Below are 72,089 nucleotides of genomic sequence, written 5' to 3' on the forward strand. Positions count from 1 at the left end.
ATGTGTTTGGCCTGAGGAGTGCTATATGCATACTAAATATGGTGCAGGTAGCTCAAAGTGCCTGCCCACAATAGAAGACAATGCGATAGGGGGCGCTGTGGAGTCCCTCAGCGACGCCCAGGTCTGAGCATCTGAGAGATCCTGACAGCCACCACTTCTGATGTGTGTGCAAAATTCCGTGAGTTTTTATTCATGGCAAGCACCTCAAAAATGCACAAAACATTGAAAAAAAAAGAATAATAATAATAAATATAGCTGCAAGCAGCAATGAACGGGCCCAAGCACCATGGGCGCAACCGCCTTGGTGGCATAGTTGTGCCAATGACATGTTTCACAATATGTACACACTTTGGAAATAATCACCTTCCTGGACAACGTATAGTGTGCACAGGAATTCCCCTTTGATCAATGAAGATGTTTCTGCTGCTATTGGAATGCATCAATGATATAAGCCTCACTTCCTATTGCCAGATGGTGGCGCTATAATATTGAGCCGTGTATGGTTTATGGATTTGATTTCACTCCAATAATTAACATATTTGTACATTTTCAGCCAAATTGGAAGATGTCAAGTAAAATTTAAGCCACTTCCTGTTGCCAGATGGTGGCGGTATAATACTGAACCGTGTATGGTTCATGGATTTGATTACACTCCAATAATTAACATATTTGTCCATTTTCAGCCAAATTGGAAGATGTCAAGTAAAATTAAAGCCACTTCCTGTTGCCAGATGGTGGCGCTATGCCATTGAGCCTTTCTTGGTATATGGATGAGATTACACTCCAAAAATGAACATGTGTGAAGTTTCTGCCACATCAGACAATGTAGAATGAAACAAAAATTACTTCTTGCTTGCACAGTGTAATAATATGCTCCAGTCCTGTATGGAGAGCAGAGATTAATTAATTTCAATAGATTTTACAGCGGGAGGCACAATTTACGCTTGAGAAGTCATTCGGTTATAAATATGCACTCAAAATAAAACCATTGGCGTAAAGAAACTATTCAACTTTATTGAGGCCGCACCGGGGATGGAACCGCGGACCTTGCATGTCTTAATCCACTGTCTGAACCATTAAGCTATACTGCCCTCTTATACACGTACGTTATCTATTGGCCAAAAATTGTATGTTTCCTTTCATCCTGGTTAAATAATTTATCTCCGAAGTGTCGGATAATATTGCATTAAACGTCGAGTTAGCCAGCATCATTCTTTTCCATTTCACCGGTAATTATGCTGCCTGAAACGCATTTGTTCAGCCAAATCTAAAGGAGATGCCAAGTCTCTGCCCTCAATCCGGTATTTTCATATTAAGTCAAAAATTCCTAGCGAAATTGTATGTTCTCTTAATTCGTGTTTAATGACAAGCAAAATAAACTAACATATCTGGCGATTTAACTGAAAGTTTTCTATTCATGTAAACAAACGTAGCTGACCTGTTTTTTTGACTCACACAGACAGTGGACAGGCTGGCTGCTGTTAGCCAATGCGCGTCATCTCGCAACGACCTGCATGCCATACCTTTGTTGAACATAACGGTCTCATGTTAACACAGAGTTCGACCAGAGCCATCTCAAACGTTAACGTTTCTTTTTGACTTTTGACTCTTTTAAATATAAGCTACTCTCCTGCCAGTTAAAGACAGTCATTAAATGTCTTTAATATTTACTTCAGATATTCTATTCAAAAATGAAAATAGATGCAAAGAAACGTCGGGCTGGGTGTTGTCAATACATTTTGTCACGTAGGCTGCAGCTGTAAATCATACATCGTTATGCCTACTGGCTCGCTGGAAAAAAAACAAAAACCTATCGTTGAAAAATCACTTGAAGGAAGAAAAATATAAAAGTTCCACTTTCTGCCAAAAAATGGAATCCCCGTATCAGAAATGGGGGGAAGTTACAGCGACGCAGTTAGTCTGTGAGTAGAATAGATTGTGTAGACAACTTCACTGTTTCCACAAAGGTGATGTGCTTTTTAACAGGACTTGGTCAGTGTAATGATATAAATGCTAGCATTCGATTATGGTCAACGGTACCGAAAATGCCCGTTGCACCAGCCATCATAACAAATGTCCCAATATAGGATCGATTTAAACCTCTATATATTTTTATTTCACGTTGACAGTGTAGGCTATTATGTGTATTCCGACGCGAATTACATGTAATTGGGTTACGGCATTCACTTCAACCGAATGAAGTCAAATAGAAACGGCTCGAATTCCTTAATAAGGCTTCTTGATTTTCAAGCTAACTTTCCGAACAGCTGTTTTGTATTGAGTCCTTAAAATGCTACAACACGATTTTTTTTAAACCAAATAACATTGAACGTCATTGCAAGATATGCATTATATGTGTTAATCTTTGAAATATATGCTACTTTCCTGCCAGTAAAAGCCTGTCTTTTATTTTAGTTATTCAATCCATATAATTAAGGTAGATGAGAAAAAACGTTGCTGTGGGCTGGGTGTTGTCAGTACATTTTGTTACGTAGGCTGCCGCTGTTACTCATACATCGTTATGGTTACTGGCTCGCAAAAAGAAACAAAACTTGTCATTGACGAATTACTTGAGAAACAATACCAACTTTTGCCAGTAGATGGCAGTCGCGTATTAGAAATGGGAGAGTCATTTGCGACTTGCGTTGAAGTTTTAAGACTGGATATAATGAGTCTCCAGCGAAAATAGTGACCTATTATTGCTTAATGGATGTGATGACACTCTAACAATGAACATATGTGAAAAGTGTTAGCCTCAAAATCAGGCAATGTAGAATTGAATACCTTTTTAAAATTATTTAATACATAATTGTATTAAAACATGAACTGTTTGGGCAGCATTACAAGTTAATTTTAAGGCTGACCATAGCCATACCATTCCAAGATTTTAAAAATCAGTTCATAGTTGTGTGTCAGGGCTATAATACCATGCTGACCACATTTTGTGTGAATGTGATGAACCCCCTAGGAAGAGTATTTCAAAGATTGGTACGTGAAAAAACACTTAAAAACACACAAAATCCAAAATAGCTCACTTCCTGTTGGGAAAAGTTAAGGGATGCAAATGAGAAATGTGTGTGTCTTGAGGAGATCCTTATGTCAACCAGACGTGGTGCATTTACGTGAAAGTATGTGTCCACAATATTAGAAAAAAGCCATAGGGGGCGCTGTGTAGCCACGCCCAGATGAATGTGGATATGGATGTGATTGCACTCCAAAAGTGAATATATTTGCAAAATATCAGCCCGATCAGATGATGTAGAATGGAATTAAGCCCACTTCCTGTTTTTGGGTGTAACGTGTGTATTATACGCCTCGCCATTGCCAAACCGTTTGAGATATCAAAAATCCTTTCGTCATTTAGGGTCAGGACTATTCTCAGATCATGATGACTACATTTGGTGTGAATGTGATGAATACCTTAGCAGGAACGCATACAAACATGATAAAAATTTCACGTCCGTTGCCAGATGGTGGCGCTATAACATTGATTTCTTCTTGGTATTTGGATGTGATTACACTCTAAAAGTGAACATATTTGTAATATATCAGCCAGATCAGACAATGTAGACCATGAATTTATGGCAACTTCCTGTTGGCGCGGCGTGACATGAAAATTGTACGCCTCGCCATGACCATACCGTTTGAGATATCAAAAATATCCTTTGGAATTAGTATTATGACTATCGTGAGACCAGTTTGACCCCATTTCGTGTGAATGCAATGAAGCCCCTAGGAGGAGTACTTAAAAGTGTAGTACGTGTAAAATGCACAAAATTCAAAACGGCTGACTTCCTGTTCACATATTTGATTCGATGCGAATGAGAAATGTGGTTGTCCAGAGGAGTCCCACATGCGTACCAAATTAGGTGAAGGTAGCTCAAAGTGCCATTCCACAATAAAAGACAAAGCATTAGGGGGCGCTGTGGAGTACCTTGGCCACGCCCAGGTCTGAGCATCTGATACATCCTGACAGCCAACACTTCTCATGTGTGTGCAAAATTCCATGAGTTTCCATCCATGGCAAGCACCTGAAAAATGCAAAATACATTGAAAAAAAAGAGAATAATAATTATAGGGGGCGCTGTCTAGCCACGCCCTGATTGATATGTATATATCTGATATTGTACTGCTACAGTGAACATATTTGTAAAATATCAGCCAGATCGGACGATGTCGAAAAAAAAGTCATTTTTTTGCACGCAATATGTGTACTGTACGACTCGCCATTTCCATACCGTTTGAGAAATCAAAAATCCCTTCACAACTTAGCGTAAGGACTATCTTAAGATCATGCTGACCGCATTTGGTGTGAATGTGCTGAATGCCCTAGCAGGAATGCATACAAATATGTTAAAGACCTCACTTCCTGTTGCCAGATGGTGGCGCTATAACATTGACCTGTTCTTGGGATATGGATGTGATTAGACTCCAACAATAAACAAATTTCTAAAATATCAGCCAGATCAGACGATGTAGACCATGAAATTATGGCCACTTCCTGTTGGCGCGGCGTGACATAAAAATTGTACTCCTCCCCATGACCGTCCCGTTTGAGCTATCAAAAATATCCTGGCAATTTAGCATCATGACTATCCTGAGACCATTCTGACCACAGGTGGTGTGAATGCGATGAACCCCCTAGGAGGAGTACTTAAAAGTGTAGTACGTGTAAAACTCAGAAAATCCTAAATGGCTGACTTCCTGTTTGGATATTTGATTAGATCCGAATGAGAAATGTGTTTGGACCGAGGAGCGCTATAGGGCCACCAAATTAGGTGCAGGTAGCTCAAAGTGCCTGCCCACAATAGAAGACAATGCGATAGGGGGCGCTGTGGAGTCCCTCGGCCACGCCCAGGTCTGAGCATCTGAGAGCTCCTGACAGCAACCACTTCTGATGTGTGTGCAAAATGTCAAGACTTTTTACGCATGGCAAAGCCCTCAAAAAAGCCCATTTGCCTGAAGAAAAAGAATAATAATAATAAATATAGCTGCAAGCAGCAATGAACGGGCCCAAGCACCATGGGCGCAACCGCCTTGGTGGCACAGTTGTGCCAATGACATGTTTCACAATAAGTACACACTTTGGAAATAATCACCTTCCTGGACAACGAATAGTGTGCACAGGAATTCCCCTTTGATCAATGAAGATGTTGCTGCTGCTATTGGAATGCATCAATGATATAAGCCTCACTTCCTATTGCCAGATGGTGGCGCTATAATATTGAGCTGTGTATGGTTTATGGATTTGATTTCACTCCAAAAATGAACATATTTGTACATTTTCAGCCAAATTGGAAGATGTCGAGTAAAATTAAAGCCACTTCCTGTTGCCAGATGGTGGCGCTATAGTATTGAGCCGTGTATGGTTTATGGATTTGATTACACTCCAATAATTAACATATTTGTACATTTTCAGCCAAATTGGAACATGTCAAGTAAACTTAAAGCCACTTCCTGTTGCCAGATGGTGGCGCTATGCCATTGAGCCTTTCTTGGTATATGGATGAGATTACACTCCAAAAATGAACATGTGTGACGTTTCTGCCACATCAGACAATGTAGAATGAAACAAAAATTACTTCTTGCTTGCACATTGTAATAATATGCTCCAGTCCTGTATGGAGAGCAGAGATTAATAAATTTCAATAGATTTTACAGCGGGAGGCACAATTTACGCTTGAGAAGTCATTCGGTTATAAATATGCACTCAAAATAAAACCATTGGCGTAAAGAAACTATTCAACTTTATTGTGGCCGCACCGGGGATGGAACCGCGGACCTTGCATGTCTTAATCCACTGTCTGAACCATTAAGCTATACTGCCCTCTTATACACGTACGCCATCTATTGGCCAAAAGTTGTATGTTTCCTTTTATCCTGGTTAAATAATTTCTCTCCGAAGTGTCGGATAGTATTGCATTAAACGTCGAGTTAGCCAGCATCATTCTTTTCCATTTCACCGGTAATTATGCTGCCTGAAACGCATTTGTTCAGCCAAATCTAAAGGAGATGCCAAGTCTCTGCCCTCAATCCGGTATTTTCATATTAAGTCAAAAATTCCTAGCGAAATTGTATGTTCTCTTAATTCGTGTTTAATGACAAGCAAAATAAACTAACATATCTGGCGATTTAACTGAAAGTTTTCTATTCATGTAAACAAACGTAGCTGACCTGTTTTATTTACTCACACAGACAGTGGACTGGCTGGCTGCTGTTAGCCCGTGCGCGTCATCTCGCAACGACCTGCATGCCATACCTTTGTTGAACATAACGGTCTCATGTTAACACAGAGTTCGACCAGAGCCATCTCAAACGTTAACGTTTCTTTTTGACTTTTGACTCTTTTAAATATATGCTACTCTCCTGCCAGTTAAAGACAGTCATTAAATGTCTTTAATATTTATTTCAGATATTCTATTCAAAAATGAAAATAGATGCAAAGAAACGTCGGGCTGGGTGTTGTCAATACATTTTGTCACGTAGGCTGCAGCTGTAAATCATACATCGTTATGCCTACTGGCTCGCTAGAAAAAAAACAAAAACCTATCGTTGAAAAATCACTTGAAGGAAGAAATATATAAAAGTACCACTTTCTGCCAATAAATGGATTCCCCGTATCAGAAATGGGGGGAAGTTACAGCGACGCAGTTAGTCTGTGAGTAGAATAGATTGTGTAGACAACTTCACTGTTTCCACAAAGGTGATGTGCTTTTTAACAGGACTTGGTCAGTGTAATGATATAAATGCTAGCATTCGATTATGGTCAACGGTACCGAAAATGCACGTTGCACCAGCCATCATAACAAATGTCCCAATATAGGATCGATTTAAACCTCTATATATTTTTATTTCACGTTGACAGTGTAGGCGATTGTGTGTATTCCGACGCGAATTACATTTAATTGGGTTACGGCATTCACTTCAATCGAATGAAGTCAAATAGAAACGGCTCGAATTCCTTAATAAGGCTTCTTGGTTTTCAAGCTAACTTTCCGAACAGCCGTTTTGTATTGAGTACTTAAAATGCTACAACACGGTTTTTTTTAAACCAAATAACATTGAACGTCATTGCAAGATATATGCAATACCAACCTTTGCCAGTAGATGGCAGTCGCGTATTAGAAATGGGAGAGTCATTTGCGACTTGCGTTGAAGTTTTAAGACTGGATATAATGAGTCTCCAGCGAAAATAGTGAACTATTATTGCTTAATGGATGTGATGACACTCCAACAATGAACATATGTGAAAAGTTGTAGCCTCAAAATCAGGCAATGTAGAATTGAATACCTTTTTGAAATTATTTAATACATAATTGTATTAAAACATGAACTGTTTGAGCAGCATTACAAGTAAATTTTAAGGCTGACCAGAGCCATACCATTCCAAGATATTAAAAATCAGTTCATAGTTGTGTGTCAGGGCTATAATATCATGCTGACCACATTTTGTGTGAATGTGATGAACCCCCTAGGAAGAGTATTTCAAAGTTTGGTACGTGAAAAAACACTTAAAAACACACAAAATCCAAAATAGCTCACTTCCTGTTGGGAAAAGTTAAGGGATGCAAATGAGAAATGTGTGTGTCTTGAGGAGACCCTTATGCCTACCAGACGTGGTGCATTTACGTGAAAGTATATGTCCACAATATTAGAAAAAAGCCATAGGGGGCGCTGTGTAGCCACGCCCAGATGAATGTGGATATGGATGTGATTGCACTCCAAAAGTGAATATATTTGTAAAATATCAGCCCGATCAGATGATGTAGAACGGAATTAAGCCCACTTCCTGTTTTTGGGCGTAACGTGTGTATTATACGCTTCGCCATTGCCAAACCGTTTGAGATATCAAAAATCCTCTCGTCTTTTAGGGTCAGGACTATTCTAAGATCATGATTACTACATTTGGTGTGAATGTGATTAATACCCTAGCAGGAACGCATGCAAACATGATAAAAACCTCACTTCCGTTGCCAGATGGTGGCGCTATAACATTGATTTCTTCTTGGTATTTGGATGTGATTACACTCTAACAGTGAACATATTTGTAAAATATCAGCAAGATCAGACAATGTAGACCATGAATTTATGGCTACTTCCTGTTGGCGCGGCGTGACATGAAAATTGTACGCCTCGCCATTACCATACCGTTTGAGATATCAAAAATTTCCTTTTGAATTAGTATCATGACTATCCTGAGACCACTTTGACCACATTTCGTGTGAATGCAATGAAGCCCCTAGGAGGAGTACTTAAAAGTGTAGTACGTGTAAAATGCACAAAATTCAAAATGGCTGACTTCCTGTTCACATATTTGATTCAATGCGAATGAGAAATGTGGTTGTCCAGAGGAGTCCCACATGCGTACCAAATTAGGTGAAGGTAGCTCAAAGTGCCTGTCCACAATAGAAGACAAAGCATTAGGGGGCGCTGTGGAGTCCCTCGGCCACGCCCAGGTCTGAGCATCTGACACATCCTGACAGCCAACACTTCTCATGTGTGTGCAAAATTCCATGAGTTTCCATCCATGGCAAGCACCTCAAAAATGCAAAATACATTGAAAAAAAAGAGAATAATAATTATAGGGGGCGCTGTCTAGCCACGCCCCGATTGATATGTATATATTTCATATTGTACTCCAACACTGAACATATTTGGAAAATATCAGCCAGATCGGACGATGTCGAAAAAAAAGTAATTTTTTTGCACGCAATATGTGTACTGTACGACTCGCCATTTCCATACCGTTTGAGATATCAAAAATCCCTTCACAGCATATGGTCATGAGTATCCTAAGATCATGCTGACTACATTTCGTGTGAATGTGATGAATGCCCTAGCAGGAAGGCATAGAAATATGACAAAGACCTCACTTCCTGTTGCCAGATGGTGGCGCTATAACATTGACCCGTTCTTGGGATATGGATGTGATTATACTCCAACAATAAACGTATTTCTAAAATATCAGCCAGATCAGACAATGCAGACCATGAAATTACGGCCACTTCCTGTTGGCGCGGCGTGACATAAAAATTCTACGCCCCCCTTGGACCGTCCCGTTTGAGCTATCAAAAATATCCTGGCAATTTAGCATCATGAATATCCTGAGACCATTCTGACCACAGGTGGTGTGAATGTGATGAACCCCCTAGGAGGAGTACTTAAAAGTGCAGTACGTGTAAAACGCACAAAATCCAAAATAGCTGACTTCCTGTTTGTATATTTGATTAGATGCGAATTTGAAATGTGTTTGGTCCGAGGAGTGCTATATGCATACAAAATTTGGTGAAGGTAGCTCAAAGTGCCTGCCCACAATAGATGACAATGCGATAGGGGGCGCTGTGGAGTCCCTCGGCAACGCCCAGGTCTGAGCATCTAACAGATCCTGAAGGTCCTCATTTCTGATGTGTGTGCAAAATTCGCAGACTTTTTATGCATGGCAAGCACCTCAAAAAGGCCCATTTGCATATAGAAAAAAGAATAATAATAATAATAATAATAATAATAATAATAATAATAATAATAATAATAATCTTTAGAATAACAATAGGGTCCTTCGCACCCTACGGTGCTTGGGCCCTAAATATAGCTGCAAGCAGCAATGAACGGGCCCAAGCACCATGGGCGCAACCGCCTTGGTGGCATAGTTGTGCCAATGACATGTTTCACAACATGTACACACTTTGGAAATAATCACCTTCCTGGACAACGTATAGTGTGCACAGGAATTCCCCTTTGATCAATGAGGATGTTGGTGCTGCTATTGGAATGCATCAATGATATAAGCCTCACTTCCTGTTGCCAGATGGTGGCGCTATAATATTGAACCATGTATGGTTTTTGAATTTGATTACACTCCAATAATAAACCTATTTCTAAATTCTAAGCCACATCGGAAGATGTTGAGTGAAATTAAGGCCACTTCCTGTTGCCAGCAGGTGGCGCTATAACATTGAGCCATTTTTGATATATGGATTTAATTACACTCCAATAATAAAAATATTTCTACATTTTCAGCCACATCGGAAGATGTCGAGTGAAATTAAGGTCAATTCCTGTTTCCAGATGATGCTGCTATAACATTGAGTCGTTTTTGGAATATGGATTTGATTACACTCCAACACTGAGCATCTGTGTAAAGTTGCAGTCACATCAGACATTGGAGAATTTAAGTATGACCACTTCCTGTTTGTCTGGCATGATGTGTTTTTTATGTGCCTGACCATAGCTATATCATCCCAGTAAATCAAAAATCTGTTTTGTCAGGACCATCCTAGCATCATGCTGACCACATTTACCGTGAATGTCATGAACCCATTGAAAAATAATGCTTAAGAATGCAATATAAGGCTCACTTCCTGTTGCCAGCGGGTGGCGCTTTGCCATTTAGCCTTTATTGGAAAATGGATGAGATTACACTCCAAAAATGAACGTGTGAAGTTTCAGCCACATCAGACAATGTAGAATGAAATAAAAATAACGTCTTGCTTGCACATTGTGATAACATGCTACAGTCCTGTATGGAGAGCAGAGATTAATTAATTTCCATAGTTTTTACACGGGGAGGCACAATTTATGCTTGAAAAGTCATTAGGCCATAAACATGCACTCAAAATGAAAACAATTGGCTTCAAGAAACTATTCAAATTCATTGTGGCTGCAGCGGGGATAGAACGGCTGAATTTGCGTGCCTTAATCCACCGCCCTAACCATTACGCTATACTGCCCGCTTATACACGGGTGCCATCTATTGGCCAAATGTCTCCTTTTATCTTGGTTTAATAATTTCTCTACGAAGTGTCGGATAATATTGCACGAAACGTCTAGTTAACCTGCATCATTCTTTTCCATTTCACTTGTAATTATGCTGCCTGAAACGCATTTGTTCAGCCAAATCTAAAAGAGATGCCAACTCTCTGCCCTCAATACAGTATTTTCATATTAATTTACCATTCCTAGCGAAATTGTATGTTCTCTTAATTCGTGTTTAATGACAAGCCTAATAAACTAACATAGCTGGCGATTTAACTGAAAGTTTTCTATTCATGTAAACCAACGTAGCTGACCTGTTTTTTGACTCACACAGACAGTGGACTGGCTGGCTGCTGTTAGCCCGTGCGTGTCATCTCGCAACGACCTGCATGTGATACCTTTGTTGAACAAAACGGTCTCATGTTAACACAGCGTTCGAGCAGAGCCACCTCAGACGCTAAAGTTTCTTTTTGACTTCATGTGTTAATCTTTTAAAAATATGATACTCTCCTGCCAGTTAAAGCCTGTCTTTAAGTCTTTAAATGTTTTTAATTTTAATATTTATTTTAGTTATTCAATTCATGTAATGAAAATGAATGCAAAGAAACGTCGGGCTGCGTGTTGTCAATACATTTTGTCACGTAGGCTGCAGCTGTAAATCATACATCGTTATGCCTACTGCTGCTAGAAAAAAACAAAAACCTATCGTTGAAAAATCACTTGAAGGAAGAAAAAAATGAAAGTACCACTTTCTGCCAATTAATTGAATCGCCGTATCAGAAATGGGGGGAAGTTACAGCGACGCAGTTAGTCTGTGAGTAGAACAGATTGTGTAGACAACTTCACTGTTTCCACAAAGGAACCAAAAATGTGCTTTTTAAGAGGACTTGGTCAGTGTAATGATATAAATGCTAGCATTCGATTATGGTCAACGGTACCGAAAATGCCCGTTGCACCAGCCATCATAACAAATGTCCCAATACAGGATCGATTTAAACCTCTATATATTTTTATTTCACGTTGACAGTGTAGGCTATTATGTGTATTCCGACGCGAATTACATTTAATTGGGTTACGGCATTCACTTCAATCGAATGAAGTCAAATAGAAACGGCTCGAATTCCTTAATAAGGCTTCTTGGTTTTCAAGCCAACTTTCCGAACAGCTGTTTTGTATTGAGTCCTTAAAATGCTACAACACGGTTTTTTATAAACCAAATAACATTGAACGTCATTGCAAGATATGCATTATATGTGTTAATCTTTGAAATATATGATACTTTCCTGCCAGTAAAAGCCTGTCTTTTATTTTAGTTATTCAATCCATAAAATTAAGGTGGATGAGAAAAAACGTTGCTGTGGGCTGGGTGTTGTCAGTACATTTTGTCACGTAGGCTGCCGCTGTTACTCATACATCGTTATGGTTACTGGCTCGCAAAAAGAAACAAAACTTGTATTTGAGAAATCACTTGAGAAACAATACCAAGTTTTGCCAGTAGATGGCAGTCGCGTATTAGAAATGGGAGAGTCATTTGCGACTTGCCTTGAAGTTTTAAGACTGGATATAATGAGTCTCCAGCGAAAATAGTGAACTATTATTGCTTAATGGATGTGATGACACTCCAACAATGAACATATATGAAAAGTTGTAGCCTCAAAATCAGGCAATGTAGAATTTAATACCTTTTTGAAATTATTTAATACATAATTGTATTAAAACATGAACTGTTTGGGCAGCATTACAAGTTAATTTTAAGGCTGACCATAGCCATACCATTCCAAGATATTAAAAATCAGTTCATAGTTGTGTGTCAGGGCTATAATATCATGCTGACCACATTTTGTGTGAATGTGATGAACCCCCTAGGAAGAGTATTTCAAAGTTTGGTACGTGAAAAAACACTTAAAAACACACAAAATCCAAAATAGCTCACTTCCTGTTGGGAAAAGTTAAGGGATGCAAATGAGAAATGTGTGTGTCTTGAGGAGACCCTTATGCCTACCAGACGTGGTGCATTTACGAGAAAGTATATGTCCACAATATTAGAAAAAAGCCATAGGGGGCGCTGTGTAGCCACGCCCAGATGAATGTGGATATGGATGTGATTGCACTCCAAAAGTGAATATATTTGTAAAATATCAGCCCGATCAGATGATGTAGAACGGAATTAAGCCCACTTCCTGTTTTTGGGCGTAACGTGTGTATTATACGCCTCGCCATTGCCAAACCGTTTGAGATATCAAAAATCCTTTCGTCATTTAGGGTCAGGACTATTCTACGATCATGATCTCTACATTTGGTGTGAATGTGATGAATACCTTAGCAGGAACGCATACAAACATGATAAAAACTTCACGTCCGTTGCCAGATGGTGGCGCTATAACATTGATTTCTTCTTGGTATTTGGATGTGATTACACTCTAACAGTGAACATATTTGTAAAATATCAGCCAGATCAGACAATGTAGACCATGAATTTATGGCAACTTCCTGTTGGCGCGGCGTGACATGAAAATTGTACGCCTCGCCATGACCATACCGTTTGAGATATCAAAAATATCCTTTGGAATTAGTATCATGACTATCCTGAGACCAATTTGACCACATTTCGTGTGAATGCAATGAACCCCCTAGGAGGAGTACTTAAAAGTGTAGTACGTGTAAAATGCACAAAATTCAAAATGGCTGACTTCCTGTTTACATATTTGATTCGATGCGAATGAGAAATGTGTTTGTCCAGAGGAGTCCCACATGCATACCAAATTAGGTGAAGGTAGCTCAAAGTGCCTGTCCACAATAGAAGACAAAGCATTAGGGGGCGCTGTGGAGTCCCTTGGCCACGCCCAGGTCTGAGCATCTGATACATCCTGAAAGCCAACACTTCTCATGTGTGTGCAAAATTCTGTGAGTTTCCATCCATGGCAAGCACCTCAAAAATGCAAAATACATTGAAAAAAAAGAGAATAATAATTATAGGGGGCGCTGTCTAGCCACGCCCCGATTGATATGTATATATCTGATATTGTACTGCTACAATGAACATATTTGTAAAATATCAGCCAGATCGGACGATGTCGAAAAAAAAGTCATTTTTTTGCACGCAATATGTGTACTGTACGACTCGCCATTTCCATACCGTTTGAGATATCAAAAATCCCTTCACAACTTAGCGTAAGGACTATCTTACGATCATGCTGACCGCATTTGGTGTGAATGTGCTGAATGCCCTAGCAGGAAGGCATTCAAATATGTTAAAGACCTCACTTCCTATTGCCAGATGGTGGCGCTAAAACACTGACCTGTTCTTGGGATATGGATGTGATTACACTCCAACAATAAACAAATTTCTAAAATATCAGCCAGATCAGACAATGTAGACCATGAAATTATGGCCACTTCCTGTTGGCGTGGCGTGACATAAAAATTGTAATCCTCCCCGTGACTGTCCCGTTTGAGCTATCAAAAATATCCTGGCAATTTAGCATCATGACTATCCTGAGACCATTCTGACCACAGTTGGTGTGAATGCGATGAACCCCCTAGGAGGAGTACTTAAAAGTGTAGTACGTGTAAAACTCAGAAAATCCAAAATGGCTGACTTCCTGTTTGGATATTTGATTAGATCCGAATGAGAAATGTGTTTGGACCGAGGAGCGCTATTTGGCCACCAAATTAGGTGCAGGTAGCTCAAAGTGCCTGCCCACAATAGAAGACAATGCGATAGGGGGCGCTGTGGAGTCCCTCGGCCACGCCCAGGTCTGAGCATCTGAGAGCTCCTGACAGCACCCACTTCTGATGTGTGTGCAAAATGTCAAGACTTTTTACGCATGGCAAGGCCCTCAAAAAAGCCCATTTGCCTGATGAAAAAGAATAATAATAATAAATATAGCTGCAAGCAGCAATGAACGGGCCCAAGCACCATGGGCGCAACCGCCTTGGTGGCACAGTTGTGCCAATGACATGTTTCACAATATGTACACACTTTGGAAATAATCACCTTCCTGGACAACGAATAGTGTGCACAGGAATTCCCCTTTGATCAATGAAGATGTTGCTGCTGCTATTGGAATGCATCAATGATATAAGCCTCACTTCCTATTGCCAGATGGTGGCGCTATAATATTGAGCTGTGTATGGTTTATGGATTTGATTTCACTCCAAAAATGAACATATTTGTACATTTTCAGCCAAATTGGAAGATGTTGAGTAAAATTAAAGCCACTTCCTGTTGCCAGATGGTGGCGCTATAGTATTGAGCCGTGTATGGTTTATGGATTTGATTACACTCCAATAATTAACATATTTGTACATTTTCAGCCAAATTGGAAGATGTCAAGTAAAATTAAAGCCACTTCCTGTTGCCAGATGGTGGCGCTATGCCATTGAGCCTTTCTTGGTATATGGATGAGATTACACTCCAAAAATGAACATGTGTGACGTTTCTGCCACATCAGACAATGTAGAATGAAACAAAAATTACTTCTTGCTTGCACATTGTAATAATATGCTCCAGTCCTGTATGGAGAGCAGAGATGAATAAATTTCAATAGATTTTACAGCGGGAGGCACAATTTACGCTTGAGAAGTCATTCGGTTATAAATATGCACTCAAAATAAAACCATTGGCGTAAAGAAACTATTCAACTTTATTGTGGCCGCACCGGGGATGGAACCGCGGACCTTGCATGTCTTAATCCACTGTCTGAACCATTAAGCTATACTGCCCTCTTATACACGTACGCCATCTATTGGCCAAAAGTTGTATGTTTCCTTTTATCCTGGTTAAATAATTTCTCTCCGAAGTGTCGGATAGTATTGCATTAAACGTCGAGTTAGCCAGCATCATTCTTTTCCATTTCACCGGTAATTATGCTGCCTGAAACGCATTTGTTCAGCCAAATCTAAAGGAGATGCCAAGTCTCTGCCCTCAATCCGGTATTTTCATATTAAGTCAAAAATTCCTAGCGAAATTGTATGTTCTCTTAATTCGTGTTTAATGACAAGCAAAATAAACTAACATATCTGGCGATTTAACTGAAAGTTTTCTATTCATGTAAACAAACGTAGCTGACCTGTTTTTTTTACTCACACAGACAGTGGACTGGCTGGCTGCTGTAAGCCCGTGCGCGTCATCTCGCAACGACCTGCATGCCATACCTTTGTTGAACATAACGGTCTCATGTTAACACAGAGTTCGACCAGAGCCATCTCAAACGTTAACGTTTCTCTTTGACTTTTGACTCTTTTAAATATATGCTACTCTCCTGCCAGTTAAAGACAGTCATTAAATGTCTTTAATATTTATTTCAGATATTCTATTCAAAAATGAAAATAGATGCAAAGAAACGTCGGGCTGGGTGTTGTCAATACATTTTGTCACGTAGGCTGCAGCTGTAAATCATACATCGTTATGCCTACTGGCTCGCTAGAAAAAAAAAAAAAACCTATCGTTGAAAAATCACTTGAAGGAAGAAAAATATAAAAGTTCCACTTTCTGCCAATGAATGGAATCCCCGTATCAGAAATGGGGGGAAGTTACAGCGACACAGTTAGTCTGTGAGTAGAATAGATTGTGTAGACAACTTCACTGTTTCCACAAAGGTGATGTGCTTTTTAACAGGACTTGGTCAGTGTAATGATATAAATGCTAGCATTCGATTATGGTCAACGGTACCGAAAATGCCCGGTGCACCAGCCATCATAACAAATGTCCCAATATAGGATCGATTTAAAGCTCTATATATTTTTATTTCACGTTGACAGTGTAGGCTATTATGTGTATTCCGACGCGAATTACATTTAATTGGGTTACGGCATTCACTTCAACCGAATGAAGTCAAATAGAAACGGCTCGAATTCCTTAATAAGGCTTCTTGGTTTTCAAGCTAACTTTCCGAACAGCCGTTTTGTATTGAGTCCTTAAAATGCTACAACACGGTTTTTTTTAAACCAAATAACATTGAACGTCATTTCAAGATATATGCAATACCAACTTTTGCCAGTAGATGGCAGTCGCGTATTAGAAATGGGAGAGTCATTTGCGACTTGCGTTGAAGTTTTAATACTGGATATAATGAGTCTCCAGCGAAAATAGTGAACTATTATTGCTTAATGGATGTGATGACACTCCAACAATGAACATATGTGAAAAGTTGTAGCCTCAAAATCAGGCAATGTAGAATTGAATACCTTTTTGAAATTATTTAATACATAATTGTATTAAAACATGAACTGTTTGAGCAGCATTACAAGTAAATTTTAAGGCTGACCAGAGCCATACCATTCCAAGATATTAAAAATCAGTTCATAGTTGTGTGTCAGGGCTATAATATCATGCTGACCACATTTTGTGTGAATGTGATGAACCCCCTAGGAAGAGTATTTCAAAGTTTGGTACGTGAAAAAACACTTAAAAACACACAAAATCCAAAATAGCTCACTTCCTGTTGGGAAAAGTTAAGGGATGCAAATGAGAAATGTGTGTGTCTTGAGGAGACCCTTATGCCTACCAGACGTGGTGCATTTACGTGAAAGTATATGTCCACAATATTAGAAAAAAGCCATAGGGGGCGCTGTGTAGCCACGCCCAGATGAATGTGGATATGGATGTGATTGCACTCCAAAAGTGAATATATTTGTAAAATATCAGCCCGATCAGATGATGTAGAACGGAATTAAGCCCACTTCCTGTTTTTGGGCGTAACGTGTGTATTATACGCCTCGCCATTGCCAAACCGTTTGAGATATCAAAAATCCTCTCGTCATTTAGGGTCAGGACTATTCTAAGATCATGATTACTACATTTGGTGTGAATGTGATTAATACCCTAGCAGGAACGCATACAAACATGATAAAAACCTCACTTCCGTTGCCAGATGGTGGCGCTATAACATTGATTTCTTCTTGGTATTTGGATGTGATTACACTCTAACAGTGAACATATTTGTAAAATATCAGCAAGATCAGACAATGTAGACCATGAATTTATGGCTACTTCCTGTTGGCGCGGCGTGACATGAAAATTGTACGCCTCGCCATGACCATACCGTTTGAGATATCAAAAATATCCTTTGGAATTATTATCATGACTATCCTGAGACCACTTTGACCCCATTTCGTGTGAATGCAATGAACCCCCTAGGAGGAGTACTTAAAAGTGTAGTACGTGTAAAATGCACAAAATTCTAAATGGCTGACTTCCTGTTCACATATTTGATTCAATACGAATGAGAAATGTGTTTGACCAGAGGAGGCCCACATGCATACCAAATTAGGTGAAGGTAGCTCAAAGTGCCTGTCCACAATAGAAGACAAAGCATTAGGGGGCGCTGTGGAGTCCCTCGGCCACACCCAGGTCTGAGCATCTGATACATCCTGACAGCCAACACTTCTCATGTGTGTGCAAAATTCCGTGAGTTTTCATCCATGGCAAGCACCTCAAAAATGCAAAATACATTGAAAAAAAAGAGAATAATAATTATAGGGGGCGCTGTCTAGCCACGCCCCGATTGATATGTATATATTTCATATTGTACTCCAACAGTGAACATATTTGGAAAATATCAGCCAGATCGGACGATGTCGAAAAAAAAGTCATTTTTTTGCACGCAATATGTGTACTCTACGACTCGCCATTTCCATACCGTTTGAGATATCAAAAATCCCTTCACAGCTTATGGTCATGACTATCCTAAGATCATGCTGACCACATTTTGTGTGAATGTGATGAATGCCCTAGCAGGAAGGAATACAAATATGATAAAGACCTCACTTCCTGTTGCCAGATGGTGGCGCTATAATATTGACCCGTTCTTGGGATATGGATGTGATTATACTCCAACAATAAACGTATTTCTAAAATATCAGCCAGATCAGACAATGTAGACCATGAAATTACGGCCACTTCCTGTTGGCGCGGCGTGACATAAAAATTCTACGCCTCCCCAGGACCGTCCCGTTTGAGCTATCAAAAATATCCTGGCAATTTAGCATCATGAATATCCTGAGACCATTCTGACCACAGGTGGTGTGAATGTGATGAACCCCCTAGGAGGAGTACTTAAAAGTGCAGTACATGTAAAACGCACAAAATCCAAAATTGCTGACTTCCTGTTTGTATATTTGATTAGATGCAAATTATAAATGTTTTTGGTCCGAGGAGTGCTATATGCGTACTAAATTATGTGCAGGTAGCTCAAAGTGCCTGCCCACAATAGATGACAATGCGATAGGGGGCGCTGTGGAGTCTCTCGGCCACGCCCAGGTCTGAGCATCTAATCAATCCTGAAGGTCCTCATTTCTGATGTGTGTGCAAAATTCCCAGACTTTTTATGCATGGCAAGCACCTCAAAAAGGCCCATTTGCATATAGAAAAAAGAATAATAATAATAAATATAGCTGCAAGCAGCAATGAACGGGCCCAAGCACCATGGGCGCAACCGCCTTGGTGGCATAGTTGTGCCAATGACATGTTTCACAATATGTACACACTTTGGAAATAATCACCTTCCTGGACAACGTATAGTGTGCACAGGAATTCCCCTTTGATCAATGAAGATGTTGGTGCTGCTATTGGAATGCATCAATGATATAAGCCTCACTTCCTATTGCCAGATGGTGGCGCTATAATATTGAGCCATGTATGGTTTTTGAATTTGATTACATTCCTGAAATAAACATATTTGTACGTTTTCAGCCACATCGGAAGATGTTGAGCGAAATTAAGGTTAATTCCTGTTTCCAGATGATGCTGCTATAACATTGAGTCATTTTTGGAATATGGATTTGATTAGACTCAAACACTGAGCATCTTTGTAAAGTTGCAGTCACATCAGACATTGAAGAATTTAAGTATGACCACTTCCTGTTTGTCTGGCATGATGGGTTTTTTATGTGCCTGACCATTGCTATATCATCCCAGTAAATCAAAAATCTGTTTTGTCAGGTATGGTTCATGGATTTGATTACACTCCAATAATGAACATATTTGTACATTTTCAGCCAAATTGGAAGATGTCAAGTAAAATTTAAGCCACTTCCTGTTGCCAGATGGTGGCGGTATAATATTGAGCCGTGTATGGTTTATGGATTTGATTACACTCCAATAATTAACATATTTGTACATTTTCAGCCAAATTGGAAGATGTCAAGTAAAATTAAAGCCACTTCCTGTTCCCAGATGGTGGTGCTATGCCATTGAGCCTTTCTTGGTATATGGATGAGATTACACTCCAAAAATGAACATGTGTGAAGTTTCTGCCACATCAGACAATGTAGAATGAAACAAAAATTACTTCTTGCTTGCACATTGTAATAATATGCTCCAGTCCTGTATTGAGAGCAGAGATGAATTAATTTCAATAGATTTTACAGCGGGAGGCACAATTTACGCTTGAGAAGTCATTCGGTTATAAATATGCACTCAAAATAAAACCATTGGCGAAAAGAAACTATTCTACTTTATTGTGGCCGCACCGGGGATGGAACTGCGGACCTTGCATGTCTTAATCCACTGTCTGAACCATTAAGCTATACTGCCCTCTTATACACGTACGCCATCTATTGGCCAAAAGTTGTATGTTTCCTTTTATCTTGGTTAAATAATTTCTCTCCTAAGTGTCGGATAATATTGCATTAAATGTCTAGTTAGCCAGCATCATTCTTTTCCATTTCACCGGTAATTATGCTGCCTGAAACGCATTTGTTCAGTCAAATCTAAAGGAGATGCCAAGTCTCTGCCCTCAATCCGGTATTTTCATATTAAGTCAAAAATTCCTAGCGAAATTGTATGTTCTCTTAATTCGTGTTTAATGACAAGCAAAATAAACTAACATATCTGGCGATTTAACTGAAAGTTTTCTATTCATGTAAAGAAACGTAGCTGACCAGTTTTTTTGACTCACACAGACAGTGGACAGGCTGGCTGCTGTTAGCCAATGCGCGTCATCTCGCAACGACCTGCATGCCATACCTTTGTTGAACATAACGGTCTCATGTTAACACAGAGTTCGACCAGAGCCATCTCAAACGTTAACGTTTCTTTTTGACTTTTGACTCTTTTAAATATATGCTACTCTCCTGCCAGTTAAAGACAGTCATTAAATGTCTTTAATATTTATTTCAGATATTCTATTCAAAAATGAAAATAGATGCAAAGAAACGTCGGGCTGGGTGTTGTCAATTCATTTTGTCACGTAGGCTGCAGCTGTAAATCATACATCGTTATGCCTACTGGCTCGCTAGAAAAAAAACAAAAACCTATCGTTGAAAAATCACTTGAAGGAAGAAAAATATAAAAGTTCCACTTTCTGCCAATAAATGGAATCCCCGTATCAGAAATGGGGGGAAGTTACAGCGACGCAGTTAGTCTGTGAGTAGAATAGATTGTGTAGACAACTTCACTGTTTCCACAAAGGTGATGTGCTTTTTAACAGGACTTGGTCAGTGTAATGATATAAATGCTAGCATTCGATTATGGTCAACGGTACCGAAAATGCCCGTTGCACCAGCCATCATAACAAATGTCCCAATACAGGATCGATTTAAACCTCTATATATTTTTATTTCACGTTGACAGTGTAGGCTATTATGTGTATTCCGACGCGAATTACATTTAATTGGGTTACGGCATTCACTTCAATCGAATGAAGTCAAATAGAAACGGCTCGAATTCCTTAATAAGGCTTCTTGGTTTTCAAGCTAACTTTCCGAACAGCTGTTTTGTATTGAGTCCTTAACCAGCATCATTCTTTTCCATTTCACTGGTAATTATGCTGCCTGAAACGCATTTGTTCAGCCAAATCTAAAAGAGATGCCAACTCTCTTCCCTCAATACAGTATTTTCATATTAATTTACCATTCCTAGCGAAATTGTATGTTCTCTTAATTCGTGTTTAATGACAAGCCTAATAAACTAACATAGCTGGCGATTTAACTGAAAGTTTTCTATTCATGTAAACCAACGTAGCTGACCTGTTTTTTGACTCACACAGACAGTGGACTGGCTGGCTGCTGTTAGCCCGTGCGTGTCATCTCGCAACGACCTGCATGTGATACCTTTGTTGAACAAAACGGTCTCATGTTAACACAGCGTTCGAGCAGAGCCACCTCAGACGCTAAAGTTTCTTTTTGACTTCATGTGTTAATCTTTTAAAAATATGATACTCTCCTGCCAGTTAAAGCCTGTCTTTAAGTCTTTAAATGTCTTTAATATTTATTTTAGTTATTCAATTCATGTAATGAAAATAGATGCAAAGAAACGTCGGGCTGGGTGTTGTCAATACATTTTGTCACGTAGGCTGCAGCTGTAAATCATACATCGTTATGCCTACTGGCTCGCTAGAAAAAAACAAAAACCTATCGTTGAAAAATCACTTGAAGGAAGAAAAAAATGAAAGTACCACTTTCTGCCAATAAATTGAATCGCCGTATCAGAAATGGGGGCAAGTTACAGCGACGCAGTTAGTCTGTGAGTAGAACAGATTGTGTAGACAACTTCACTGTTTCCACAAAGGAACCAAAAATGTGCTTTTTAACAGGACTTGGTCAGTGTAATGATATAAATGCTAGCATTCGATTATGGTCAACGGTACCGAAAATGCCCGTTGCACCAGCCATCATAACAAATGTCCCAATACAGGATCGATTTAAACCTCTATATATTTTTATTTCACGTTGACAGTGTAGGCTATTATGTGTATTCCGACGCGAATTACATTTAATTGGGTTACGGCATTCACTTCAATCGAATGAAGTCAAATAGAAACGGCTCGAATTCCTTAATAAGGCTTCTTGGTTTTCAAGCCAACTTTCCGAACAGCTGTTTTGTATTGAGTCCTTAAAATGCAACAATACGGTTTTTTAAAAATACAAATAACATTGAACGTCAAAGCAATATATGCATTATATGTGTTAATCTTTTAAATATATGATACTTTCCTGCCAGTAAAAGCCTGTTTTTTATTTTAGTTATTCAATCGAGTTAATTAAGATAGATGAGAAAAAACGTTGCTGTGGGCTGGGTGTTTTCAGTACATTTTGTCATGTAGGCTGCCGCTGTTACTTATACATCGTTATGGTTACTGGCTCGCAAAAAGAAACAAAACTTGTCGTTGAGAAATCACTTTATCCAAGAAAAAGAGAAACAATACCGAAAATTAGAAAGAATACTAACCTTTGCCACTAGATGGCAGTCGCGTATTAGAAATGGGAGAGTCAGTTGCGACTTGAGTTGAAGTTTTAAGACTGGAGATAATGAGTCTCCAGCGAAAATAGTAAACTATTATTGCTTAATGGATGTGATGACACTCCAACAATGAACATATGTGAAAAGATGTAGCCTCAAAATCAGGCAATGTAGAATTTAATACCTTTTTGAAATTATTTAATATATAATTTTCCTATTTGGGCAGCATTACAAGTTAATTTTAAGGCTGACCATAGCCATACCATTCCAAGATATTAAAAATCAGTTCATAGTTGTGTGTCAGGGCTATAATATCATGCTGACCACATTTTGTGTGAATGTGATGAACCCCCTAGGAAGAGTATTTCAAAGTTTGGTACGTGAAAAAACACTTAAAAACACACAAAATCCAAAATAGCTCACTTCCTGTTGGGAAAAGTTAAGGGATGCAAATGAGAAATGTGTGTGTCTTGAGGAGACCCTTATGCCTACCAGACGTGGTGCATTTACGTGAAAGTATATGTCCACAATATTAGAAAAAAGCCATAGGGGGCGCTGTGTAGCCACGCCCAGATGAATGTGGATATGGATGTGATTGCACTCCAAAAGTGAATATATTTGTAAAATATCAGCCCGATCAGATGATGTAGAACGGAATTAAGCCCACTTCCTGTTTTTGGGCGTAACGTGTGTATTATACGCCTCGCCATTGCCAAACCGTTTGAGATATCAAAAATCCTTTCGTCATTTAGGGTCAGGACTATTCTAAGATCATGATGACTACATTTGGTGTGAATGTGATGAATACCTGAGCAGGAACGCATACAAACATGATAAAAACCTCACGTCCGTTGCCAGATGGTGGCGCTATAACATTGATTTCTTCTTGGTATTTGGATGTGATTACACTCTAAAAGTGAACATATTTGTAAAATATCAGCCAGATCAGACAATGTAGACCATGAATTTATGGCAACTTCCTGTTGGCGCGGCGTGACATGAAAATTGTACGCCTCGCCATGACCATACCGTTTGAGATATCAAAAATATCCTTTGGAATTAGTATCATGACTATCCTGAGACCAATTTGACCACATTTCGTGTGAATGCAATGAACCCCCTAGGAGGAGTACTTAAAAGTGTAGTACGTGTAAAATGCACAAAATTCAAAATGGCTGACTTCCTGTTTACATATTTGATTCGATGCGAATGAGAAATGTGTTTGTCCAGAGGAGTCCCACATGCATACCAAATTAGGTGAAGGTAGCTCAAAGTGCCTGTCCACAATAGAAGAAAAAGCATTAGGGGGCGCTGTGGAGTCCCTTGGCCACGCCCAGGTCTGAGCATCTGATACATCCTGACAGCCAACACTTCTCATGTGTGTGCAAAATTCTGTGAGTTTCCATCAATGGCAAGCACCTCAAAAATGCAAAATACATTGAAAAAAAAGAGAATAATAATTATAGGGGGCGCTGTCTAGCCACGCCCCGATTGATATGTATATATCTGATATTGTACTGCTACAATGAACATATTTGTAAAATATCAGCCAGATCGGACGATGTCGAAAAAAAAGTCATTTTTTTGCACGCAATATGTGTACTGTACGACTCGCCATTTCCATACCGTTTGAGATATCAAAAATCCCTTCACAACTTAGCGTAAGGACTATCTTACGATCATGCTGACCGCATTTGGTGTGAATGTGCTGAATGCCCTAGCAGGAAGGCATACAAATATGTTAAAGACCTCACTTCCTATTGCCAGATGGTGGCGCTATAACACTGACCTGTTCTTGGGATATGGATGTGATTACACTCCAACAATAAACAAATTTCTAAAATATCAGCCAGATCAGACAATGTAGACCATGAAATTATGGCCACTTCCTGTTGGCGTGGCGTGACATAAAAATTGTAATCCTCCCCGTGACTGTCCCGTTTGAGCTATCAAAAATATCCTGGCAATTTAGCATCATGACTATCCTGAGACCATTCTGACCACAGTTGGTGTGAATGCGATGAACCCCCTAGGAGGAGTACTTAAAAGTGTAGTACGTGTAAAACTCAGAAAATCCAAAATGGCTGACTTCCTGTTTAGATATTTGATTAGATCCGAATGAGAAATGTGTTTGGACCGAGGAGCGCTATTTGTCCACCAAATTAGGTGCAGGTAGCTCAAAGTGCCTGCCCACAATAGAAGACAATGCGATAGGGGGCGCTGTGGAGTCCCTCGGCCACGCCCAGGTCTGAGCATCTGAGAGCTCCTGACAGCAACCACTTCTGATGTGTGTGCAAAATGTCAAGACTTTTTACGCATGGCAAGGCCCTCAAAAAAGCCCATTTGCCTGATGAAAAAGAATAATAATAATAAATATAGCTGCAAGCAGCAATGAACGGGCCCAAGCACCATGGGCGCAACCGCCTTGGTGGCATAGTTCTGCCAATGACATGTTTCACAACATGTACACACTTTGGAAATAATCACCTTCCTGGACAACGTATAGCTTGCACAGGAATTCCCCTTTGATCAATGAAGATGTTTCTGCTGCTATTGGAATGCATCAATGATATAAGCCTCACTTCCTATTGCCAGATGGTGGCGCTATAATATTGAGCCGTGTATGGTTCATGGATTTGATTTCACTCCAATAATTAACATATTTGTACATTTTCAGCCAAATTGGAAGATGTCAAGTAAAATTTAAGCCACTTCCTGTTGCCAGATGGTGGCGGTATAATATTGAGCCGTGTATGGTTCATGGATTTGATTACACTCCAATTATTAACATATTTGTCCATTTTCAGCCAAATTGGAAGATGTCAAGTAAAATTAAAGCCACTTCCTGTTGCCAGATGGTGGCGCTATGCCATTGAGCCTTTCTTGGTATATGGATGAGATTACACTCCAAAAATGAACATGTGTGAAGTTTCTGCCACATCAGACAATGTCGAATGAAACAAAAAATACTTCTTGCTTGCACAGTGTAATAATATGCTCCAGTCCTGTATGGAGAGCAGAGATTAATTAATTTCAATAGATTTTACAGCGGGAGGCACAATTTACGCTTGAGAAGTCATTCGGTTATAAATATGCACTCAAAATAAAACCATTGGCGTAAAGAAACTATTCAACTTTATTGTGGCCGCACCGGGGATGGAACCGCGGACCTTGCATGTCTTAATCCACTGTCTGAACCATTAAGCTATACTGCCCTCTTATACACGTACGTTATCTATTGGCCAAAAGTTGTATGTTTCCTTTCATCCTGGTTAAATAATTTCTCTCCGAAGTGTCGGATAATATTGCATTAAACGTCGAGTTAGCCAGCATCATTCTTTTCCATTTCACCGGTAATTATGCTGCCTGAAACGCATTTGTTCAGCCAAATCTAAAGGAGATGCCAAGTCTCTGCCCTCAATCCGGTATTTTCATATTAAGTCAAAAATTCCTAGCGAAATTGTATGTTCTCTTAATTCGTGTTTAATGACAAGCCTAATAAACTAACATATCTGGCGATTTAACTGAAAGTTTTCTATTCATGTAAACAAACGTAGCTGACCTGTTTTTTTGACTCACACAGACAGTGGACAGGCTGGCTGCTGTTAGCCAATGCGCGTCATCTCGCAACGACCTGCATGCCATACCTTTGTTGAACATAACGGTCTCATGTTAACACAGAGTTCGACCAGAGCCATCTCAAACGTTAACGTTTCTTTTTGACTTTTGACTCTTTTAAATATATGCTACTCTCCTGCCAGTTAAAGACAGTCATTAAATGTCTTTAATATTTATTTCAGATATTCAATTCATATAATGAAAATAGATGCAAAGAAACGTCGGGCTGGGTGTTGTCAATACATTTTGTCACGTAGGCTGCAGCTGTAAATCATACATCGTTATGCCTACTGCTGCTAGAAAAAAACAAAAACCTATCGTTGAAAAATCACTTGAAGGAAGAAAAAAAAAAAGTACCACTTTCAGCAAATAAATGGAATCCCCGTATCAGAAATGGGGGGAAGTTACAGCGACGCAGTTAGTCTGTGAGTAGAATAGATTATGTAGACAACTTCACTGTTTCCACAAAGGAACCAAAAATGTGCTTTTTAACAGGACTTGGTCAGTGTAATGATATAAATGCTAGCATTCGATTATGGTCAACGGTACCGAAAATGCCCGTTGCACCAGCCATCATAACAAATGTCCCAATATAGGATCGATTTAAACCTCTATATATTTTTATTTCACGTTGACAGTGTAGGCGATTGTGTGTATTCCGACGCGAATTACATTTAATTGGGTTACGGCATTCACTTCAATCGAATGAAGTCAAATAGAAACGGCTCGAATTCTTTAATAACGCTTCTTGGTTTTCAAGCCAACTTTCCGAACAGCTGTTTTGTATTGAGTCCTTAAAATGCTACAACACGGTTTTTTATAAACCAAATAACATTGAACGTCATTGCAAGATATATACAATACCAACTTTTGCCAGTAGATGGCAGTCGCGTATTAGAAATGGGAGAGTCATTTGCGACTTGCGTTGAAGTTTTAAGACTGGATATAATGAGTCTCCAGCGAAAATAGTGAACTATTATTGCTTAATGGATGTGATGACACTCAAACAAGGAACATATGTGAAAAGTTGTAGCCTCAAAATCAGGCAATGTAGAATTTAATACCTTTTTGAAATTATTTAATACATAATTGTATTAAAACATGAACTGTTTGGGCAGCATTACAAGTTAATTTTAAGGCTGACCATAGCCATACCATTCCAAGATATTAAAAATCAGTTCATAGTTGTGTGTCAGGGCTATAATATCATGCTGACCACATTTTGTGTGAATGTGATGAACCCCCTAGGAAGAGTATTTCAAACTTTGGTACGTGAAAAAACACTTAAAAACACACAAAATCCAAAATAGCTCACTTCCTGTTGGGAAAGGTTAAGGGATGCAAATGAGAAATGTGTGTGTCTTGAGGAGACCCTTATGTCTACCAGACGTGGTGCATTTACGTGAAAGTATATGTCCACAATATTAGAAAAAAGCCATAGGGGGCGCTGTGTAGCCACGCCCAGATGAATGTGGATATGGATGTGATTGCACTCCAAACGTGAATATATTTGTAAAATATCAGCCCGATCAGATGATGTAGAACGGAATTAAGCCCACTTCCTGTTTTTGGGCGTAACGTGTGTATTATACGCCTCGCCATTGCCAAACCGTTTGAGATATCAAAAATCCTTTCGTCATTTAGGGTCAGGACTATTCTAAGATCATGATGACTACATTTGGTGTGAATGTGATGAATACCCTAGCAGGAACGCATACAAACATGATAAAAACCTCACTTCCGTTGCCAGATGGTGGCGCTATAACATTGATTTCTTCTTGGTATTTGGATGTGATTACACTCTAACAGTGAACATATTTGTAAAATATCAGCCAGATCAGACAATGTAGAGCATGAATTTATGGCTACTTCCTGTTGGCGCGGCGTGACATGAAAATTGTACACCTCGCCATGACCATACCGTTTGAGATATCAAAAATATCCTTTGGAATTAGTATCAGGACTATCCTGAGACCACTTTGACCACATTTCGTGTGAATGCAATGAACCCCCTAGGAGGAGTACTTAAAAGTGTAGTACGTGTAAAATGCACAAAATTCAAAATGGCTGACTTCCTGTTCACATATTTGATTCGATGCGAAAGAGAAATGTGTTTGTCCAGAGGAGCCCCACATGCATACCAAATTAGGTGAAGGTAGCTCAAAGTGCCTGTCCACAATAGAAGACAAAGCATTAGGGGGCGCTGTGGAGTCCCTCGGCCACGCCCAGGTCTGAGCATCTGATACGTCCTGACAGCCAACACTTCTCATGTGTGTGCAAAATTCTGTGAGTTTCCATCCATGGCAAGCACCTCAAAAATGCAAAATACATTGAAAAAAAAGAGAATAATAATTATAGGGGGCGCTGTCTAGCCACGCCCCGATTGATATGTACATATTTCATATTGTACTCCAACAGTGAACATATATGTAAAATATCAGCCAGATCGGACGATGTCGAAAAAAAAGTCATTTTTTTGCACGCAATATGTGTACTTTACGACTCGCCATTTCCATACCGTTTGAGATATCAAAAATCCCTTCACAGCTTATGGTTATGACTATCCTAAGATCATGCTGACCACATTTCGTGTGAATGTGATGAATGCCCTAGCAGGAAGGCATTCAAATATGATGAAGACCTCACTTCCTGTTGCCAGATGGTGGCGCTATAACATTGACCCGTTCTTGGGATATGGATGTGATTAGCCTCCAACAATAAACGTATTTCTAAAATATCAGCCAGATCAGACGATGTAGACCATGAAATTACGGCCACTTCCTGTTGGCGTGGCGTGACATAAAAATTATACGCCTCCCCAGGACCGTCCCGTTTGAGCTATCAAAAATATCCTGCCAATTTAGCATCATGAATATCCTGAGACCATTCTGACCACAGGTGGTTTGAATGTGATGAACCCCCTAGGAGGAGTACTTAAAAGTGCAGTACGTGTAAAACGCACAAAATCCAAAATGGCTGACTTCCTGTTTGTATATTTGATTAGATGCGAATAAGAAATGTGTTTGGACCGAGGAGTGCTATATGCGTACTAAATTTTGTGAAGGTAGCTCAAAGTGCCTGCCCACAATAGATGACAATGCGATAGGGGGCGCTGTGGAGTCCCTCAGCCACGCCCAGGTCTGAGCATCTGAGACAACCTGACAGCCACCACTTCTGATGTGTGTGCAAAATTCTGTGAGTTTTCATCCATGGCAAGCACCTCAAAAATGCACAAAACATTGAAAAAAAAAGAATAATAATAATAATAATAATAATAATAATAATCCTTCCAATAACAATAGGGTCCTTCGCACCCTACGGTGCTTGGGCCCTAATAATAATAATAATAATAATAATAATAATAATAATAATAATAATCCTTCCAATAACAATAGGGTCCTTCGCACCCTACGGTGCTTGGGCCCTAATAATAATAATAATAATAATAATAATCTTTACAATAACAATAGGGTCCTTCGCACCCTACGGTGCTTGGGCCCTAAATATAGCTGCAAGCAGCAATGAACGGGCCCAAGCACCATGGGCGCAACCGCCTTGGTGGCACAGTTGTGCCAATGACATGTTTCACAATATGTACACACTTTGGAAATAATCACCTTCCTGGACAACGAATAGTGTGCACAGGAATTCCCCTTTGATCAATGAAGATGTTGCTGCTGCTATTGGAATGCATCAATGATATAAGCCTCACTTCCTATTGCCAGATGGTGGCGCTATAATATTGAGCTGTGTATGGTTTATGGATTTGATTTCACTCCAAAAATGAACATATTTGTACATTTTCAGCCAAATTGGAAGATGTCGAGTAAAATTAAAGCCACTTCCTGTTGCCAGATGCTGGCGCTATAATATTGAGCCGTGTATGGTTTATGGATTTGATTACACTCCAATAATTAACATATTTGTACATTTTCAGCCAAATTGGAAGATGTCAAGTAAAATTAAAGCCACTTCCTGTTGCCAGATGGTGGCGCTATGCCATTGAGCCTGTCTTGGTATATTGATGAGATTACACTCCAAAAATGAACATGTGTGAAGTTTTTGCCACATCAGACAATGTAGAATGAAACAAAAATTACTTCTTGCTTGCACATTGTGATAACATGCTACAGTCCTGTATGGAGAGCAGAGATTAATTAATTTCCATAGTTTTTACACGGGGAGGCACAATTTACGCTTGAGAAGTCATTCGGCCATAAATATGCACTCAAAATGAAAACAATTGGCTTCAAGAACCTATTCAAATTCATTGTGGCTGCAGCGGGGATCGAATGGCTGAATTTGCGTGCCTTAATCCACCGCCCTAACCATTACGCTATACTGCCCGTTTATACACGGGTGCCATCTATTGGCCAAATGTCTCCTTTTATCTTGGTTTAATAATTTCTCTACGAAGTGTCGGATAATATTGCACGAAACGTCTAGTTAACCAGCATCATTCTTTTCCATTTCACTGGTAATTATGCTGCCTGAAACGCATTTGTTCAGCCAAATCTAAAAGAGATGCCAACTCTCTGCCCTCAATACAGTATTTTCATATTAATTTACCATTCCTAGCGAAATTGTATGTTCTCTTAATTCGTGTTTAATGACAAGCCTAATAAACTAACATAGCTGGCGATTTAACTGAAAGTTTTCTATTCATGTAAACCAACGTAGCTGACCTGTTTTTTGACTCACACAGACAGTGGACTGGCTGGCTGCTGTTAGCCCGTGCGTGTCAGCTCGCAACGACCTGCATGTGATACCTTTGTTGAACGCTTGTTAACACAGCGTTCGAGCAGAGCCACCTAAGACGCTAAAGTTTCTTTTTGACTTCATGTGTTAATCTTTTAAAAATATGATACTCTCCTGCCAGTTAAAGCCTGTCTTTAAGTCTTTAAATGTCTTTCATATTTCTTTTAGTTATTCAATTCATGTAATGAAAATAGATGCAAAGAAACGTCGGGCTGGGTGTTGTCAATACATTTTGTCACGGAGGCTGCAGCTGTAAATCATACATCGTTATGCCTACTGGCTCGCTAGAAAAAAACAAAAACCTATCGTTGAAAAATCACTTGAAGGAAGAAAAAAATGAAAGTACCACTTTCTGCCAATAAATTGAATCGCCGTATCAGAAATGGGGGGAAGTTACAGCGACGCAGTTAGTCTGTGAGTAGAACAGATTGTGTAGACAACTTCACAGTTTCCACAAAGGAACCAAAAATGTGCTTTTTAACAGGACTTGGTCAGTGTAATGATATAAATGCTAGCATTCGATTATGGTCAACGGTACCGAAAATGCCCGTTGCACCAGCCATCATAACAAATGTCCCAATACAGGATCGATTTAAACCTCTATATATTTTTATTTCACGTTGACAGTGTAGGCTATTATGTGTATTCCGACGCGAATTCCATTTAATTGGGTTACGGCATTCACTTCAATCGAATGAAGTCAAATAGAAACGGCTCGAATTCCTTAATAAGGCTTCTTGGTTTTCAAGCCAACTTTCCGAACAGCTGTTTTGTATTGAGTCCTTAAAATGCTACAATACGGTTTTTTAAAAATCCAAATAACATTGAACGTCAAAGCAATATATGCATTATATGTATTAATCTTTTAAATATATGATACTTTCCTGCCAGTAAAAGCCTGTTTTTTATTTTAGTTATTCAATCGAGTTAATTAAGATAGATGAGAAAAAACGTTGCTGTGGGCTGGGTGTTTTCAGTACATTTTGTCATGTAGGCTGCCGCTGTTACTTATACATCGTTATGGTTACTGGCTCGCAAAAAGAAACAAAACTTGTCGTTGAGAAATCACTTTATCCAAGAAAGAGAAACCATACCGAAAATTAGAAAGAATACTAACCTTTGCCACTAGATGGCAGTCGCGTATTAGAAATGGGAGAGTCAGTTGCGACTTGAGTTGAAGTTTTAAGACTGGAGATAATGAGTCTCCAGCGAAAATAGTAAACTATTATTGCTTAATGGATGTGATGACACTCCAACAATGAACATATGTGAAAAGATGTAGCCTCAAAATCAGGCAATGTAGAATTTAATACCTTTTTGAAATTATTTCATATATAATTTTCCTATTTGGGCAGCATTACAAGTTAATTTTAAGGCTGACCATAGCCATACCATTCCAAGATATTAAAAATCAGTTCATAGTTGTGTGTCAGGGCTATAATATCATGCTGACCACATTTTGTGTGAATGTGATGAACCCCCTAGGAAGAGTATTTCAAAGTTTGGTACGTGAAAAAACACTTAAAAACACACAAAATCCAAAATAGCTCACTTCCTGTGGGAAAAGTTAAGGGATGCAAATGAGAAATGTGTGTGTCTTGAGGAGACCCTAATGCCTACCAGACGTGGTGCATTTACGTGAAAGTATATGTCCACAATATTAGAAAAAAGCCATAGGGGGCGCTGTGTAGCCACGCCCAGATGAATGTGGATATGGATGTGATTGCACTCCAAAAGTTAATATATTTGTAAAATATCAGCCCGATCAGATGATGTAGAACGGAATTAAGCCCACTTCCTGTTTTTGGGCGTAACGTGTGTATTATACGCCTCGCCATTGCCAAACCGTTTGAGAAATCAAAAATCCTTTCGTCATTTAGGGTCAGGACTATTCTAAGATCATGATGACTACATTTGGTGTGAATGTGATGAATACCTTAGCAGGAACGCATACAAACATGATAAAAACCTCACGTCCGTTGCCAGATGGTGGCGCTATAACATTGATTTCTTCTTGGTATTTGGATGTGATTACACTCTAACAGTGAACATATTTGTAAAATATCAGCCAGATCAGACAATGTAGACCATGAATTTATGGCTACTTCCTGTTGGCGCGGCGTGACATGAAAATTGTACGCCTCGCCATGACCATACCGTTTGAGATATCAAAAATATCCTTTGGAATTAGTATCATGACTATCCTGAGACCACTTTGACCACATTTCGTGTGAATGCAATGAACCCCCTAGGAGGAGTACTTAAAAGTGTAGTACGTGTAAAATGCACAAAATTCAAAATGGCCGACTTCCTGTTTACATATTTGATTCGATGCAAATGAGAAATGTGTTTGTCCAGAGGAGCCCTACATGCATACCAAATTAGGTGAAGGTAGCTCAAAGTGCCTGTCCACAATAGAAGACAAAGCATTAGGGGGCGCTGTGGAGTCCCTTGGCCACGCCCAGGTCTGAGCATCTGATACATCCTGACAGCCAAGACTTCTCATGTGTGTGCAAAATTCTGTGAGTTTCCATCCATGGCAAGAACCTCAAAAATACAAAATACATTGAAAAAAAAGAGAATAATAATTATAGGGGGCGCTGTCTAGCCACGCCCCGATTGATATGTATATATCTGATATTGTACTGCTACAGTGAACATATTTGTAAAATATCAGCCAGATCGGACGATGTCGAAAAAAAAGTCATTTTTTTGCACGCAATATGTGTACTGTACGACTCGCCATTTCCATACCGTTTGAGATATCAAAAATCCCTTCACAACTTAGCGTAAGGACTATGTTAAGATCATGCTGACCGCATTTGGTGTGAATGTGCTGAATGCCCTAGCAGGAATGCATACAAATATGTTAAAGACCTCACTTCCTGTTGCCAGATGGTGGCGCTATAACATTGACCTGTTCTTGGGATATGGATGTGATTATACTCCAACAGTAAACAAATTTCTAAAATATCAGCCAGATCAGACAATGTAGACCATGAAATTATGGCCACTTCCTGTTGGCGCGGCGTGACATAAAAATTGTACTCCTCCCCATGACCGTCCCGTTTGAACTATCAAAAATATCCTGGCAATTTAGCATCATGACTATCCTGAGACCATTCTGACCACCGTTGGTGTGAATGCGATGAACCCCCTAGGAGGAGTACTTAAAAGTGTAGTACGTGTAAAATTCAGAAAATCCAAAATGGCTGACTTCCTGTTTGGATATTTGATTAGATCCGAATGAGAAATGTGTTTGGACCGAGGAGCGCTATATGGCCACCAAATTAGGTGCAGGTAGCTCAAAGTGCCTGCCCACAATAGAAGACAATGCGATAGGGGGCGCTGTGGAGTCCCTCGGCCACGCCCAGATCTGAGCATCTGAGAGCTCCTGACAGCAACCACTTCTGATGTGTGTGCAAAATGTCAAGACTTTTGACGCATGGCAAGGCCCTCAAAAAAGCCCATTTGCCTGAAGAAAAAGAATAATAATAATAAATATAGCTGCAAGCAGCAATGAACGGGCCCAAGCACCATGGGCGCAACCGCCTTGGTGGCATAGTTGTGCCAATGACATGTTTCAAAATATGTACACACTTTGGAAATAATCACCTTCCTGGACAACGTATAGTGTGCACAGGAATTTCCCTTTGATCAATGAAGATGTTGGTGTTGCTATTGGAATGCATCAATGATATAAGACTCACTTCCTGTTGCCAGATGGTGGCTCTATATTATTGAGCCGTGTATGGTTTTTGAATTTGATTACACTCCAATAATAAATCTATTTCTAAATTTTCAGCCACATCGGAAGATGTTGAGTTAAATTAAGGTCAATTCAATGTTCTAGTTTCCAGATGGTGGCGCTATAACATTGAGTCGTTTTTGGAATATGGATTTAATTACACTCCAACAATATACATATTTCTAAATTTTCGGCCACATCGGAAGATGTCGAGTAAAATGAAGGCCACTTCCTGTTGCCAGATGGTGGCGCTATAACATTGAGTCATTTTTGGGATATGGATGTGATTACACTCCCACAACGAACATATCTGTGTAATATCAACCAGATCAGACCATCTAGAATGAAATTACGACCACTTCCTGTTGCCGTGGCGAGACCTCAAATTGTACGCCTCGCCATAGCCGTACCGTTTAACATATCAGAAATATCCTTTCAATTTAGCATCAGGATTATCCTGAGACCATTCTCACCTCATTTGGTGTGAATGTGATGAACCCCCTAGGAGGAGTATTTCAGAGTTTGGTACTTGTAAAAACACTTAAAAACACACAAAATCCAGAATAGCTCACTTCCTATTTGGAAAAGTTAAGGGATGCAAATGAGAAATGTGTGTGTCTTGAGGAGACCCATATGCTTAAAATATTCGGTGAATTTACGTGAAAGTATATGTCCACAATATTAGAAAAGAACCATAGGGGGCGCTGCGTAGCCACGCCCAGATGTATGTGGATATGGATGTGATTGCACTACAACAGTGAATATATCTGTAAAATATCAGCCCAATCAGACGATGTAGAACGGAATTAAGCCCACTTCCTGTTTTCGCTCGTAACGTGTGTATTGTACGCCTCGCCATTGCCAAACCGTTTGAGATATCAAATATGCCTTTGGCTTTTAGCGTCAGGACTATCCTAAGATCATGCTGACTACATTTGGTGTGAATGTGATGAATACCCTAGCAGGAAGGCATACAAATATGATAAAAACCTCACTTCCTGTTGCCAGATGGTGGCGCTATAACATTGACTTCTTCTTGGGACATGGATGTGAGTATACTCACACAATGAACATATTTGTAAAATATCAGCCAGATCAGACGATGTAAACCATGAAATTATGGCCACTTCCTTTTGGCGCGGCGTGACATAAAAATTGTACGCCTCGCCATGACCATATCGTTTGAGATATCAAAAATATCCTGGCAATTTAGAATCATGACTATCTTGAGACCATTCTTACCACATTTGGTGTGAATGCGATGAACCGCCTAGGAGGAGTACTTAAAAGTGTAGTACATGTGAAACGCATAAAATTCAAAATGGCTGACTTCCTGTTTGCATATTTGCATCAATGCGAATGAGAAATGTGTTTCAATTGAGGAGCCACACATGCATACCAAATTAGGTTCATGTAGCTCAAAGTGCCTGCCCACAATAGACAACAATGCAGGGGGGGGGGGGGGGGGGTCAGCGCAATAGGGGGCGCTGTGGAGTCCCTCGGCCACACCCAGGTCTGAGCATCTGATAGGTCCTGACGGCCACCACTTCTGCTGTGTCTGCAAAATTTCAAGACTTTTTAGCCATGGCAAGGCCCTCAAAAATGCCCATTTGACGGAAGAGAAAGAATAATAATAATAATAATAATAATAATAATAATAATAATAATAATCTTTACAATAACAATAGGGTCCTTCGCACCCTACGGTGCTTGGGCCCTAATAATAATCTTTACAATAACAATAGGGTCCTTCGCACCCTACGGTGCTTGGGCCCTAATAATAATCCTTCCAATAACAATAGGGTCCTTCGCACCCTACGGTGCTTGGGCCCTAATAATAATAATAATAATAATAATAATAATAATAATAATAATAATAATAATCCTTCCAATAACAATAGGGTCCTTCGCACCCTACGGTGCTTGGGCCCTAATAATAATAATAATAATAATAATAATAATAATCTTTACAATAACAATAGGGTCCTTCGCACCCTACCGTGCTTGGGCCCTAATAATAATAATAATAATAATAATAATAATAATAATCCTTCCAATAACAATAGGGTCCTTCACACCCTACGGTGCTTGGGCCCTAATAATAATAAATATAGCTGCAAGCAGCAATGAACGGGCCCAAGCACCATGGGCGCAACCGCCTTGGTGGCATAGTTGTGCCAATGACATGCTTAACAATATGTACACACTTTGGAAATAATCACCTTCCTTGGCAATGTATAGTGTGCACAGGAATTCCCCTTTTATCAATGAAGATGTTGGTGTTGCTATTGGAATGCATCAATGACATAAGACTCACTTCCTGTTGCCAGATGGTGGCGCTATAATATTGAGCCGTGTATGGTTTTTTAATTTGATTACACTCCAATAATAAACCTATTTCTAAATTTTCAGCCACATCGGAAGATGTTGAGTGAAATTAAGGTCAATTCAATGTTCTAGTTTCCAGATGGTGGCGCTATAACATTGAGTCATTTTTGGAAAATGGATTTAATTACACTCCAACAATATACATATTTCTAAATTTTCGGCCACATCGGAAGATGTCGAGTGAAATTAAAGCCACTTCCTGTTGCCAGATGGTGGCGCTATAACATTGAGTCATTTTTGGGATATGGATTAGATTATACTCCCACAACGAACATATCTGTGTAATATCAACCAGATCAGACCATCTAGAATGAAATTACGAACACTTCCTGTTGCCGCGGCGAGACCTCAAATTGTACGCCTCGCCATAGCCGTACCGTTTGACATATCAGAAATATCCTTTCAATTTAGCATCAGGATTATCCTGAGACCATTCTTACCACATTTGGTGTGAATGTGATGAACTCCCTAGAAGGAGTATTTCAGAGTTTGGTACGTGTAAAAACACTTAAAAACACACAAAATCCAGAATAGCTCACTTCCTGTTTGGAAAAGTTAAGGGATGCAAATGAGAAATGTGTGTGTCTTGAGGAGCCCCATATGCATACCATATTCGGTGAATTTACGTGAAAGTATATGTCCACAATATTAGAAAAGAACCATAGGGGGCGCTGCGTAGCCACGCCCAGATGTATGTGGACATGGATGTGATTGCACTCCAACAGTGAATATATCTGTAAAATTTCAGCCCAATCAGACAATGTAGAACGGAATTAAGCCCACTTCCTGTTTTCGCTAGTAACGTGTGTATTGTACGCCTCGCCAATGCCAAACCATTTGAGATATCAAAAATCCGTTTGGCTTTTAGGGTCAGGACTATCCTAAGATCATGCTGACTTCATTTGGTGTGAATGTGATGAATACCCTAGCAGGAACACATACAAATATGATAAAAACCTCACTTCCTGTTGCCAGATGGTGGCGCTATAACATTGACTTCTTCTTGGGACATGGATGTGAGTATACTCACACCATGAACATATTTGTAAAATATCAGCCAGATCAGACAATGTAAACCACAAAATTATGGCCACTTCCTTTTGGCGCGGCGTGACATAAAAATTGTACGCCTCGCCATGACCATATCGTTTGAGATATCAAAAATATCTTGGCAATTTAGAATCATGACTATCTTGAGACCATTCGTACCCCATTTGGTGTGAATGCGATGAACCGCCTAGGAGGAGTACTTAAAAGTGTAGTACATGTGAAAACGCACAAAATTCAAAATGGCTGACTTCCTGTTCGCATATTTGCATCAATGCGAACTAGAAATGTGTTTGGTCCGAGGAGTGCTATATCCGTACTAAATTTGGTGAAGGTAGCTCAAAGTGCCTGCCCACAATAGACAACAATGCAGGGGGGGGGGGGGGGGTCAGCGCAATAGGGGGCGCTGTGGAGTCCCTCGGCCACACCCAGGTCTGAGCATCTGATACATCCTGACGGTCACCACTTCTGATGTGTGTGCAAAATTTCAAGACTTTTTAGCCATGGCAAGGCCCTCAAAAATGCCCATATGACGGAAGAGAAAGAATAATAATAATAAATATAGCTGCAAGCAGCAATGAACGGGCCCAAGCACCATGGGCGCAACCGCCTTGGTGGCACAGTTGTGCCAATGACATGTTTAACAATATGTACACACTTTGGAAATAATCACCTTCCTTGGCAACGTATAGTGTGCACAGGAATTCCCCTTTGATCAATTAAGATGTTGGTGTTGCTATTGGAATGCATCAATGATATGAGACTCACTTCCTGTTGCCAGATGGTGGCGCTATATTATTGAGCCGTGTATGGTTTTTGAATTTGATTACACTCCAATAATAAACCTATTTCTAAATTTTTAGCCACATCGGAAGATGTTGAGTGAAATTAAGGTCAATTCAATGTTCTAGTTTCCAGATGGTGGCGCTATAACATTGAGTCGTTTTTGGAATATGGATTTAATTACCCTCCAACAATATACATATTTCTAAATTTTCGGCCACATCGGAAGATGTCGAGTGAAATTAAGGCCACTTCCTGTTGCCAGATGGTGGCGCTATAACATTGAGTCATTTTTGGGATATGGATGTGATTACACTCCCACAACAAACATATCTGTGTAATATCAACCAGATCAGACCATCTGGAATGAAATTAAGACCACTTCCTGTTCCCGCAGCGAGACCTCAAATTGTACGCCTCGCCATAGCCGTACCGTTTGACATATCAGAAATATCCTTTCAATTTAGCATCAGGATTATCCTGAGACCATTCTCACCACATTTGGTGTGAATGTGACGAACCCCCTAGGAGGAGTATTTCAGAGTTTGGTACGTGTAAAAACACTTAAAAACACACAAAATCCAGAATAGCTCACTTCCTGTTTGGAAAAGTTAAGGGATGCAAATGAGAAATGTGTGTGTCTTGAGGAGACCCATATGCATAAAATATTCGGTGAATTTACGTGAAAGTATATGTCCACAATATTAGAAAAGAACCATAGGGGGCGCTGCGTAGCCACGCCCAGATGTATGTGGATATGGATGTGATTGCACTCCAACAGTGAATATATCTGTAAAATATCAGCCCAATCAGATGATGTAGAACGGAATTAAGCCCACTTCCTGTTTTCGCTTGTAACGTGTGTATTGTACGCCTCGCCATTGCCAAACCGTTTGAGATATCAAAAATCCGTTTGGCTTTTAGGTTCAGGACTATCCTAAGATCATGCTGACTGCATTTTGTGTGAATGTGATGAATACCCTAGCAGGAACGCATACAAATATGATAAAAACCTCACTTCCTGTTGCCAGATGGTGGCGCTATAACATTGACTTCTTCTTGGGACATGAGTGTGAGTATACTCACACAGTAAACGTATTTCTAAAATATCAGCCAGATCAGACGATGTAAACCATGAAATTACGGCCACTTCCTGTTGGCGTGGCGTGACATAAAAATTCTACGCCTCCCCAGGACCGTCCCGTTTGAGATATCAAAAATATCCTGGCAATTTAGAATCATGACTATCTTGAGACCATTCTTACCGCATTTTGTGTGAATGCGATGAACCGCCTAGGAGGAGTACGTAAAAGTGTAGTACGTGTAAAACACACAAAATCCAAAATAGCTCACTTCCTGTTCGCATATTTGCATTAATGCCAATGAAAAATGTGTTTCAATTGAGGAGCCACACATGCATACCAAATTAGGTTCATGTAGCTCAAAGTGCCTGCCCACAATAGACAACAATGCAATGGGGGGGGGGGGTCAGCGCAATAGGGGGCGCTGTGGAGTCCCTCGGCCACACCCAGGTCTGAGCATCTGATAGACCCTGACGGCCACCACTTCTGATGTGTCTGCAAAATTTCAAGACTTTTTAGCCATGGCAAGGCCCTCAAAAATGCCCATTTGACGGAAGAGAAAGAATAATAATAATAATAATAATAATAATAATAATAATAATAATCCTTCCAATAACAATAGGGTCCTTCGCACCCTACGGTGCTTGGGCCCTAAATATAGCTGCAAGCAGCAATGAACGGGCCCAAGCACCATGGGCGCAACCGCCTTGGTGGCATAGTTGTGCCAATGACATGTTTCACAATATGTACACACTTTGGAAATAATCACCTTCCTGGACAACGTATAGTGTGCACAGGAATTCCCCTTTGATCAATGAAGATGTTGCTGCTGCTATTGGAATGCATCAATGATATAAGCCTCACTTCCTATTGCCAGATGGTGGCGCTATAATATTGAGCCGTGTATGGTTCATGGATTTGATTACACTCCGATAATTAACATATTTGTACATTTTCAGCCAAATTGGAAGATGTCAAGTAAAATTAAAGCCACTTCCTGTTGCCAGATGGTGGCGCTATGCCATTGAGCCTTTCTTGGTATATGGATGAGATTACACTCCAAAAATGAACATGTGTGAAGTTTCTGCCACATCAGACAATGTAGAATGAAACAAAAATTACTTCTTGCTTGCACATTGTAATAATATGCTCCAGTCCTGTATGGAGAGCAGAGATGAATTAATTTCCATAGATTTTACAGCGGGAGGCACAATTTACGCTTGAGAAGTCATTCGGTTATAAATATGCACTCAAAATAAAACCATTGGCGTAAAGAAACTATTCAACTTTATTGTAGCCGCACCGGGGATGGAACCGCGGACCTTGCATGTCTTAATCCACTGTCTGAACCATTAAGCTATACTGCCCTCTTATACACGTACGCCATCTATTGGCCAAAAGTTGTATGTTTCCTTTTATCCTGGTTAAATAATTTCTCTCCGAAGTGTCGGATAATATTGCATTAAACGTCGAGTTAGCCAGCATCATTCTTTTCCATTTCACCGGTAATTATGCTGCCTGAAACGCATTTGTTCAGCCAAATCTAAAGGAGATGCCAAGTCTCTGCCCTCAATCCGGTATTTTCATATTAAGTCAAAAATTCCTTGCGAAATTGTATGTTCTCTTAATTCGTGTTTAATGACAAGCAAAATAAACTAACATATCTGGCGATTTAACTGAAAGTTTTCTATTCATGTAAACAAACGTAGCTGACCTGTTTTTTGACTCACACAGACAGTGGACAGGCTGGCTGCTGTTAGCCAATGCGCGTCATCTCGCAACGACCTGCATGCCATACCTTTGTTGAACATAACGGAGTTCGACCAGAGCCATCTCAAACGTTAACGTTTCTTTTTGACTTTTGACTCTTTTAAATATATGCTACTCTCCTGCCAGTTAAAGACAGTCATTAAATGTCTTTAATATTTATTTCAGATATTCTATTCATATAATGAAAATAGATGCAAAGAAACGTCGGGCTGGGTGTTGTCAATACATTTTGTCACGTAGGCTGCAGCTGTAAATCATACATCGTTATGCCTACTGCTGCTAGAAAAAAAACAAAAACCTATCCCCGTATCAAAAATGGGGGGAAGTTACAGCGACGCAGTTAGTCTGTGAGTAGAATAGATTGTGTAGACAACTTCACTGTTTCCACAAAGGAACCAAAAATGTGCTTTTTAACAGGACTTGGTCAGTGTAATGATATAAATGCTAGCATTCGATTATGGTCAACGGTACCGAAAATGCCCGTTGCACCAGCCATCATAACAAATGTCCAAATATAGGATCGATTTAAACCTCTATATATTTTTATTTCACGTTGACAGTGTAGGCAATTATGTGTATTCCGACGCGAATTACATTTAATTGGGTTACGGCATTCACTTCAATCGAATGAAGTCAAATAGAAACGGCTCGAATTCCTTAATAAGGCTTCTTGGTTTTCAAGCTAACTTTCCGATCAACTGTTTTGTATTGAGTCCTTAAAATGCGACAACACGGTTTTTTTAAACCAAATAACACTGAACGTCATTGCAAGATATATACAATACCAACTTTTGCCAGTAGATGGCAGTCGCGTATTAGAAATGGGAGAGTCATTTGCGACTTGCGTTGAAGTTTTAAGACTGGATATAATGAGTCTCCAGCGAAAATAGTGAACTATTATTGCTTAATGGATGTGATGACACTCCAACAATGAACATATGTGAAAAGTTGTTGCCTCAAAATCAGGCAATGTAGAATTTAATACCTTTTTGAAATTATTTAATATATAATTTTCCTATTTGGGCAGCATTACAAGTTAATTTTAAGGCTGACCATAGCCATACCATTCCAAGATATTAAAAATCAGTTCATAGTTGTGTGTCAGGGCTATAATATCATGCTGACCACATTTTGTGTGAATGTGATGAACCCCCTAGGAAGAGTATTTCAAAGTTTGGTACGTGAAAAAAAACACTTAAAAACACACAAAATCCAAAATAGCTCACTTCCTGTTGGGAAAAGTTAAGGGATGCAAATGAGAAATGTGTGTGTCTTGAGGAGACCCTTATGCCTACCAGACGTGGTGCATTTACGTGAAAGTATGTGTCCACAATATTAGAAAAAAGCCATAGGGGGCGCTGTGTAGCCACGCCCAGATGAATGTGGATATGGATGTGATTGCACTCCAAAAGTGAATATATTTGCAAAATATCAGCCCGATCAGATGATGTAGAACGGAATTAAACCCACTTCCTGTTTTTGGGTGTAACTTGTGTATTATACGCCTCGCCATTGCCAAACCGTTTGAGATATCAAAAATCCTTTCGTCATTTAGGGTCAGGACTATTCTAAGATCATGCTGACTACATTTGGTGTGAATGTGATGAATACCCTAGCAGGAACAAATACAAACATGATAAAAACCTCACTTCCTGTTGCCAGATGGTGGCGCTATAACATTGACTTCTTCTTGGTATTTGGATGTGATTACACTCTAACAGTGAACATATTTATAAAATATCAGCCAGATCAGACAATGTAGACCATGAATTTATGGCTACTTCCTGTTGGCGCGGCGTGACATGAAAATTGTACGCCTTGCCATGACCATACCGTTTGAGATATCAAAAATATCCTTTGGAATTAGTATCATGCCTATCCTGAGACCGCTTTCACCACATTTCGTGTGAATGCAATGAACCCCCTCGGAGGAGTACTTAAAAGTGTAATACGTGTAAAATGCACAAAATTCAAAATGGCTGACTTCCTGTTCACATATTTGATTGGATGCGAAAGAGAAATGTGTTTGTCCAGAGGAGCCCCACATGCATACCAAATTAGGTGAAGGTTGCTCTAAGTGCCTGTCCACAATAGAAGAAAAAGCATTAGGGGGCGCTGTGGAGTCCCTCGGCCACGCCCAGGTTTGAGCATCTGATACATTCTGACAGCCAAGACTTCTCATGTGTGTGCAAAATTCTGTGCGTTTTCATCCATGGCAAGCACCTCAAAAATGCAAAATACATTGAAAAAAAAGAGAATAATAATTATAGGGGGCGCTGTCTAGCCACGCCCCGATTGATATGTATATATTCCATATTGTACTCCAACAGTGAACATATTTGTAAAATATCAGCCAGATCGGACGATGTCAAAAAAAAGTCATTTTTTTGCACGCAATATGTGTACTCTACGACTCGCCATTTCCATACCGTTTGAGATATCAAAAATCCCTTCACAGCTTATGGTCATGACTATCCTAAGATCATGCTGACCACATTTCGTGTGAATGTGATGAATGCCCTAGCAGGAAGGCATACAAATATGATAAAGACCTCACTTCCTGTTGCCAGATGGTGGCGCTATAACATTGACCCGTTCTTGGGATATGGATGTGATTATACTCCAACAATAAACATATTTCTAAAATATCAGCCAGATCAGACGATGTAGACCATGAAATTACGGCCACTTCCTGTTGGCGTGGCGTGACATAAAAATTATACGCCTCCCCAGGACCGTCCCGTTTGAGCTATCAAAAATATCCTGGCAATTTAGCATCATGAATATCCTGAGACCATTCTGACCACAGGTGGTGTGAATGTGATGAACCCCCTAGGAGGAGTACTTAAAAGTGCAGTACGTGTAAAACGCACAAAATCCAAAATGGCTGACTTCCTGTTTGTATATTTGATTAGATGCGAATGAGAAATGTGTTTGGACCGAGGAGTGCTATAAGCGTACTAAATTTTGTGAAGGTAGCTCAAAGTGCCTGCCCACAATAGATGACAATGCGATAGGGGGCGCTGTGGAGTCCCTCAGCCACGCCCAGGTCTGAGCATCTAAGACAACCTGACAGCCACCACTTCTGATGTGTGTGCAAAATTCTGTGAGTTTTCATCCATAGCAAGCACCTCAAAAATGCACAAAACATTGAAAAAAAAAGAATAATAATAATAATAATAATAATAATAATCCTTCCAATAACAATAGGGTCCTTCGCACCCTACGGTGCTTGGGCCCTAATAATAATAATAATAATAATAATAATAATAATAATCCTTCCAATAACAATAGGGTCCTTCGCACCCTACGGTGCTTGGGCCCTAATAATAATAATAATAATAATCCTTCCAATAACAATAGGGTCCTTCGCACCCTACGGTGCTTGGGCCCTAAATATAGCTGCAAGCAGAATGAACGGGCCCAAGCACCATGGGCGCAACCGCCTTGGTGGCATAGTTGTGCCAATGACATGTTTCACAACATCTACACACTTTGGAAATAATCACCTTCCTGGACAACGTATAGTGTGCACAGGAATTCCCCTTTGAGCAATGAGGATGTTGGTGCTGCTATTGGAATGCATCAATGATATAAGCCTCACTTCCTGTTGCCAGATGGTGGCGCTATAATATTGAACCATGTATGGTTTTTGAATTTGATTACACTCCAATAATAAACCTTTTTCTAAATTCTAAGCCACATCGGAAGATGTTGAGTGAAATTAAGGCCACTTCCTTTTGCCAGATGGTGGAGCTATGCCATTGAGCCTTTATTGGTATATGGATGAGATTACACTCCAAAAATGAACATGTGTGAAGTTTTAGCCACATCAGACAATGTAGAATGAAACAAAAATTACTTCTTGCTTGCACATTGTGATAACATGCTCCAGTCCTGTATGGAGAGCAGAGATGAATTCATTTCCATAGATTTTACAGCGGGAGGCACAATTTATGCTTGAGAAGTCATTCGGTTATAAATATGCACTCAAAATGAAACCATTGGCTTAAAGAAACTATTCAACTTTATTGTGGCCGCACCAGGGATGGAACCGCGGACCTTGCATGTCTTAATCCACTGCCTGAACCGTAAAACTATACTGCCCTCTTATACACGGCCGCCATCTATTGGCCAAAAGTTGTATGTTTCCTTTTATCTTGGTTAAATAATTTCTCTCCGAAGTGTCGGATAATATTGCATTAAACGTCTCGTTAGCCAGCATCATTCTTTTCCATTTCACTGGTAATTATGCTGCCTGAAACGCATTTGTTCAGCCAAATCTAAAGGAGATGCCAAGTCTCTGCCCTCAATCCGTTATTTTCATATTAAGTCACAAATTCCTAGCGAAATTGTATGTTCTCTTAATTCGTGTTTAATGACAAGCAAAATAAACTAACATAGCTGGCGATTTAACTGAAAGTTTTCTATTCATGTAAACCAACGTAGCGGACCTGTTTTTTGACTCACACAGACAAGTGGACAGGCTGGCTCCTGTTAGCCAATATCTGTCATCTCGCAACGACCTGCAAGCCATACCTTTGTTGAACATAACGGTTTCATCTTAACACAGTGTTCGAGCACCACCTCGAATGCTAACCTTTTTCTTTTTACTTCATGTGTTACTCTTTTAAATATATGATACTCTCCTGCCATTTAAAGACAGTCATTAAATTTTTTAAATATTTATTTTAGATATTCAATTCATATAATGAAAATAGATGCAAAGAAACGTCGGGCTGGGTGTTGTCAATACATTTTGTCACGTAGGCTGCAGCTGTTAATCATACATCGTTATGCCTACTGGCTCGCTAGAAAAAAACAAAAACCTATCCCCGTATCAGAAATGGGGGGAAGTTACAGCGACGCAGTTAGTCTGTGAGTAGAATAGGTTATGTAGACAACTTCACTGTTTCCACAAAGGAACCAAAAATGTGCTTTTTAACAGGACTTGGTCAGTGTAATGATATAAATGCTAGCATTCGATTATGGTCAACGGTACCGAAAATGCCCGTTGCACCAGCCATCATAACAAATGTCCTAATATAGGATCGATTTAAACATCTATATATTTTTATTTCACGTTGACAGTGTAGGCGATTGTGTGTATTCCGACGCGAATTACATTTAATTGGGTTACGGCATTCACTTCAATCGAATGAAGTCAAATAGAAACGGCTCGAATTCCTTAATAAGGCTTCTTGGTTTTCAACCCAACTTTCCGAACAGCTGTTTTGTGTTGAGTCCTTAAAATGCTACAATACGTTTTTTTTAAAACCAAATAACATTGAACGTCAATGCAAGATCTGCATTATATGTGTTAATCTTTTAAATATATGATACTTTCCTGCCAGTAAAAGCCTGTCCTTTATTTTAGTTATTCAATCCATAAAATTAAGGTCGATGAAAAAAACGTTGCTGTGGGCTGGGTGTTGTCAGTACATTTTGTCACGTAGGCTGCCGCTGTTACTCATACATCGTTATGGTTACTGGCTCGCAAAAAGAAACAAAACTTGTCATTGAGAAATTACTTTATCCAAGAAAATTAGAAAGAATACTAACCTTTGCCAGTAGATGGCAGTCGCGTATTAGAAATGGGAGAGTCAGTTGCGACTTGCGTTGAAGTTTTAAGACTGGATATAATGAGTCTCCAGCGAAAATAGTGAACTATTATTGCTTAATGGATGTGATGACACTCCAACAATGAACATATGTGAAAAGTTGTAGCCTCAAAATCAGGCAATACCTTTTTGAAATTATTTAATACATAATTGTATTAAAACATGAACTGTTTGGGCAGCATTACAAGTTAATTTTAAGGCTGACCATAGCCATACCATTCCAAGATATTAAAAATCAGTTCATAGTTGTGTGTCAGGGCTATAATATCATGCTGACCACATTTTGTGTGAATGTGATGAACCCCCTAGGAAGAGTATTTCAAAGTTTGGTACGTGAAAAAACACTTAAAAACACACAAAATCCAAAATAGCTCACTTCCTGTTGGGAAAAGTTAAGGGATGCAAATGAGAAATGTGTGTGTCTTGAGGAGACCCTTATGCCTACCAGACGTGGTGCATTTACGTGAAAGTATATGTCCACAATATTAGAAAAAAGCCATAGGGGGCGCTGTGTAGCCACGCCCAGATGAATGTGGATATGGATGTGATTGCACTCCAAAAGTGAATATATTTGTAAAATATCAGCTCGATCAGATGATGTAGAATTAAGCCCACTTCCTGTTTTTGGGCGTAACGTGTGTATTATACGCCTCGCCATTGCCAAACCGTTTGATATATCAAAAATCCTTTCATCATTTAGGGTCAGGACTATTCTAAGATCATGATGACTACATTTGGTGTGAATGTGATGAATACCTTAGCAGGAACGCATACAAACATGATAAAAACCTCACGTCCGTTGCCAGATGGTGGCGCTATAACATTGATTTCTTCTTGGTATTTGGATGTGATTACACTCTAACAGTGAACATATTTGTAAAATATCAGCCAGATCAGACAATGTAGACCTTGAATTTATGGCAACTTCCTGTTGGCGCGGCGTGACATGAAAATTGTACGCCTCGCCATGACCATACCGTTTGAGATATCAAAAATATCCTTTGGAATTAGTATCATGACTATCCGGAGACCACTTTGACCGCATTTCGTGTGAATGCAATGAACCCCCTAGGAGGAGTACTTAAAAGTGTAGTACGTGTAAAATGCACAAAATTCAAAATGGCTGACTTCCTGTTTACATATTTGATTCGATGCGAATGAGAAATGTGTTTGTCCAGAGGAGCCCCACATGCATACCAAATTAGGTGAAGGTAGCTCAAAGTGCCTGTCCACAATAGAAGACAAAGCATTAGGGGGCGCTGTGGAGTCCCTTGGCCACGCCCAGGTCTGAGCATCTGATACATCCTGACAGCCAACACTTCTCATGTGTGTGCAAAATTCTGTGAGTTTCCATCCATGGCAAGAACCTCAAAAATGCAAAATACATTGAAAAAAAAAAGAATAATAATTATAGGGGGCGCTGTCTAGCCACGCCCCGATTGATATGTATATATCTGATATTGTACTGCTACAGTGAACATATTTGTAAAATATCAGCCAGATCGGACGATGTCGAAAAAAAAGTCATTTTTTTGCACGCAATATGTGTACTGTACGACTCGCCATTTCCATACCGTTTGAGATATCAAAAATCCCTTCACAACTTAGCATCATGACTATCCTGAGACCATTCTGACCACCGTTGGTGTGAATGCGATGAACCCCCTAGGAGGAGTACTTAAAAGTGTAGTACGTGTAAAACTCAGAAAATCCAAAATGGCTGACTTCCTGTTTGGATATTTGATTAGATCCGAATGAGAAATGTGTTTGGACCGAGGAGCGCTATATGGCCACCAAATTAGGTGCAGGTAGCTCAAAGTGCCTGCCCACAATAGAAGACAATGCGATAGGGGGCGCTGTGGAGTCCCTCGGCCACGCCCAGGTCTGAGCATCTAAGCGATCCTGAAGGTCCTCATTTCTGATGTGTGTGCAAAATTCCCAGACTTTTTATGCATGGCAAGCACCTCAAAAAGGCCCATTTGCATATAGAAAAAAGAATAATAATAATAAATATAGCTGCAAGCAGCAATGAACGGGCCCAAGCACCATGGGCGCAACCGCCTTGGTGGCACAGTTGTGCCAATGACATGTTTCACAATATGTACACACTTTGGAAATAATCACCTTCCTGGACAACGTATAGTGTTCACAGGAATTCCCCTTTGATCAATGAAGATGTTTCTGCTGCTATTGGAATGCATCAATGATATAAGCCTCACTTCCTATTGCCAGATGGTGGCGCTATAATATTGAGCCGTGTATGGTTCATGGATTTGATTTCACTCCAATAATTAACATATTTGTACATTTTCAGCCAAATTGGAAGATGTCACGTAAAATTTAAGCCACTTCCTGTTGCCAGATGGTGGCGGTATAATATTGAGCCGTGTATGGTTCATGGATTTGATTACACTCCAATAATTAACATATTTGTCCATTTTCAGCCAAATTGGAAGATGTCAAGTAAAATTAAAGCCACTTCCTGTTGCCAGATGGTGGCGCTATGCCATTGAGCCTTTCTTGGTATATGGATGAGATTACACTCCAAAAATGAACATGTGTGAAGTTTCTGCCACATCAGACAATGTAGAATGAAACAAAAATTACTTCTTGCTTGCACAGTGTAATAATATGCTCCAGTCCTGTATGGAGAGCAGAGATGAATTAATTTCAATAGATTTTACAGCGGGAGGCACAATTTACGCTTGAGAAGTCATTCGGTTATAAATATGCACTCAAAATAGAACCATTGGCGTAAAGAAACTATTCATCTTTATTGTGGCCGCACCGGGGATGGAACCGCGGACCTTGCATGTCTTAATCCACTGTCTGAACCATTAAGCTATACTGCCCTCTTATACACGTACGTTATCTATTGGCCAAAAGTTGTATGTTTCCTTTAATCCTGGTTAAATAATTTCTCTCCGAAGTGTCGGATAATATTGCATTAAACGTCGAGTTAGCCAGCATCATTTTTTTCCATTTCACCGGTAATTATGCTGCCTGAAACGCATTTGTTCAGCCAAATCTAAAGGAGATGCCAAGTCTCTGCCTTCAATCCGGTATTTTCATATTAAGTCAAAAATTCCTAGCGAAATTGTATGTTCTCTTAATTCGTGTTTAATGACAAGCAAAATAAACTAACATATCTGGCGATTTAACTGAAAGTTTTCTATTCATGTAAACAAACGTAGCTGACCTGTTTTTTTGACTCACACAGACAGTGGACAGGCTGGCTGCTGTTAGCCAATGCGCGTCATCTCGCAACGACCTGCATGCCATACCTTTGTTGAACATAACGGTCTCATGTTAACACAGAGTTGGACCACAGCCATCTCAAACGTTAACGTTTCTTTTTGACTTTTGACTCTTTTAAATATATGCTACTCTCCTGCCAGTTAAAGACAGTCATTAAATGTCTTTAATATTTATTTCAGATATTCTATTCAAAAATGAAAATAGATGCAAAGAAACGTCGGGCTGGGTGTTGTCAATACATTTTGTCACGTGGGGGGAAGTTACAGCGACGCAGTTAGTCTGTGAGTAGAATAGATTGTGTAGACAACTTCACTGTTTCCACAAAGGTGATGTGCTTTTTAACAGGACTTGGTCAGTGTAATGATATAAATGCTAGCATTCGATTATGGTCAACGGTACCGAAAATGCCCGTTGCACCAGCCATCATAACAAATGTCCCAATATAGGATCGATTTAAACCTCTATATATTTTTATTTCACGTTGACAGTGTAGGCTATTATGTGTATTCGGACGCGAATTACATTTAATTGGGTTACGGCATTCACTTCAACCGAATGAAGTCAAATAGAAACGGCTCGAATTCCTTAATAAGGCTTCTTGATTTTCAAGCTAACTTTCCGAACAGCTGTTTTGTATTGAGTCCTTAAAATGCTACAACACGGTTTTTTTAAACCAAATAACATTGAACGTCATTGCAAGATATATGCAATACTAACTTTTGCCAGTAGATGGCAGTCGCGTATTAGAAATGGGAGAGTCATTTGCGACTTGCGTTGAAGTTTTAAGACTGGATATAATGAGTCTCCAGCGAAAATAGTGAACTATTATTGCTTAATGGACGTGATGACACTCCAACAATGAACATATGTGAAAAGTTGTAGCCTCAAAATCAGGCAATGTAGAATTTAATACCTTTATGAAATTATTTAATACATAATTGTATTAAAACATGAACTGTTTGGGCAGCATTTCAAGTTAATTTTAAGGCTGACCATAGCCATACCATTCCAAGATATTAAAAATCAGTTCATAGTTGTGTGTCAGGGCTATAATATCATGCTGACCACATTTTGTGTGAATGTGATGAACCCCCTAGGAAGAGTATTTCAAAGTTTGGTACGTGAAAAAACACTTAAAAACACACAAAATCCAAAATAGCTCACTTCCTGTAGGGAAAAGTTAAGGGATGCAAATGAGAAATGTGTGTGTCTTGAGGAGACCCTTATGCCTACCAGACGTGGTGCATTTACGTGAAAGTATATGTCCACAATATTAGAAAAAAGCCATAGGGGGCGCTGTGTAGCCACGCCCAGATGAATGTGGATATGGATGTGATTGCACTCCAAAAGTGAATATATTTGTAAAATATCAGCCCGATCAGATGATATAGAACGGAATTAAGCCCACTTCCTGTTTTTGGGCGTAACGTGTATATTATACGCCTCGCCATTGCCAAACCGTTTGAGATATCAAAAATCCTTTCGTCATTTAGGGTCGGAACTATTCTAAGATCATGATGACTACATTTGGTGTGAATGTGATGAATACCTTAGCAGGAACGCATACAAACATGATAAAAACCTCACGTCCGTTGCCAGATGGTGGCGCTATAACATTGATTTCTTCTTGGTATTTGGATGTGATTACACTCTAACAGTGAACATATTTGTAAAATATCAGCCAGATCAGACAATGTAGACCATGAATTAATGGCAACTTCCTGTTGGCGCGGCGTGACATGAAAATTGTACGCCTCGCCATGACCATACCGTTTGAGATATCAAAAATATCCTGTGGAATTAGTATCATGACTATCCTGAGACCAATTTCACCACATTTCGTGTGAATGCAATGAACCCCCTAGGAGGAGTACTTAAAAGTGTAGTACGTGTAAAATGCACAAAATTCAAAATGGCTGACTTCCTGTTTACATATTTGATTCAATGCGAATGAGAAATGTGTTTGTCCAGAGGAGCCCCACATGCGTACCAAATTAGGTGAAGGTAGCTCAAAGTGCCTGTCCACAATAGAAGACAAAGCATTAGGGGGCGCTGTGGAGTCCCTTGGCCACGCCCAGGTCTGAGCATCTGATACATCCTGACAGCCAACACTTCTCATGTGTGTGCAAAATTCTGTGAGTTTCCATCCATGGCAAGCACCTCAAAAATGCAAAATACATTGAAAAAAAAGAGAATAATAATTATAGGGGGCGCTGTCTAGCCACGCCCTGATTGATATGTATATATCTGATATTGTAGTGCTACAGTGAACATATTTGTAAAATATCAGCCAGATCGGACGATGTCGAAAAAAAAGTCATTTTTTTGCACGCAATATGTGTACTGTACGACTCGCCATTTCCATACCGTTTGAGATATCAAAAATCCCTTCACAACTTAGCGTAAGGACTATCTTAAGATCATGCTGACCGCATTTGGTGTGAATGTGCTGAATGCCCTAGCAGGAATGCATACAAATATGTTAAAGACCACACTTCCTGTTGCCAGATGGTGGCGCTATAACATTGACCTGTTCTTGGGATATGCATGTGATTGTAGTCCAACAATAAACAAAGTTCTAAAATATCAGCCAGATCAGACAATGTAGACCATGAAATTATGGCCACTTCCTGTTGGCGCGGCGTGACATAAAAATTGTACTCCTCCCCATGACCGTCCCGTTTGAGCTATCAAAAATATCCTGGCAATTTAGCATCATGACTATCCTGAGACCATTCTGACCACAGGTGGTGTGAATGCGATGAACCCCCTAGGAGGAGTACTTAAAAGTGTAGTACGTGTAAAACTCAGAAAATCCAAAATGGCTGACTTCCTGTTTGGATATTTGATTAGATCCGAATGAGAAATGTGTTTGGACCGAGGAGCGCTATATGGCCACCAAATTAGGTGCAGGTAGCTCAAAGTGCCTGCCCACAATAGAAGACAATGCGATAGGGGGCGCTGTGGAGTCCCTCGGCCACGCCCAGGTCTGAGCATCTGAGAGCTCCTGACAGCAACCACTTCTGATGTGTGTGCAAAATGTCAAGACTTTTTACGCATGGCAAGGCCCTCAAAAAAGCCCATTTGCCTGAAGAAAAAGAATAATAATAATAATAATAATAAAAATAATAATAATAATAATAATAATAATCCTTCCAATAACAATAGGGTCCTTCGCACCCTACGGTGCTTGGGCCCTAATAATAATAATAATAATAATCCTTCCAATAACAATAGGGTCCTTCGCACCCTACGGTGCTTGGGCCCTAATAATAATCCTTCCAATAACAATAGGGTCCTTCGCACCCTACGGTGCTTGGGCCCTAATAATAATAATCTTTACAATAACAATAGGGTCCTTCGCACCCTACGGTGCTTGGGCCCTAAATATAGCTGCAAGCAGCAATGAACGGGCCCAAGCCCCATGGGGGCAACCGCCTTGGTGGCATAGTTCTGCCAATGACATGTTTCACAACATGTACACACTTTGGAAATAATCACCTTCCTGGACAAGGTATAGTGTGCACAGGAATTTCCCTTTGATCAATGAAGATGTTGGCACTGCTATTGGAATGCATCAATGATATAAGCCTCACTTCCTGTTGCCAGATGGTGGCGCTATATTATTGATCCGTGTATGTTTTTTGAATTTGATTACACTCCAGAAATAAACATATTTGTACATTTTCAGCCACATCGGAATATATTCAGCGAAATTAAGGTCAATTCCTGTTTCCAGATGATGCTGCTATAACATTGAGTCGTTTTTGGAATATGGATTTGATTACACTCCAACACTGAGCATCTGTGTAAAGTTGCAGTCACATCAGACATTGGAGAATTTAAGTATGACCACTTCCTGTTTGTCTGGCATGATGTGTTTTTTATCTGCCTGACCATAGCTATATCATCCCAGTAAATCAAAAATCTGTTTTGTCAGGACCATCCTAGCATCATGCTGACCACATTTACCGTGAATGTCATGAACCCATTGAAAAATAATGCTTAAGAATGCAATATAAGGCTCACTTCCTGTTGCCAGCGGGTGGCGCTTTGCCATTTAGCCTTTATTGGAAAATGGATGAGATTACACTCCAAAAATGAACGTGTGAAGTTTCAGCCACATCAGACAATGTAGAATGAAATAAAAATAACGTCTTGCTTGCACATTGTGATAATATGCTACAGTCCTGTATGGAGAGCAGAGATTAATTAATTTCCATAGTTTTTACACGGGGAGGCACAATTAATGCTTGAAAAGTCATTAGGCCATAAACATGCACTCAAAATGAAAACAATTGGCTTCAAGAAACTATTCAAATTCATTGTGGCTGCAGCGGGGATCGAACGGCTGAATTTGCGTGCCTTAATCCACCGCCCTAACCATTACGCTATACTGCCCGCTTATACACGGGTGCCATCTATTGGCCAAATGTCTCCTTTTATCTTGGTTTAATAATTTCTCTACGAAGTGTCGGATAATATTGCACGAAACGTCTAGTTAACCAGCATCATTCTTTTCCATTTCACTGGTAATTATGCTGCCTGAAACGCATTTGTTCAGCCAAATCTAAAAGAGATGCCAACTCTCTTCCCTCAATACAGTATTTTCATATTAATTTACCATTCCTAGCGAAATTGTATGTTCTCTTAATTCGTGTTTAATGACAAGTCTAATAAACTAACATAGCTGGCGATTTAACTGAAAGTTTTCTATTCATGTAAACCAACGTAGCTGACCTGTTTTTTGACTCACACAGACAGTGGACTGGCTGGCTGCTGTTAGCCCGTGCGTGTCATCTCGCAACGACCTGCATGTGATACCTTTGTTGAACAAAACGGTCTCATGTTAACACAGCGTTCGAGCAGAGCCACCTCAGACGCTAAAGTTTCTTTTTGACTTCATGTGTTAATCTTTTAAAAATATGATACTCTCCTGCCAGTTAAAGCCTGTCTTTAAGTCTTTAAATGTCTTTAATATTTATTTTAGTTATTCAATTCATGTAATGAAAATAGATGCAAAGAAACGTCGGGCTGGGTGTTGTCAATACATTTTGTCACGTAGGCTGCAGCTGTAAATCATACATCGTTATGCCTACTGGCTCGCTAGAAAAAAACAAAAACCTATCGTTGAAAAATCACTTGAAGGAAGAAAAAAATGAAAGTACCACTTTCTGCCAATAAATTGAATCGCCGTATCAGAAATGGGGGGAAGTTACAGCGACGCAGTTAGTCTGTGAGTAGAACAGATTGTGTAGACAACTTCACTGTTTCCACAAAGGAACCAAAAATGTGCTTTTTAACAGGACTTCGTCAGTGTAATTATATAAATGCTAGCATTCGATTATGGTCAACGGTACCGAAAATGCCCGTTGCACCAGCCATCATAACAAATGTCCCAATACAGGATCGATTTAAACCTCTATATATTTTTATTTCACGTTGACAGTGTAGGCTGTTATGTGTATTCCGACGCAAATTACATTTAATTGGGTTACGGCATTCACTTCAATCGAATGAAGTCAAATAGAAACGGCTCGAATTCCTTAATAAGGCTTCTTGGTTTTCAAGCCAACTTTCCGAACAGCTGTTTTGTATTGAGTCCTTAAAATGCTACAATACGGTTTTTTAAAAATCCAAATAACATTGAACGTCAAAGCAATATATGCATTATATGTGTTAATCTTTTAAATATATGATACTTTCCTGCCAGTAAAAGCCTTTTTTTTATTTTAGTTATTCAATCGAGTTAATTAAGATAGATGAGAAAAAACGTTGCTGTGGGCTGGGTGTTTTCAGTACATTTTGTCATGTAGGCTGCCGCTGTTACTCATACATCGTTATGGTTACTGGCTCGCAAAAAGAAACAAAACTTGTCGTTGAGAAATCACTTTATCCAAGAAAAAGAGAAACAATACCGAAAATTAGAAAGAATACTAACCTTTGCCACTAGATGGTAGTCGCGTATTAGAAATGGGAGAGTCAGTTGCGACTTGCGTTGAAGTTTTAAGACTGGAGATAATGAGTCTCCAGCGAAAATAGTGAACTATTATTGCTTAATGGATGTGATGACACTCCAACAATGAACATATGTGAAAAGATGTAGCCTCAAAATCAGGCAATGTAGAATTTAATACCTTTTTGAAATTATTTAATATATAATTTTCCTATTTGGGCAGCATTACAAGTTAATTTTAAGGCTGACCATAGCCATACCATTCCAAGATATTAAAAATCAGTTCGTAGTTGTGTGTCAGGGCTATAATATCATGCTGACCACATTTTGTGTGAATGTGATGAACCCCCTAGGAAGAGTATTTCAAAGTTTGGATACGTGAAAAAACACTTAAAAACACACAAAATCCAAAATAGCTCACTTCCTGTTGGGAAAAGTTAAGGGATGCAAATGAGAAATGTGTGTGTCTTGAGGAGACCCATATGCCTCCCAAACGTGGTGCATTTACGTGAAAGTATATGTCCACAATATTAGAAAAAAGCCATAGGGGGCGCTGTGTAGCCACGCCCAGATGAATGTGGATATGGATGTGATTGCACTCCAAAAGTGAATATATTTGTAAAATATCAGCCCGATCAGATGATGTAGAACGGAATTAAGCCCACTTCCTGTTTTTGGGCGTAACGTGTGTATTATACGCCTCGCCATTGCCAAACCGTTTGAGATATCAAAAATCCTTTCGTCATTTAGGGTCAGGACTATTCTACGATCATGATCTCTACATTTGGTGTGAATGTGATGAATACCTTAGCAGGAACGCATACAAACATGATAAAAACCTCACTTCCGTTGCCAGATGGTGGCGCTATAACATTGATTTCTTCTTGGTATTTGGATGTGATTACACTCTAACAGTGAACATATTTGTAAAATATCAGCCAGATCAGACAATGTAGAAAATGAATTTATGGCAACTTCCTGTTGGCGCGGTGTGACATGAAAATTGTACGCCTCGCCATGACCATACCGTTTGAGATATCAAAAATATCCTTTGGAATTAGTCTCATGACTATCCTGAGACCAATTTGACCACATTTCGTGTGAATGCAATGAACCCCCTAGGAGGAGTACTTAAAAGTGTAGTACGTGTAAAATGCACAAAATTCAAAATGGCTGACTTCCTGTTTACATATTTGATTTGATGCAAATGAGAAATGTGTTTGTCCAGAGGATCCCCACATGCCTACCAATCTAGGTGAAGGTAGCTCAAAGTGCCTGTCCACAATAGAAGACAAAGCATTAGGGGGCGCTGTGGAGTCCCTTGGCCACGCCCAGGTCTGAGCATCTGATACATCCTGACAGCCAACACTTCTCATGTGTGTACAAAATTCTGTGAGTTTCCATCCATGGCAAGCACCTCAAAAATGCAAAATACATTGAAAAAAAAGAGAATAATAATTATAGGGGGCGCTGTCTAGCCACGCCCTGATTGATATGTATATATCTGATATTGTACTACTACAATGAACATATTTGTAAAATATCAGCCAGATCGGACGATGTCGAAAAAAAAGTCATTTTTTTGCACGCAATATGTGTACTGTACGACTCGCCATTTCCATACCGTTTGAGATATCAAAAATCCCTTCACAACTTAGCGTAAGGACTATCTTACGATCATGCTGACCGCATTTGGTGTGAATGTGCTGAATGCCCTAGCAGGAAGGCATACAAATATGTTAAAGACCTCACTTCCTATTGCCAGATGGTGGCGCTATAACACTGACCTGTTCTTGGGATATGGATGTGTTTACACTCCAACAATAAACAAATTTCTAAAATATCAGCCAGATCAGACAATGTAGACCATGAAATTATGGCCACTTCCTGTTGGCGTGGCGTGACATAAAAATTGTAATCCTCCCCGTGACTGTCCCGTTTGAGCTATCAAAAATATCCTGGCAATTTAGCATCATGACTATCCTGAGACCATTCTGACCACCGTTGGTGTGAATGCGATGAACCCCCTAGGAGGAGTACTTAAAAGTGTAGTACGTGTAAAACTCAGAAAATCCAAAATGGCTGACTTCCTGTTTGGATATTTGATTAGATCCGAATGAGAAATGTGTTTGGACCGAGGAGCGCTATTTGGCCACCAAATTAGGTGCAGGTAGCTCAAAGTGCCTGCCCACAATAGAAGACAATGCGATAGGGGGCGCTGTGGAGTCCCTCGGCCACGCCCAGGTCTGAGCATCTGAGAGCTCCTGACAGCAACCACTTCTGATGTGTGTGCAAAATGTCAAGACTTTTTACGCATGGCAAGGCCCTCAAAAAAGCCCATTTGCCTGATGAAAAAGAATAATAATAATAAATATAGCTGCAAGCAGCAATGAACGGGCCCAAGCACCATGGGCGCAACCGCCTTGGTGGCATAGTTGTGCCAATGACATGTTTCACAATATGTACACACTTTGGAAATAATCACCTTCCTTGGCAACGTATAGTGTGCACAGGAATTCCCCTTTGATCAATGAAGATGTTGGTGTTGCTATTGGAATGCATCAATGATATATCACTCACTTCCTGTTGCCAGATGGTGGCGCTATAGTATTGAGCCGTGTATGGTTTTTGAATTTGATTACACTCCAATAATAAACCTATTTCAAAATTTTCAGCCACATTGGAAGATGTTGAGTGAAATTAAGGTCAATTCAATGTTCTAGTTTCCAGATGGTGGCGCTATAACATTGAGTCATTTTTAGAATATGGATTTAATTACACTCCAACAATATACATATTTCTAAATTTTCGGCCACATCGGAAGATGTCGAGTAAAATTAAGGCCACTTCCTGTTGCCAGATGGTGGCGCGATAACATTGAGTCATTTTTGGGATATGGATGTGATTACACTCCCACAACGAACATATCTGTGTAATATCAACCAGATCAGACCATCTAGAATGAAATTACGACCACTTCCTGTTGCCGCGGCGAGACCTCAAATTGTACGCCTCGCCATAGCCGTACCGTTTGACATATCAGAAATATCCTTTCAATTTAGCATCAGGATTATCCTGAGACCATTCTCACCACATTTGGTGTGAATGTGATGAACTCCCTAGGAGGAGTATTTCAGAGTTTGGTACGTGTAAAAACACTTAAAAACACACAAAATCCAGAATAGCTCACTTCCTGTTTGGAAAAGTTAAGGGATGCAAATGAGAAATGTGTGTGTCTTGAGGAGACCCATATGCATACCATATTCGGTGAATTTACGTGAAAGTATATGTCCACAATATTAGAAAAGAGCCATAGGGGGCACTGCGTAGCCACACCCAGATTTATGTGGATATGGATGTGATTGCACTCCAACAGTGAATATATCTGTAAAATATCAGCCCGATCAGACGATGTAGAACGGAATTAAGCCCACTTCCTGTTTTCGCTCGTAACGTGTGTATTGTACGCCTCGCCATTGCCAAACCGTTTGAGATATCAAAAATCCGTTTGGCTTTTAGGGTCAGGACTATTCTAAGATCATGCTGACTACATTTGGTGTGAATGTGATGAATACCCTAGCAGGAACACATACAAATATGATAAAAACCTCACTTCCTGTTGCCAGATGGTGGCGCTATAACATTGACTTCTTCTTGGGACATGGATGTGAGTATACACACACAATGAACATATTTGTAAAATATCAGCCAGATCAGACGATGTAAACCACAAAATTATGGCCACTTCCTTTTGGCGCGGCGTGACATAAAAATTGTATGCCTCGCCATGACCATACCGTTTGAGATATCAAAAATATCCTGGCAATTTAGAATCATGACAATCTTGAGACCATTCTTACCGCATTTGGTGTGAATGCGATGAACCGCCTAGGAGGAGTACTTAAAAGTGTAGTACATGTCAAAATGCAAAAAATTCAAAATGGCTGACTTCCTGTTCGCATATTTGCATCAATGCGAATGAGAAATGTGTTTCAATTGAGAAGCCACACATGCATACCAAATTAGGTTCATGTAGCTCAAAGTGCCTGCCCGCAATAGACAACAATGCAGGGGGGGGGGGGGGGGTCAGCGCAATAGGGGGCGCTGTGGAGTCCCTCGGCCACACCCAAGTCTGAGTATCTGATAGATCCTGACGGCCACCACTTCTGATGTGTCTGCAAAATTTCAAGACTTTTTAGCCATGGCAAGGCCCTCAAAAATGCCCATTTGACGGAAGAGAAAGAATAATAATAATAATAATAATAATAATAATAATAATAATAATCTTTACAATAACAATAGGGTCCTTCGCACCCTACGGTGCTTGGGCCCTAATAATAATAATAATAATAATAATAATCATTCCAATAACAATAGGGTCCTTCGCACCCTACGGTGCTTGGGCCCTAATAATAATAATAATAATAAATATAGCTGCAAGCAGCAATGAACGGGCCCAAGCACCATGGGCGCATCCGCCTTGGTGGCATAGTTGTGCCAATGACATGTTTCACAACATGTACACACTTTGGAAATAATCACCTTCCTGGACAACGTATAGTGTGCACAGGAATTCCCCTTTGATCAATGAAGATGTTGCTGCTGCTATTGGAATGCATCAATGATATAAGCCTCACTTCCTGTTGCCAGATGCTGGCGCTATAATATTGAACCATTTATGGTTTTTGAATTTGATTACACTCCAATAATAAACCTATTTCTAAATTCTAAGCCACATCAGAAGATGTTGAGTGAAATTAAGGCCGCTTCCTGTTGCCAGCAGGTGGCGATGTGACATTGAGCATTTATTGGAACATGGATGTGATTATAATCCAACATGAAACATATCTCTAAAGCAGGGGTCACCAACACGATGCCCGCGGGCACCAGGTCGCCCCCAAGGACCACATGAGTCGCCTGCAGGCCTGTTCTAAAAATAGCACAACTCACGAGTGAGCTGCATCTAAAATTTAATTTTATTCTGTTGCTATTTTTTTTTAATCACACTTGCATTTATATAGATTTAAAAATGACAATATCTTAAAAATATGTTTACTATCCATGAAGTTGAAAAGTTTAGGTGAACTCTGACCTACTCTAGTTCAAAGGTCAGTATTGTGCACGTGACAAAACAAACTGGTAGCGCTTAGTATGACTCAGTACCCATGAAGTACCTCTCAGTTTCAAAAAGGTTGGTGACCCCTGCTCTAAAGCGTCAGCAAAATCAGACGATGTGAAATGAAATGAAGCCACACTTCCTGTTCCCAGGAGGTGGTGCTATGCCATTGAGCCTTTATTGGGATATGGATGAGATTACATTCCAAAAATGAACATGAGTGAAGTTTCAGCCACATGAGACAATGTAGAATGAAACAAAAATTACTTCTAGCTTGAACATTGTGATAACATGCTACAGTCCTGTATGGAGAGCAGAGATGAATTAATTTCCATAGATTTTACAGCGAGAGGCACATTTTATGCTTGAAAAGTCATTCGGTTATAAATATGCACTCAAAATAAAACCATTGGCTTAAACAAACTATTCAACTTCATTGTGACCGCACTGGGGATAGAACCGCCGACCTTGCATGTCTTAATCCACTGCCTAAACCATTAAGGTATACTGCCCTCTTATACACGGGCGCCATCTACTGGCCAAATGTTGTATGTTTCCTTTCATCTTGGTTAAATAATTTCTCGCCGAAGTGTCGGATAATATTGCATTAAAAGTCTAGTTAGCCAGCATCATTCTTTTCCATTTCACCGGTAATTATGCTGCCTGAAACGCATTTGTTCAGCCAAATCTAAAGGAGATGCCAAGTCTCTGCCTTCAATCCGGTATTTTCATATTAAGTCAAAAATTCCTAGCGAAATTGTATGTTCTCTTAATTCGTGTTTAATGACAAGCAAAATAAACGAACATAGCTGGCGATTTAACTGAAAGTTTTCTATTCATGTAAACCAACGTAGCTGACCTGTTTTTTGACTCACACAGACAGTGGAAAGGCTACGCAACGACGTGCATGCGATACCTTTGTTGAACATAACGGTCTCTTGTTAACACAGCGTTCGAGCAGAGCCACCTCAAACGCTACCGTTTCTTTTTGACTTCATGTGTTACTCTTTTAAATATATGACACTCTCCTGCCAGTTAAAGACAGTCATTAAATGTCTTTAATATTTATTTTAGTTATTCAATTCATGTAATGAAAATAGATGCAAAGAAACGTCGGGCTGGGTGTTGTCAATACATTTTGTCACGTAGGCTGCAGCTGTAAATCATACATCGTTATGCCTACTGGCTCGCTAGAAAAAAACAAAAACCTATCGTTGAAAAATCACTTGAAGGAAGAAAAAAATGAAAGTACCACTTTCTGCCAATAAATTGAATCGCCGTATCAGAAATGGGGGGAAGTTACAGCGACGCAGTTAGTCTGTGAGTAGAACAGATTGTGTAGACAACTTCACTGTTTCCACAAAGGAACCAAAAATGTGCTTTTTAACAGGACTTGGTCAGTGTAATGATATAAATGCTAGCATTCGATTATGGTCAACGGTACCGAAAATGCCCGTTGCACCAGCCATCATAACAAATGTCCCAATACAGGATCGATTTAAACCTCTATATATTTTTATTTCACGTTGACAGTGTAGGCTATTATGTGTATTCCGACGCGAATTACATTTAATTGGGTTACGGCATTCACTTCAATCGAATGAAGTCAAATAGAAACGGCTCGAATTCCTTAATAAGGCTTCTTGGTTTTCAAGCCAACTTTCCGAACAGCTGTTTTGTATTGAGTCCTTAAAATGCTACAATACGGTTTTTTTTAAATCCAAATAACATTGAACGTCAAAGCAATATATGCATTATATGTGTTAATCTTTTAAATATATGATACTTTCCTGCCAGTAAAAGCCTGTTTTTAATTTTAGTTATTCAATCGAGTTAATTAAGATAGATGAGAAAAAACGTTGCTGTGGGCTGGGTGTTTTCAGTACATTTTGTCATGTAGGCTGCCGCTGTTACTCATACATCGTTATGGTTACTGGCTCGCAAAAAGAAACAAAACTTGTCGTTGAGAAATCACTTTATCCAAGAAAAAGAGAAACCATACCGAAAATTAGAAAGAATACTAACCTTTGCCACTAGATGGCAGTCGCGTATTAGAAATGGGAGAGTCAGTTGCGACTTGCGTTGAAGTTTTAAGACTGGATATAATGAGTCTCCAGCGAAAATAGTAAACTATTATTGCTTAATGGATGTGATGACACTCCAACAATGAACATATGTGAAAAGATGTAGCCTCAAAATCAGGCAATGTAGAATTTAATACCTTTTTGAAATTATTTAATATATAATTTTCCTATTTGGGCAGCATTACAAGTTAATTTTAAGGCTGACCATAGCCATACCATTCCAAGATATTAAAAATCAGTTCATAGTTGTGTGTCAGGGCTATAATATCATGCTGACCACATTTTGTGTGAATGTGATGAACCCCCTAGGAAGAGTATTTCAAAGTTTGGTACGTGAAAAAAAACACTTAAAAATACACAAAATCCAAAATAGCTCACTTCCTGTTGGGAAAAGTTAAGGGATGCAAAAGAGAAATGTGTGTGTCTTGAGGAGACCCTTATGCCTACCAGACGTGGTGCATTTACGTGAAAGTATATGTCCACAATATTAGAAAAAAGCCATAGGGGGCGCTGTGTAGCCACGCCCAGATGAATGTGGATATGGATGTGATTGCACTCCAAAAGTGAATATATTTGTAAAATATCAGCCCGATCAGATGATGTAGAACGGAATTAAGCCCACTTCCTGTTTTTGGGTGTAACGTGTGTATTATACGCCTCGCAATTGCCAAACCGTTTGAGATATCAAAAATCCTTTCCTCATTTAGGGTCAGGACTATTCTAAGATCATGATGACTACATTTGGTGTGAATGTGATGAATACCTTAGCAGGAACGCATCCAAACATGATAAAAACCTCACGTCCGTTGCCAGATGGTGGCGCTATAACATTGATTTCTTTTTGGTATATGGATGTGATTACACTCTAACAGTGAACATATTTGTAAAATATCAGCCAGATCAGACAATGTAGACCATGAATTTATGGCAACTTCCTGTTGGCGCGGCGTGACATGAAAATTGTACGCCTCGCCATGACCATACCGTTTGAGATATCAAAAATATCCTTTGGAATTAGTATCATGACTATCCTGAGACCACTTTGACCACATTTCGTGTGAATGCAATGAACCCCCTAGGAGGAGTACTTAAAAGTGTAGTACGTGTAAAATGCACAAAATTCAAAATGGCTGACTTCCTGTTTACATATTTGATTCGATGCGAATGAGAAATGTGTTTGTCCAGAGGAGCCCCACATGCATACCAAATTAGGTGAAGGTAGCTCAAAGTGCCTGTCCACAATAAAAGACAAAGCATTAGGGGGCGCTGTGGAGTCCCTTGGCCACGCCCAGGTCTGAGCATCTGATACATCCTGACAGCCAACACTTCTCATGTGTGTGCAAAATTCTGTGAGTTTCCATCCATGGCAAGCACCTCAAAAATGCAAAATACATTGAAAAAAAAGAGAATAATAATTATAGGGGGCGCTGTCTAGCCACGCCCCGATTGATATGTATATATCTGATATTGTACTGCTACAGTGAACATATTTGTAAAATATCAGCCAGATCGGACGATGTCGAAAAAAAAGTCATTTTTTTGCACGCAATATGTGTACTGTACGACTCGCCATTTCCATACCGTTTGAGATATCAAAAATCCCTTCACAGCTTATGGTCATGACTTTCCTAAGATCATGCGGACCACATTTTGTGTGAATGTGATGAATGCCCTAGCAGGAAGGCATACAAATATGATAAAGACCACACTTCCTGTTGCCAGATGGTGGCGCTATAACATTGACCTGTTCTTGGGATATGGATGTGATTACACTCCAACAGTAAACAAATTTCTAAAATATCAGCCAGATCAGACAATGGAGACCATGAAATTATGGCCACTTCCTTTTGGCGCGGCGTGACATAAAAATTGTACTCCTCCCCATGACCGTCCCGTTTGAGCTATCAAAAATATCCTGGCAATTTAGCATCATGACTATCCTGAGACCATTCTGACCACAGTTGGTGTGAATGCGATGAACCCCCTAGGAGGAGTACTTAAAAGTGTAGTACGTGTAAAACTCAGAAAATCCAAAATGGCTGACTTCCTGTTTGGATATTTGATTAGATCCGAATGAGAAATGTGTTTGGACCGAGGAGCGCTATTTGGCAACCAAATTAGGTGCAGGTAGCTCAAAGTGCCTGGCCACAATAGAAGACAATGCGATAGGGGGCGCTGTGGAGTCCCTCAGCCACGCCCAGGTCTGAGCATCTGAGAGCTCCTGACAGCAACCACTTCTGATGTGTGTGCAAAATGTCAAGACTTTTTACGCATGGCAAGGCCCTCAAAAAAGCCCATTTGCCTGATGAAAAAGAATAATAATAATAAATATAGCTGCAAGCAGCAATGAACGGGCCCAAGCACCATGGGCGCAACCGCCTTGGTGGCATAGTTGTGCCAATGACATGTTTCACAATATGTACACACTTTGGAAATAATCACCTTCCTGGACAACGTATAGTGTGCACAGGAATTCCCCTTTGATCAATGAAGATGTTTCTGCTGCTATTGGAATGCATCAATGATATAAGCCTCACTTCCTATTGCCAGATGGTGGCGCTATAATATTGAGCCGTGTATGGTTTATGGATTTGATTTCACTCCAATAATTAACATATTTGTACATTTTCAGCCAAATTGGAAGATGTCACGTAAAATTTAAGCCACTTCCTGTTGCCAGATGGTGGCGGTATAATATTGAGCCGTGTATGGTTCATGGATTTGATTACACTCCAATAATTAACATATTTGTCCATTTTCAGCCAAATTGGAAGATGTCAAGTAAAATTAAAGCCACTTCCTGTTGCCAGATGGTGGCGCTATGCCATTGAGCCTTTCTTGGTATATGGATGAGATTACACTCCAAAAATGAACATGTGTGAAGTTTCTGCCACATCAGACAATGTAGAATGAAACAAAAATTACTTCTTGCTTGCACAGTGTAATAATATGCTCCAGTCCTGTATGGAGAGCAGAGATTAATTAATTTCAATAGATTTTACAGCGGGAGGCACAATTTACGCTTGAGAAGTCATTCGGTTATAAATATGCACTCAAAATAGAACCATTGGCGTAAAGAAACTATTCATCTTTATTGTGGCCGCACCGGGGATGGAACCGCGGACCTTGCATGTCTTAATCCACTGTCTGAACCATTAAGCTATACTGCCCTCTTATACACGTACGTTATCTATTGGCCAAAAGTTGTATGTTTCCTTTAATCCTGGTTAAATAATTTCTCTCCGAAGTGTCGGATAATATTGCATTAAACGTCGAGTTAGCCAGCATCATTCTTTTCCATTTCACCGGTAATTATGCTGCCTGAAACGCATTTGTTCAGCCAAATCTAAAGGAGATGCCAAGTCTCTGCCCTCAATCCGGTATTTTCATATTAAGTCAAAAATTCCTAGCGAAATTGTATGTTCTCTTAATTCGTGTTTAATGACAAGCAAAATAAACTAACATATCTGGCGATTTAACTGAAAGTTTTCTATTCATGTAAACAAACGTAGCTGACCTGTTTTTTTGACTCACACAGACAGTGGACAGGCTGGCTGCTGTTAGCCAATGCGCGTCATCTCGCAACGACCTGCATGCCATACCTTTGTTGAACATAACGGTCTCATGTTAACACAGAGTTCGACCACAGCCATCTCAAACGTTAACGTTTCTTTTTGACTTTTGACTCTTTTAAATATATGCTACTCTCCTGCCAGTTAAAGACAGTCATTAAATGTCTTTAATATTTATTTCAGATATTCTATTCAAAAATGAAAATAGATGCAAAGAAACGTCGGGCTGGGTGTTGTCAATACATTTTGTCACGTAGGCTGCAGCTGTAAATCATACATCGTTATGCCTACTGGCTCGCTAGAAAAAAAACAAAAACCTATCGTTGAAAAATCAGTTGAAGGAAGAAAAATATAAAAGTTCCACTTTCTGCCAATAAATGGAATCCCCGTATCAGAAATGGGGGGAAGTTACAGCGACGCAGTTAGTCTGTGAGTAGAATAGATTGTGTAGACAACTTCACTGTTTCCACAAAGGTGATGTGCTTTTTAACAGGACTTGGTCAGTGTAATGATATAAATGCTAGCATTCGATTATGGTCAACGGTACCGAAAATGCCCGTTGCACCAGCCATCATAACAAATGTCCCAATATAGGATCGATTTAAACCTCTATATATTTTTATTTCACGTTGACAGTGTAGGCTATTATGTGTATTCCGACGCGAATTACATTTAATTGGGTTACGGCATTCACTTCAACCGAATGAAGTCAAATAGAAACGGCTCGAATTCCTTAATAAGGCTTCTTGATTTTCAAGCTAACTTTCCGAACAGCTGTTTTGTATTGAGTCCTTAAAATGCTACAACACGGTTTTTTTTAAACCAAATAACATTGAACGTCATTGCAATATATTTGCAATACCAACTTTTGCCAGTAGATGGCAGTCGCGTATTAGAAATGGGAGAGTCATTTGCGACTTGCGTTGAAGTTTTAAGACTGGATATAATGAGTCTCCAGCGAAAATAGTGAACTATTATTGCTTAATGGATGTGATGACACTCCAACAATGAACATATGTGAAAAGTTGTAGCCTCAAAATCAGGCAATGTAGAATTTAATACCTTTATGAAATTATTTAATACATAATTGTATTAAAACATGAACTGTTTGGGCAGCATTTCAAGTTAATTTTAAGGCTGACCATAGCCATACCATTCCAAGATATTAAAAATCAGTTCATAGTTGTGTGTCAGGGCTATAATATCATGCTGACCACATTTTGTGTGAATGTGATGAACCCCCTAGGAAGAGTATTTCAAAGTTTGGTACGTGAAAAAACACTTAAAAACACACAAAATCCAAAATAGCTCACTTCCTGTAGGGAAAACTTAAGGGATGCAAATGAGAAATGTGTGTGTCTTGAGGAGACCCTTATGCCTACCAGACGAGGTGCATTTACGTGAAAGTATATGTCCACAATATTAGAAAAAAGCCATAGGGGGCGCTGTGTAGCCACGCCCAGATGAATGTGGATATGGATGTGATTGCACTCCAAAAGTGAATATATTTGTAAAATATCAGCCCGATCAGATGATGTAGAACGGAATTAAGCCCACTTCCTGTTTTTGGGCGTAACGTGTGTATTATACGCCTCGCCATTGCCAAACCGTTTGAGATATCAAAAATCCTTTCGTCATTTAGGGTCAGGACTATTCTAAGATCATGATGACTTCATTTGGTGTGAATGTGATGAATACCCTAGCAGGAACGCATACAAACATGATAAAACCCTCACTTCCGTTGCCAGATGGTGGCGCTATAACATTGATTTCTTCTTGGTATTTGGATGTGATTACACTCTAACAGTGAACATATTTTTAAAATATCAGCCAGATCAGACAATGTAGACCATGAATTTATGGCTACTTCCTGTTGGCGCGGCTTGACATGAAAATTGTACGCCTCGCCATGACCATACCCTTTGAGATATCAAAAATATCCTTCAGAATTAGTATCATGACTATCCTGAGACCACTTTGACCACATTTCGTGTGAATGCAATGAACCCCCTAGGAGGAGTACTTAAAAGTGTAGTACGTGTAAAATGCACACAATTCAAAATGGCTGACTTCCTGTTCACATATTTCATTCGATGCGAATGAGAAATGTGTTTGTCCAGAGGAGGCCCACATGCACACCAAATTAGGTGAAGGTAGCTCAAAGTGCCTGTCCACAATAGAAGACAAAGCATTAGGGGGCGCTGTGGAGTCCCTCGGCCACGCCCAGGTCTGAGCATCTGATACATCCTGATAGCCAACACTTCTCATGTGTGTGCAAAATTCCGTGAGTTTTTATCCATGGCAAGCACCTCAAAAATGCAAAATTCATTGAAAAAAAAAAGAATAATAATTATAGGGGGCGCTGTCTAGCCACGCCCCGATTGATATGTATATATTTCATATTGTACTCCAACAGTGAACATATTTGTAAAATATCAGCCAGATCGGACGATGTAAAAAAAAAAGTCATTTTTTTGCACGCAATATGTGTACTGTACGACTCGCCATTTCCATACCGTTTGAGATATCAAAAATCCCTTCACAGCTTATGGTCATGACTATCCTAAGATCATGCGGACCACATTTCGTGTGAATGTGATGAATGCCCTAGCAGGAAGGCATACAAATATGATAAAGACCTCACTTCCTGTTGCCAGATGGTGGCGCTATAACATTGACCCGTTCTTGGGATATGGATGTGATTATACTCCAACACTAAACGTATTTCTAAAATATCAGCCAGATCAGACGATGGACACCATGAAATTACGGCCACTTCCTGTTGGCGTGGCGTGACATAAAAATTCTACGCCTCCCCAGGACCGTCCCGTTTGAGCTATCAAAAATATCCTGGCAATTTAGCATCATGAATATCTTCAGACCATTCTGACCACAGGTGGTGTGAATGTGATGAACCCCCTAGGAGGAGTACTTAAAAGTGCAGTACGTGTAAAACGCACAAAATCCAAAATGGCTGACTTCCTGTTTGTATATTTGATTAGATGCGAATGAGAAATGTGTTTGGACCGAGGAGTGCTATATTCGTACTAAATTTTGTGAAGGTAGCTCAAAGTGCCTGCCCACAATAGATGACAATGCGATAGGGGGCGCTGTGGAGTCCCTCAGCCACGCCCAGGTCTGAGCATCTGAGACAACCTGACAGCCACAACTTCTGATGTGTGTGCAAAATTCTGTGAGTTTTCATCCATGGCAAGCACCTCAAAAATGCACAAAACATTGAAAAAAAAAGAATAATAATAATAATAATAATAATAATAATAATAATAATAATAATAATAATCCTTCCAATAACAATAGGGTCCTTCGCACCCTACGGTGCTTGGGCCCTAAATATAGCTGCAAGCAGCAATGAACGGGCCCAAGCCCCATGGGGGCAACCGCCTTGGTGGCATAGTTCTGCCAATGACATGTTTCACAACATGTACACACTTTGGAAATAATCACCTTCCTGGACAACGTATACTGTGCACAGGAATTTCCATTTGATCAATGAAGATTTTGGCGCTGCTATTGGAATGCATCAATGATATAAGCCTCACTTCCTGTTGCCAGATGGTGGCGCTATATTATTGATCCGTGTATGTTTTTTGAATTTGATTACACTCCAGAAATAAACATATTTGTACATTTTCAGCCACATCGGAAGATGTTCAGCGAAATTAAGGTCAATTCCTGTTTCCAGATGATGCTGCTATAACATTGAGTCGTTTTTGGAATATGGATTTGATTACACTCCAACACTGAGCATCTGTGTAAAGTTGCAGTCACATCAGACATTGGAGAATTTAAGTATGACCACTTCCTGTTTGTCTGGCATGATGTGTTTTTTATGTGCCTGACCATAGCTATATCATCCCAGTAAATCAAAAATCTGTTTTGTCAGGACCATCCTAGCATCATGCTGACCACATTTACCGTGAATGTCATGAACCCATTGAAAAATAATGCTTAAGAATGCAATATAAGGCTCACTTCCTGTTGCCTGCGGGTGGCGCTTTGCCATTTAGCCTTTATTGGAAAATGGATGAGATTAAACTCCAAAAATGAACGTGTGAAGTTTCAGCCACATCAGACAATGTAGAATGAAATAAAAATAACGTCTTGCTTGCACATTGTGATAACATGCTACAGTCCTGTATGGAGAGCAGAGATTAATTAATTTCCATAGTTTTTACACGGGGAGGCACAATTTATGCTTGAAAAGTCATTAGGCCATAAATATGCACTCAAAATGAAAACAATTGGCTTCAAGAAACTATTCAAATTCATCGTGGCTGCAGCGGGGCTCGAACGGCTGAATTTGCGTGCCTTAATCCACCGCCCTAACCATT

Source organism: Conger conger, chromosome 3 (assembly GCF_963514075.1).
Source record: "Conger conger chromosome 3, fConCon1.1, whole genome shotgun sequence".
In the NCBI taxonomy this organism is placed as follows: Eukaryota; Metazoa; Chordata; class Actinopteri; order Anguilliformes; family Congridae; genus Conger; species Conger conger.